At 39.9% G+C, this 72,089-nt stretch overlaps 1 protein-coding gene across 1 annotated transcript; it reads right to left on the bottom strand.

The window, feature by feature from the left end:
• Nucleotides 1-20,268: 20,268 nt before the first annotated feature.
• On the bottom strand, nt 20,269-36,346 carry LOC149005218 (uncharacterized). Its single transcript, XM_089167949.1, has 11 exons — nt 36,165-36,346; nt 35,766-35,945; nt 35,623-35,681; nt 34,530-34,595; nt 33,797-33,904; nt 25,300-25,366; nt 25,089-25,173; nt 24,522-24,682; nt 22,692-22,793; nt 21,625-21,847; nt 20,269-20,863 (listed from the first exon to the last, which is right to left on the bottom strand). The coding sequence occupies exons 1-11, from the start codon at nt 36,201-36,203 to the stop codon at nt 20,730-20,732; spliced, it is 1,224 nt and encodes a 407-aa protein (XP_089024075.1). The 5' UTR covers nt 36,204-36,346; the 3' UTR covers nt 20,269-20,729.
• Between the last annotated feature and the right edge of the window lie 35,743 nt (nt 36,347-72,089).

The following is a 72,089-nucleotide window of genomic DNA, read 5'->3' as shown; positions in this document are numbered from 1 at the left end:
AGGATAGATTGACAAGTGCCCCGGTTTTGACAATACCCGATAATTCCGGTGGTCTGATTGTCTATACTGATGCGTCTAAGATTGGTTTGGGTTGTGTTCTAATGCAACATGGGAAGGTGATAGCTTATGCTTTAAGGCAATTGAAAGAATATGAGCAGAATTATCCCACTCATGATTTAGAACTTGCAGTCGTTGTTTTTGCCCTAAAGATTTGGAGACATTACCTATATGGTGAGAAGATTGCGATTTTCACAGATCATAAGTGTCACATCCACCCAGCCGGTATCCTATCTGGCATACCCAGGATGTGATCCACAGCCCGAAGATCCAGATCGAGCGGCCATGCCTTCCACATACGCGATAACATAATCATGAACAGTATAATCAATGTATAACACAAGCCATAAATAGATCAATTGAATAAGAGAAGATAATAAATCAGAGTGTGGAAATATATTAAGTATCAAATTCTAAATAACAGAGTCTCAAAAGAAAGAGTGATCAGAAGTCACTCTTTCACCAACAGCGGAACAGTGATAAATCAAGTTAAGTTACACCCAGTGTTATGAACAAATCCATAGGAACTAGAGAGAGAATATCCAAATGATTACAGTCATCTAGAGAAATGGGGCCTACACATAGGTTTCCTCTATCCTAATGATGTCCTCTTCAAAAGTATGGATAAAGTAAACCCAACATGGCCGCTCCCTCACTAATGTGGGGCTAACCCTGGTACGCACTATAATCCTCTTCGGTATAGCAATTCTGACTCTCCACGTAGCCATCACCCAAAGGGTAGTATGCGGGATCATAGCTCGGGTCATAGGACGTGCCATCAAGGTCTTCTGTACCTGCAGTGTAATCTAACAAATTGCACAAAGGAATGAGTTCAAAAAGAACTCAGCAAGGCAAGTCGTTTCATAATCCACAGTTCAATCAACACAAGTCAAAATATGATGCAATATGATATGAGACAATGATGAATGATGATTCTAATCTTAAGTATGCTAGTCTCTAGGGTAGACATGCTTTAAGTCATGGCACCATACTTCTTTGGGTTGTCAGTCACTCCCCCTCAATCATAAGATATCTTGGGTCTACCCGGGGAAGTTCGGTAAAAGTCATCTCAAAACCATGGTTGGGGATTTAGTCACCACTCTCTCACATCACCGTTAGGCATAAGTATTGGCACATGTCACAGTAAAACCTAGCCCAATGCAAGTCATCTACTCAGTCATATCATGTCAGATCCAGATACGTCCATTCCTCGCCCCCGGCGATCCTTTCCGGTATCCTTCACACTAGAGTCAGTGTAATCCTGAATTACGGACTCATCAACCCTATTGGTCATCCACATATAGTAAACGGGAAGCTCTCACGTGCTCTCACGGGTTGGTTACCGGTCTTGAGTGCTCGTGAGCCCAAGTCTATCCATATGCAACCCTACCAATAAATGGCCCCTTTCGGGTATCTGCAATATAGTTCAAGTCCTCTCACGGAGTGGGTACCAGTCTTGAGCGCCCTTCAACCATATTCTACCACGGGTCATTCGGTCTCAATACCCTTCCGATTCGGGTCTGATACAACAAGGGAAATCCTAACCATACACCTAGACAATCCTATACATGTCATCCAATAACCCGGGAAAGCGTCGATGGACACCTTCGGGGAATATCCCATACTACTCCCTCCAATGTCCAAGGACAGAAGTGTCGAAAGGACACCTCTCAATCCCAAGTCATACTTAGTCAATCACAATCTCAATCTCATCATATTATAGTAAATCAATGATTCGTCATATAAACAATTACATATCATAACATGATTGATCATACATGAATAATAAAGTAAGACTGAACATGATATTCTAAATGATACATACATTCTATTACTGATAAGGAAATACATAACAATCATGTATAGTAAAGGATTTCTCATGTGATCATAACCAATAAGTTCTCATAATGTAAGCATGTTGGTATAATTAACATACTTAAGTTAACGACTGTCCTTACCTTAATCAAGTTGTAAATAGATTCAATGATTACCAAGTATGGTCCCAAAATCAGTGTTGATACCCTATATAATCATACAATTAATGTCAGAGAAGAAAAAATTTGAATTGGGGTTCAAACGGATCAAATTGGCTGAGTACAAGGCCTTAACAACTCTTGGTTGACTGGCTTGGTCGACTGTAAGTCGACCAAGCAGTCGACCAAGACTTGTTATCTTTAGGACAGCAATGGAAACTTGATTCGAAACTGCCCTTCCGGTGCTCCGATCGTCACGAAATTTGGAGGGCATGTTTATAACAGTAAGAGGATACTACACACTAATTTTCATGATGATCCAACGGTTCAATCAAAAATACCCAAATCGAATTTTAGGTTCTATATGATGTTTAGCAAGAATTAAATAGGAACTTATAGAAATCAAAAGGGATGATAAGAATCAATCAAATGAGTGCTAAGAATCAAGCTAGAATCTTAATTTCATTACAGTCTAAGCTTATCATGCATCTACATATCAAATTAGAATCAAAGGGGTTAGATTGAATAGAATCAAAGTGATGGAGTGCAATTAATCTCATTTGAATCATAGCATAGCAAGAGTGGGGGAGGATTAAGGAATTGAAAGGGGGGGGGGGAAACCCATGGTTAAGTGTTTGCAAGGTTGCAGCACTTCAGCCATGGTTTCAATGACCATTAATTGGTAGAAACATGAATAGATTAGGAGAGGAATAGAAGAAATCATACCTTGAGTTGATGATTAGTGTATACAATAAAGAATGGGGTCAAAGATCTTCCCAAACTTCAAAGAATAGCCCAAGAGAGTGTCCAACCTCGTGCTCTGGAGTGCAAATGATTAGTTTAGGTCCTCATTCACGAGTTCCAAAAAGGTAGGGGAAAAATGGGAAGAGATTTAGTGCAAACTCGGATTTCATTACTCTTGGTTGACTGGCTGGTCGACTGTCAGTCGACCAAGCACTCGACCAAGCTATGATAACAACTTCAGGAGTGGATTTGGAAGGCTATACAGGGTCAAATTGAGCGTGGTTTTCTCCTACAAGTCAATCAACAAGTCTAGTTTCAGAAAATACCTTCGGATTGATCACGGGGTTCCGGAAAGTGCTTCAACTATTTCAATCTTCATCGATGTGCATATTTTTTACTCAACACTAACAAGGTGCACAAGTGAGGGGCATCATTGTCAATGTCCATAGGCTCAGCATCAAGCATCGAATCATCCACTAAGAGGGCCCAAAGGTCTCTTTTACCGCCACTTCGGGTCTTCGGACCTGCAACAGTATAAAATCCAGGCCGGGTAAGCGTAAGGATAAGGCCGGATTTTACAATAAGAGCTTAAAGTATTTCTTTACCCAAAAGGAGTTAAATATGAGACAAAGAAGATGGTTGGAGTTAGTCTCTGATTATGATTGCGATATCCAGTATCATCCTGGTAAAGCAAATGTTGTTGCGGACGCTCTTAGTAGGAAAAGTAACAAGAAGGATCTAGATTTGAATGCTTTGAGCAAGTCGTTGTAAAAGTCAATTTCAGATTTTGAATTGGAAGTTGTTTCGCAAAGTTAAGATGTTGTGCTTTCAGCCATGACAGCAAGATCCACCCTTAGGGATCGAATTGTTGCCTTGCAAGATTCGGATCCGGAATTGAAAGAGAAGATAGAGAAGATTTCTTTAAATTCTGATTTGGACCCTGGTTTTAGTATATCTATGGATGGTGCCTTATTGTTTAGAGGAAGACTTTGTGTACCTGCAGTTGAAGAAGTTAAAAAGGAAATTTTGAAGGAAGCACACCAGTCGATCTTTACCGTACATCCAGGAGGTACAAAGATGTATAAGGATTTGAAAGAACATTTTTGGTGGATTGGATTGAAGGCTGATGTAGAAGATTTTGTAGGTAAGTGTGAGACTTGTCAACGTGTTAAAGCTGTTCGACAACCTCCGTCTGGATTATTGCAGCCCCTACCCTTACCTAGTTGGAAATGGGAGAACATTACTATGGACTTCGTGACTAGTTTGCCTCGAACAAGTAGAGGAAATGACACTGTGTGGGTAATTGTTGATAGATTGACCAAATCAAGCCATTTATTCCTATGAAGATCACTCACACTATGGATAAGTTAGCTAGGCTTTATGTGGACAATGTTGTTCGTCTGCATGGAGTGCCTGTAAGTATTGTGTCTGATCGTGACCCTAGATTTACTTCAAGATTTTGGAATAGTTTGCAGAAAGCTTTGGGAACCCAGTTGAATTTGAAAACTGCTCACCACCCTTAGTCTGATGGACAGTTTGAGCGGACAATTCAGATTTTGGAAGATATGCTTAGATCTTGTGTTGTTGATATGAGTGGTAATTGGGATGAACATTTAGCTTTAGTTGAGTTTGCCTATAACATTAGTTATCAGCCTACGATAGGCATGGCTCCTTTTAAAGCTTTATATGGAAACACTTGTAGGACACCTCTGTATTGGACTGAAACTGGAGAAAGGAAAGTGTTAGGACCAGAAATGATTGAAGCTACAAGTGCGATGGTAGATATGATAAGAGAAAGGATTAAGACTGCTCAGTCAAGACAAAAATCTTATGCTGATAAAAGAAGGTCAGATTTGGAATTTCAAGTTGGTGAGAACGTTTTTCTAAAGGTATCGCCTATGAAGGGTGTAATGAGGTTTAATGTTAAAGGAAAGCTTAGTCCTCGTTATATTGGACCTTATGAGATTCTTGAAGGGATTGGATCAGTTGCTTACCGTTTGGCTTTGCCTCCGTCACTTGCTGAGACTCATAATGTATTTCATGTTTCAATGCTTCGGAAGTATGTTGAGAACCCGGATCACATACTACAGCAAGAACCTGAAGGACTTTGTGCTAATTTATCTTATAAGGAAGAACCGGTTAAAATCTTGGATAGAAAGGACAAGCAGTTAAGGAATCGAACTATCCCTTTGGTGAAGATTCAGTGGAAGAACCATACCCCTGAAGAAGCGTCTTGGAGAAGGAAGAAGACATGAAGGAGAAGTTTCCTCATCTTTTAGGAAGTTCAGGTATACTTTCAATTTCGAGGACGAAATTTCTTTTAAGGAGGGGGGAACGTGAAACCCGGCCCTAACCTTAACCCGGAAAGTCTTTGGTTGTAGGTCCGAAGACCCGAAGTAGAAGTGAAAGTCAACTATGGGCCATATTGGTAGAAGATATAGTGTTCAACTACGAACCTATGGAGATTGAAGATGATGCCCCATACTTTGAAGACAGTGTTGGATATAGAGAAGAGACTGCACCTTGATGAATAGAAGATTAGTTGATGATCTTAGAGCTTGGTGGGATATGATTTAAAGCCATTTTTCCATGCTAGGTATGTTATAGAATGTGTTTAAAGTTTCGTTTGATTTTGAGTAGTGGAAGACCCTCAAATCCCTGTCTTTGGCTTTGCTGTCAGCCTAGGTCGAGTGATTGGGTCGACTGGGCCATGCTTCCTAGCCAATCGACCCAGAGATGCTGAACTTGAATAGAATCTTCTGTTTTGAGTATCTTGCTATATATACCCCATGACTTCGTGATTTTAGTATCCCTAGCCTCCATAACACTTAAAGAACGAAGGGAAACCATCTCCAAGCCTCCAAGAGTGAAGAAGAAGACCTAGTCTTGCAATCTTGCAAACTCTCTCTCTTATTCTTCAATTAAAGGTTAGTATTCTATCTTTTATGTTAATGATTTATTTTTTCCATGATCACTCTCATCTGTGAACTGAGATTATGATGAAGATGCTGCAACCTTGTAGTCATATCTTTACAATCTCTTTTCATTCTCTTGTGCTATGATCATCTCATTCATTCTTGACATGATTCTTATGATTTCTTCTTAAACTATGATAATATTCCTATTTTGATTCATTCTAGCATTATAGATGCTTCTCTATGATTATTCATACCTTTGATCTACTGTGTTCTTGTACTAGAATGAGATCTAATCATCTCTAGTTCATCTCTTTCATTCATAGCATGTTTCCAATGAAAACTATGATTTTTACCAAACTAGAAACTATGATTCTAAATTAGTAAGTAATGTTTTAATGGTGGTTTGATGTCTAAATTATGCTTTTTAGTCTTAGACTACTGTGTTAGACATTCTCTCCAAGTTTCGTCGCATTCCGGTTTGTGTGGCATAGGTTTCGGATCAAGATTCTCTTTTCATTTCTGGATTTGCTCTTGGGCAGATTGCCTGGGTCGACTGGAGCACTCAACCCAGCCAATCAACTCGCAAGAACAGAATCTGTTTTCTTCATCCGATTCGATTCGATTTATGCTTATTCTTTTAGGACTACTTCCTAATGATTGTGTGATGCTATTCTAGGGTTTATTTGCTAACTTTGGATTCATCCTCTTGTCCGTCCGGAATATTCTTGAATTCATTTAAGGTAAGGAAAGTTGTTACCATATTAACATAGATTTGCATAGATTTAATTTCTAATTTGGGAACTACTTAGATTTGCTACTGTTATGTTAGTTTCTATTATGATATGAATGCTACAAGTACATTAAGATCTTATTTCCTTATTTACTTTATGTACTTGATTATGTATGAATACTTACTCATGTGTGTTTTCTTATTTATTTAATCTTGTCTTATTATACTCTCTCATATGATGAGATATCTGTCATGGATGATATGACTGAATTATGATTGTGATTGTTTAGGTATGATTTGGGATTGGGGAATGTCGTTTTGACATTTCTGTCCTTGGACCTCATTGGGAGTAGTATGGGATATTTCCAATGTTGCCCTTTGACACTTTCCCGGATTATTGGTTTTCATACCTAGGACTTGTCTAGCAATGTTTGGCTAGGTCACACCCTTGTTATATCAGACCCGATTCGGAAGGGTATTGAGACCGAACGACCCGTGGTAGCAATGGGGATTCATGGGTGTTCAAGACCGGTGAGTTATATCTGTGAGGGGACATGAATCACATTGTGGGGACCATTTATGGGTAGAGTTGCATATGGATAGACTTGGGCTCATGGGCATTCAAGACCGGTAACCAACCCGTGAGAGGACATGAGAGCTTCCCGTTTACTATATGTGGATGACCTATAGGGTTGATGAGTCCGTATTTGAGAGAGTCGGATACGCTGACTCTAGTGTGAAGGATACTGGAAAGGATCCCGAGAGGGGAGGAATGGCGTATCTGGATCTGAGTTGATGTAACTAATTAGAAGACTTGCATTGGGCTAGGCTTTACCCTGACATGCGCCAATACTTAGACCAAACGGTGATGTGAGAGAGAGGTGACTTAACCCCTAGCCATGGATTTTCCGAGATGGATGAAGGACCCTTTGCCAACTGATGATGTGTGATTGAGACCTACCCAAAGAAGTATGGTGCTATGACTTAAAGCATGTCTGCCTATAGAGACCAGCATACATAGAGTTAGACTCATACATGCATTGTTGTCTCATATCATATTACTTTATGCTTTGTTGTTATACTATGTTATTTATGCTATTATGGAATAACTTGCCTTGCTGAGTTTCTTTTGAAACTCACTCCTTTTGTACAATATCTTTTGTTAGACTATTCTACAGGTTTTGATGGCTATGAAGCGCAATATGAGGAAGCGCAAGATGAAGAAGTGTACCATACGCAAAGTGTTGGCGACTACGAAGATTACCTTGAGGATCCCTCGAGTGGTCTCTCTTGTTAACAGGATTAGCCCTACTGTGGAGTTGGAGCGTCTGAGCGTAATCGATGAAGTCTATGTTTATGAGGACATCCTTTATGAAGTAGAAAAGACTCTAGTTTACTTAGATTATATCTTTCTTTGTTGTCTTTAGAATCAGTTGTAATCCCATTTGATTTTCGAACTACATTCCGCTGTACTCGTGGAGTGAGATTCCACCTCACTCTACTTTTGATTTATATATCTATTGGTATCTTTTTCCGCACTCGATGATTATCTCGTTTACTTTACTTTGATTCATTTGAATAATATTGTTAACATTGATTTAGTCTTGTTCTTGATTATATTGTTGTGAATGTGGGAGGTTGATTTTACTAACTACTAGATCCTGTGGACTGTGGATCACACACTCAGGTATGCTAGATAGGGTACCGGCTGGGTGGATGTGACAGTTCTTCTTTGCCCCTATAGCATTTAAAGGTGATCATGAAAAGGCAAAGAAATTCTTCAAAGGTTTGAGGCTGTCTTTGAAGACATATCTGGCGATTCATCCAATTGTGGACTATGCTGAGATGGTTTAGAATGCGAAGAAAGTGGAAGATAATGAAAAAGAGAATTATCAACTACAGCATTCTGTTGCGAACCGGAACCATTTGGTGGACCGTAACTGGAGATTCTCTAGGCCTGTTCCTTACTTTGCACCTTCGTTTCAGCCTAGAGGAGCTAGTCCCAGCTTTAGCTCTGCCTCGAGTTATAGTTCCAGCAGTGGACCGGTGCGTCCTGTTGCAAGAAGTCATGGTACTGGACTGATTTATGCTAATCCCTGTTCAATGGTTAATAACCAGAGACCTGCAATTCCTTCTTCAGTAGCTCCTGTTGGTAGTAGGGACTTGACTTGCTTTAATTGTGGGAAGCCGTGTCATTATTCCCGTAACTGCACTAAGAAGCCGAATCCTCAGATGTCAGCTTTGAAGTCTGCCTTGAATGTTCCTTCTGGGAAAGTGTTTAGTGTTGTTGGTTCAGAATCTGAGACAGATCACGATGTTGTGACAGGTATCATTCCAATATCATCCACCTCTGCTTTTGCATTATTTGATACTGGTGCATCTCATTCATTCATTGCATCTTCATTTGTGAGTCGTATTCCTGTTACACTTGCAAAGTTGGAAAGAGGACTAGTAATTAGTACTCCTACCATATCTATTATTAGATTATATGAAATGGTTGAGTCTTGTCCAGTTGGTATTGCTAGTAGAATTTTAAAAGCCCGGTTGATCAAGTTGGATATGTTTGATTTTGATGTGATACTTGGAATGGATTGGTTGTCTAAGTATGGCGCAGTTATCCTTTGTTCGAAAGGAAAGTACTTGTTTCATCCTAAGGATGATAGTTCGTTTGAGTATCAAGGAAATCAAGGGAAGTTAAGCAAGAAGATTGTGGCTGCGACTGTTAAAGTCAGGCAATGGACCAAAGATGTCGGACTTCTTTCCTCTTCTGTGGATGTCTCGGAAGATGTGAAATAGTTGTCTGATATTGAAGTTGTCAGGGACTTCCCTGATGTTTTTCCCGATAATTTGTCTGGTTTGCCCCTAGAGAGGGAGTTAGAGTTTTCAATTGATCTAAATCCTGGAGCAGCCCCTATTTCAAAAGCTCCGTATCGTATGGCTCTGACTGAGCTGAAGGAACTTCAAACCCAGTTGAATGATTTGACAAGCAAAGGGTTTATCCAACCCAGTGTTTCGCCTTGGGGAGCCACGGTGTTGTTCGTGAAGAAGGACAGTTTTATGCGGATGTGCATAGACTATCGAGAATTGAACAAGTTGACGATCAAGAATAAATATCCTCTTCCTAGGATCGATGACTTGTTTGACTAGTTGAAAGGTGTCGCTGTTTTCTCGAAGATCAATATGAGGTCTGGGTATCAGTTGAGTGTGAAGTCCAGTGATGTCTGCAAGACTGCATTTAGGACTAGATATGGGCATTACGAATTCCGAGTCATGCCTTTTGGTCTTACTAATGCACCGGCAACATTCATGGATCTGATGAACCGAATCAGGATGTCTTGGATAAGTTTATCATTGTGTTCATTGAAGACATTCTGATTTATTCAAAGAGCGAGGAAGAGCATGTTGAGCACTTGAGTTTTGCCTTGCAACGTTTGAGAGAAAATAAGTTGTTTGCCAAGTTCAGTAAATGTCACTTTTGGTTACCTAAAGTTATGTTCTTAGGTCACATTGTTTATGCTGACGGTATCAAGGTTGACCCTGCAAAGGTTCAAGCTGTAGCTGATTGGGCCCGACCTAAGTCAGTCACCGAGATTTGAAGTTTTCTTGGTATGGCGGGATATTATAGGCGCTTCATTAAGAATTTCTCTAGACTCTTAGCCCCTATGACGATGCTTACCAGAAAAGGAATCAAGTTTCAGTGGAACGAAGCTTGTGAAGAGAGTTTTCAAGAACTCAAGAAGAAGGTTGACCCTGATCACTTCAAGACTAAGGAAGTAGAAGATTTCTCCCTAGCCTTTGATGGTGCTCTCATTTTCAGAGATAGAATTTGTGTTCCTACAGTAGAAGACCTTAGAAAAGAAATCTTGACTGATGCTCATCAGTCCATCTTTACTATTCATCCCGGAAGTGTAAAGATGTACCATGATATGAAAGGGTATTTTTGGTGGTCCGGCATGAAGAATGATGTGGAAGACTTCATTGCTAAGTGTGGGACTTGTCAACGTGTGAAAGCTGTTCGGCAGCCTTCATCTGGCCTTTTGCATCCTCTTCCTGTGCCCAGTTGGAAGTGGGAAGACATTGCTATGGATTTTGTCACAGGTCTACCCCAAACTAGTAAAGGGATGACTCAGTGTGGGTGGTAGTGGACTGACTAACCAAATAGGCTAATTTCATTCCGATGAAGATCACCTATGCTATGGATAAGTTGGCCTGACTCTATGTTGATAATGTGGTGAGACTGCATGGTGTTCCTGTTAGTATTGTGTCTGATAGATACCCGAGGTTCACCTCGCATTTCTGGAATAGTCTGCAGAAAGCCCTGGGTACTCAATTGGATTTGAGTATTGCTCATCATCCTCAGACCGATGGACAATCAGAAAGGACCATACAAATTTTGGAAGATATGCTAAGAGCGTGCATCATTGATATGAGTGGTAAATGGGATGATCACCTAGCCTTGGTGGAATTTTCTTATAATAACAGTTATCAGTCTACAATTGGAATGGCCCCGTTTAAAGCTTTGTATGGAAAGACTTGCAGAACACCTCTGTATTGGGATGAAGTTGGGGAAAGGGATCAAAACTGCCTAGTCTCGACGAAGTCTTATGCCAGATAAAAGAAGATCAGACCTTGAGTTTCAAGTGGGTGAGTGTGCGTTTTTGAAAGTTTCACTGATGAAGGGAGTCATGTGTTTCAATATCAAAGGAAAGCTCAGCCCTAGGTATATTGGTCCCGTTGATATTATTGAGAAGGTTGGACCAGTAGCTTATCGGTTGGCTCTGCCTCCGTTTCTTGCTAGTGTGCATGATGTTTTCCATGTATCTATGCTAAGGCAGTGCTTAGCAAGCGCAGAGCAGTTGCTCTAGCATGAACCGAAAGGTATGAGTGTGGATTTGATGTATGATGAAGAACCGACTGAGATTTTGGACCAGAAGGATAAGCAGTTGAGAAACCGGAGTTTACCTTTGGTAAAGATCAGATGGAAGAATCATTCTTTTGAGGAAGCATCTTGGGAAAAAGAAGATGAGATGCAGACCAAGTTTCCTCATCTTTTCAGACTTTTAGGTACGTTGTAATTTCGGGGACAAAATTTCTTTTAAGGAGGGAGGGATTTAACAACCCCCGTATTTCTAACCCGGGATCCATATTGCAGGTCCGAGAACCCGAAGGTCTAGCCGGGTAAATTTGTGGAGTGTCTGGATAGAAGTCCATGATCCATACCCTGAACCCATGGACCTAGATTCTCTTGTTGAAGAGCCTGCCTTGCTTGGTAGTTGGACTTCTGGAAGGCAAGTGATGTTTGGAGATGTCCGGAATGAAGGTAAGACATCCCCCATGTGTTCATTAGGGTTAGGTTGTACTTGGACATCAACCCCCTAAGCAAAGCGCCCTTGTATAGAAATATACTAGGGGGCAGTTGCTAGTGGCAATTGATTAGACCAAGCGACTGCCCCAAGCGACCGCATGTTCCTAGTTCCGGGGTTTTGCCCTATTTTGCCCCCAGACTTCTATAAATAGCAACCCTCGTCTATTTTACGAATATTATATTCGGGATTGCTATTTTTTGTGGTTAGGCGGCTGTGGAGACGTGCTGGAAGGTGATCTGAAGTGCTGTTAGTGTTCCAGAAGCTTATACTATTTTTTATAGCTGATCTGGTTGAGGTAAGTGATTCCCTGTTCACTCATACTCTACCTTTAGCTATGATTAAAGTAGATTAGTTTTCCTCTTTGGTTGTTCATGATCCTTCTATTATAGTACCTACATTTTTAGTGATCTTGGTGAGATCAGATCCGAAAACGAAACCCTGCTTTCGTGAAAGGGACTAATCTAATCAAGGGAAGGATTCTGGGTAACCAAATGGATGTCAATTGTTAGGTTTCGTATTACCCTTGGTTGTAGGAGTGTTAGATTTGAAATTCGGACTATGATCATTCAAAATTCGGATTGAAATCGGATGATCAAAAGCCTAAGTTTCGAATTGAAACTCACTGATTTTGGGGCGGTCACTAGTGGTGGTCGCTCAGACCAAGCGACTGGCTGGTTTCCAGTGACCAAGTGACTTCTGGATTTGGTCCGATTTGATTCATTCGACTTACATATTATTGTAACCCTATTTATAGGTGTCCTTTGTTTCCAATAAAAGTTTTATAATTGTTTCTGGTTTGCAATCTAGAGGAATTCTACTTATTTACAGGTAAGGACATACAATCCTATCTTTATGTAATGACTTGAACATGCTAGTCAAGTGTCTGTCATTCTTTTTCTTTCATCTCATATACTGCTATTACCTTGTTTAGCATGCTGATCTTATTATATGCTTGTTGTTTGTATTGTCTTTACCTATACTTTATCATTTATGAATGTGGTATGACTTCTGTGATGATTGATGGTTTGTGGTTCTGATGGAAAGGGTATTCCATTGGGATATCTTGGCTTGAGATATCAGAGGGCTGTGGTATGGGACATATGCCTACAAATGTCTCCAGCACTGTCATAACTACTGAATGACATACCTAGGTAGAGTCTAGAGTTGCATGGCTAGGTACCCCACATATTACTACCCTTTCAGTAGGGGAATTGAAGCCGGATGACCCGTGACGACAGTGATGTGGCTATGGTCCACTGTTGGTCATACAATGGTAGGGTTGCATATGTTAGGGTTGGGCTCATGGACGTCCAAGGAACGGATTGGGTGTCGTGAGGAGTCATAAGAGCATTCTGCCCCAACAATATGTGGATGACCATAGGGTTATGGAAAGGAGTCCAATAGCGGTAGCCAGTCCGTGAGGGTTCTCATTCCTAGGTTGTGAAGGATACTGAACCGAGTTGGTTGGTGCCATAGGGGATGTATCTGGACTTCATGTAGTATGTTACCATTATGACTTGCATTGGATTAGAAACCCCAACATGCACCAGTACTCATGCCAATGGTCATGGGGAGAGAGTGTTGACTTAACCCCAGCCATGGTTTGAGAGCCAGGTGTGGACTTTCCATTTTACACAGGATCCCTACAGAGGTAACCAGTTCTTGCTAGATAAGAGTGACTAGACCTACCCAGAGGAGAGCTGGTGAATATCTTAAAGCATGTCAACTGTTAGAGACTTGCATCGTTAGATCTTAGTGGTATTCATACTTTGCATTCATACATATCATATATGCATTTCTGATGGTTTGACATATGGATGGGAATTATTGTTGTTCTTATTGAGTTCACCAAAACTCATTCCTTTATTTGTCTATGTTTTATTAGCCTGTACAGATGGAGGATATGTGCTGGAAGATGGATTGGTTTCCCATGAAGGAGCCTTTTCGTATGAAGAAGATGTGGCACCAGCAATGGGAAATGGAGATAGCCTGTGCGGGAGCTCCTACGAGTGCATGGAGCGCTTATAGCACCCATTGATGGGCGTAGGAGACAAGTTGTCAAGCAGTTTGGCCATCGTCTGGAGAAGAATTGGAGGACCCCTCACCTTGATAAACTTGAGTCTAAGTTTTTAGCTTTAGAGAAAGAAATTGGAAAGAATTGTCGAAGCAGGGATCCATTCAATTACTCTCATCATCGGTCGGCTTCAACACATGCAACAAACATGCATGCTATGGTGTAACTCCCATTGATATGGGAATGTCACAAAAGAAAAATTATGCCATACGAATCTTGGTTCAGTTGCTATCTAAAACGCCTAACCTAATTCTTCTACAATTAGTCACACAATGACCAATTATAAAAGATTCACATTCGGCTACTATCCATGCAACACAGAAATGTGATGATTCTATGTTCAACCATTGAGGTCTCATCTTAGTTCCAACTAAGGCGCCTGACATTGGTTTAAAAACCTCCTAAAGCCTTACAAACCCTTAGGCTCATCTTGCTCACTATCTACAGGCGCTAAGGTGAATTACCTGTGTGAGTGGGTCAATTCCATGCTTGGTGACATCTTTATAAAATATACTAACTCACTTATCATAAACATGCGTCAAATATGCACATAAAAAATGATTTCATTATGTCCAAAAGAAGATGTCTAAAAAAAAAGAACAAATGTCATCCATGTCTAAGACTCAGACTCCTAACATGTGCCAAAAACACATCCCTTGGTATAGGCTTAGTCAATGGGTTGGCCACCATGTTGGATGTGGAGATGTGCTTTAAGACAACTTCTCCCTTCGCAATCATATCTCGGACAAAATGGTAGCAGATCGCTATGTGTTTGGCTTTTCCATGGAACTTAGCATCTTTAGAAAAAGCCAAAGCTGCTATACCATCAGTGTGTAGGAGCACCACATCATCTAAATGTGAGAATAGGCTGAGACTTCTCAAGAATCTTCTAAGCCAAACTGCCTCTTGAACAACAGTTGAGCATGCACATACTTAGCCTTCATCGCGGACAAAGCAATGCATGTTTGCTTCTTGCTACTCCAAGTAACAGTTCCACCTCCAAGGACAAAAACATAACCTGAGGTAGACTTTCGTTTGTCCTGATCATTGCCCTAGTCAGCATCACTGTAACCTCTCAACCTCAAATCTGAATCACTATATGTGAGCATGAGATTTGTTGTCCCATGAAAGTAACGGAAAATCCTTTTTACTGCTTGCCAATGGGTAAGTCCTGGGTTACTCTAGTAACGACTGACCATCCCAACAACATAGCAGATATCTGGGTGCATGCATATCATCGCGCACATCAGACTACCAACCGCAGAAGCATATGGTACTCTTGACATTTGATTTTTCTCTTCTTCATTCTTAGGGCAATTATCTAGGCTCAGTCTGCACATTTTGTCCATCGGTGTGTCAATGGGCTTAGAATTTTGCATGTGGAATCGTTCAAGGACTTTCTTTAAATAAGTTTGTTGAGACAAACCAAGAAAGTTCTTTGAGTGATTCCTCACTATCTTGATGCCTAACACAAAGTTGGCTTCCCCATGTCCTTCATCTCAAATGTGAAGGACAGCCACTCTTTAGTGGTGACAATCATGTCAATGTCATCTTTGCTAAAAGGATATCATCGACATATAAAGAGAGAACTAAGAATCATTTCTTGGACCGTTTTATATACACACAATGATCTTCTTCAATCACAACAAAGCCATTCAAAGTTACAGCTTGATGAAATCTTAAATACCATTGTCTGGACGCTTGTTTAAGGCCATATATGGAACGTTTAAGGCGGCAAACTTTGCACTCATGTCCCTTGGACTCAAAACCCACTAGTTGATCCATATAGATCTTTTTGTCCATTTCTCCATTGAGAAATGCCGTTTTAACGTCCATTTGAAAGAGTTCTAGATCTAGTCTTGCCACAATGGACAATATAAGACGAATGGATGCTATCCTCACCACAGGGGAGAATTGTCTCATCATAGTCCACACCCTTTCTTTGGGTGTAACCTTTCGCCACAAGTCGTGCATTATATTTGTCAATTGATCCATTAGTCTTACGCTTAACCTTAATAACCCATTTGTTCCCAATAGTTTTGCAGTTAGGTGGAAGATCAACTAACTCCTAGACTTGGTTCTTTTCCATAGAACTCAACTCATCTTCTATAGCAGCCAACCATTTGTCCTTAGCATGTGATGATAGTGCTTCCTTTAGGGATGCAAGCTCCTCCTCATCAGCTAAGGCACACAAAAGGGCATCCCCTTCAATCTTGAATCGACGATGAAGAATATATCCTCTTGTGCTTCTACGCGCATTGAGATCACATTCGTTTATGAGTGTGTCCCCACTAGGTATAATCCCACTAGGTTCACAGTCTACATTCGTGCTCCCACTTGGTGCACTATGACCAATATCTTCTCTGGTGACTAAAGGATGTGTTCTTTCTGAGTGGGTTCCACTACAATTTGCGCCATAGGTGGCAACAAGACGGTTATGTAGTCTAAGATGACTACCCCTCTATTTAGTTGAGTCTAAGCAGGTCTAAATATTAATTTCCCTCCCTTGGACGAGTATAAAGAAAACCCTAATTAAGGAATTAGAGTTGAGGGAAAACATTATAAATAGAGGGATGGAAAACCAAACAAAAAAACATTGATTTATAATACTCTCCTATGCTCTACGAATTCTCTAAGCTAATCCTAAACCTCCATCATTGTGGTTCGCCAATTTGGAAGCGTGAAAATAACCTATATAGTTCACAAGCTGAAAGAAGGGAAAGGGAAATGCAAAGCAGCACCTCCAGTGTCTAGATCCATTGTAGAACATCACTAAGGTAAATGATCCATAACTCTTCCTTTCATTGATTTAGTTTTACATTGGTATCTGAGCCAGGTTGGGATTAGGGTTGTGAAATCCAGCCCAAACCTAGCCAGGGCACCCTATCTGTTTTGGGTAAAGAAGGGTTAGTTTAAATGTTTGACCTTAAAGTTGGACCTTGATTTGATCTTATCTTGTTGCTTGTAGACCCTTTTGGTTGACGATTTGGTGTCGGAACCCAAGCCCATGGACATTGTCGATGATGCCCCTCACTTGAGAGCATTGTCAGTGTTAGTTTTGAATCTGCGCACCGAAGAGGGGTGAATTAGTTGAAATACCTAATGAACTCCTGTGCTCAATCCGATTATATTTCCTGAAACAAGACTTCTTAATGGACTTCCAGGAGAAAACCCCACTCAATTTGACCCCACATAACCTTCCAAATCCCTGTCCGAAGTTGCTGAACTATGTCTGGAAAATCCTGCTTGCGCATCAAAGAAGGTGAGCCTAGTTGGTGGACCTAATGAACTCCAATTCTTTATCCGAAGGTATTTCTGGAAACTAGACTTCTTGATTGACTCGTAGAAGAAAACCTCACTCAATTTGACCTTGTATAGCCCTCCGAATCCCTGTTTGAACCTTGCTGTCCTGATTGGTCGACTCATTGGTCGACTGGACCAGTAGACCAATCCAATCGACCAATGGTGTCTGAATTTACCAATTTGGTCCTGTCTCCTCTATTTAAGTCAAATCTCAGGATTACTTCGCCTCCTATGCCTCCTAAGCCTCTGGAATGAGTTAGAACCCTAATCTAATCAATTCCCTTGCATTCCTTGGTGATCTCTCACAAGACTTGAAGTAATCTTCTTCCTCTCGCATCAAAGGTATGTCTACTCTCTTTTCTTTCTTCTCCATCTCTGATTTTCTTTCTTTAATCTGTTCTTGGCTGAGATCAGGAAGAAGATGATGCACTCTTGCAACCATCCACTCCATGATCTCATCTTGTTCCTTGAGATCTATGATCATCATCATGATCTCAACCCCAGCCAGTGGAATCTTTGAAAACCCTAACCCTAATCCTTTGAAACCCTAACCTGGGTGATTATCTGAGAACCTTTTTGGTAACCTCCCATGTGAGGGAAACCTCATGGGTAATGTGGAAGTTGATCTAAATTCAATATTCTTTAATTCTTCTTGTTGTAATTGGCCAATCATCAATTCCCTCCCTCCTGTGATCTTAACCTTTTTATGGGAACCATAAAGGTTGAAACCCTAATTTCTTGGGTTAAATCAAGAACCCATATTTTTACCATGACTTGATGATTTTATCTTCCCATATGATTCTAATACATCCTAAGAAGTTCCCCTTCGAATTTCGGATGAATCCGACTTCAAACGAAGAAGTTATGGCCAAAACAGTTTTCACTATTCCGTACTGACTCGATTGGTCGACTCATTGGTCGACTGAGTCAGTAGACCAAGGCAATCGACCAATGAAGTCAGTAGCTTCAATTTTCGCTCGATTTGATTCGTTTGCTCTCTGATCTTTTAGATATCTTTCCTAATGTTGTATCTATGCTTGTTAGGGGTTTATTTGCCATGTTTGGTGTCTCTCTCTTTGATCTTTGGATTATCTTCGGCGATAATCAGGTAAGGACAGTTGATTCCTTAACTACATAGATTGCTTGTTCTCTGGTTTCTACTTTATGAAACTATGAGATTACCTACTGTTATTGTATTTTAATTATGATCTCCTACTGTGGGAACAGTAGCACTTGTTTATATTGTCTTTTTATTATTCATGATATATGAGTTACTGATTATTGCCTAATCTGATTTCTGCTTTTACATTCTCTTGTATATGATGAACTGCTGGTTGTGTATGTCATGACTGATCTGAGAATGTGTTTGCTTAAGTTTGGTTTGGGATTGGGAAGTGTCCTTTTGACACTTCTGTCCTTGGACATTATCGGAAATAGTATGGGATGTTTCCGGGGTTGTCCATCGACGCTTTCCCGAATCAATGGTTGTCATACCTAGGGATGTCTAGCAGTGTTTGGCTAGGATACACCCCTGTTATATCAAACCCGATTCGGAAGGGTATTGAGACCGAATGACCCGTGGTAGCAATGGGGATTCACGGGCACTCAAGACCGGTAACCAACCCGTGAGAGGACGGGAATCACATTGTAGGGGCCATTTATTGGAGGGTTGCATATGGCTAGACTTGGGCTCATGGGCGCTCAAGACCGGTAACCAACCCGTGAGAGGACATGAGAGCTTCCCGTTTACCATATGTGGATAACCAATAGGGTTGATGAGTCCGTAGTCCGAGTTGGTCGGTGCCATAGGATACGCTGACTCTAGTGCGAAGGATACCGGAAAGGATCGTCAGGGATGAGGAATGGACGTATCTGGAACTGAGTTGATATAACTGACTAGATGACTTGCATTGGGCTAGGCTTTTCCCTGACATGCGCCGATACTTTTGCCAAATGGTTGTGAGAGAGTGTGTTGACTTAACCCCCTGCCATGGTTTGTCCTAAGGGATGAAGGACCCATTACCAACCGGCTGCCCAAGAATACCTTAAATGGGTGAGGGAATCCAAGATATCTTAAATGGTTGAGGATGTGAGCGGACTTACCCAAAGAAGTACGGTGCTATGACTTAAAGCATGTCTGCCATAGAGACCAGCATACATAGAGTTTAGATGCATACATACATTACTTGTTTCATATTGCATTGCATCTTGTTATGGTTTGCTTCCATGTTGTTTATGTTGTTATTGATTAACTTGCCTTACTGAGTTTCTTTCGAAACTCATTCCTTTTTTTGTACAATCTGTTGTTAGACTTCTCTACAGGTTTGGATTTCTTTGATGGCCCGTATGAGGAAGCGCAAGGTGAAGAAGATGAAGACTGAAGAACAAGAAGAGTTGACTGAAGATGTGGATTAGATTTCTTTTGTTTCTTCTAGACTTATCTTTTTACTTTACTTGTATTAGCTTAGAGCCTTATTTAGATTTCGATCTACCTTCCGCATGTGTTTGTAGGGTATATTTCCGCTATACTCTACAGTTGTCTTTTGATTTGGTATCTTGTTTTTCCGCACTCTGATATTCTATAGTGATCCTTCTAAGATCCTTTCTTGACTTTTATTATAAATTACTTGAACATTATGATTTGTTCTTGCTTTTGATTATGTTATTGTGCGAAATGGATATGATCGTTCCTAAACTTGATCTTTTGGGCTGTGGATCACACTCTCGGGTATGCCAGATAGGGTACCGGCTGGGAGGATGTGACAAGGATCGCTAGCAATAGCTAATTTATGGGTGTTGGTTGATAGGATGAAAGTCCTTATTGCCTGACCTCTATTTGGTGAATCCTTCTCTTATGCAACTGCACACTTCTCTTTTCTCTCATATTTGTTCATTAGTTGTTGCCGACACTCAAACTGCAAAACGTGCTATCACCTTTGCGAATTTCGTGCCATCTACTTCTCAAGTCACAATTTTATTAAATGGGTTTGAGTATCAGGGAATCAATATAAAACACCACAAAAGAATTTCTATCGCATATAGCGTCTTCATTGACTCTGGCAAGCAATTGAATAAACCAGTTGGACTTAAAACCTGGATTCATTTACATACTTCGCAGAAAAATATAGGGTAACCAACCAACAAACTAGATGTTTTTAAATGATACGGGGCGCTCTTCCGTAGTAGCCGCAGGTTGGCCGCTCAGATGAGGGCCACTGAGGTTTTTATCTGACATGCTTTTGGGAATTTTCAGCACGCAAAAATCTCACATTCTATGGAACTGTAGAAGAAAATAATGAAGAATCATTTTCGACTAATTACAGATAAACTCAAACTCATTTTTGACATGACATATAATAGTTGAAGAGAAAGAGAGAAATTAGGGAACAATATGAAGAATTAACTTCAAAATTTTCAGTATTCCATCGCCATTCTACCATAAAGGAAACCCCAGACCTATGAGACAAGAGTCAACAATTGAGTATTGCTAGAACCTTGACTTCAGAAAAATGATCCAAAGACACACCACACCCTAGTACTATGCTAAATTTCTTTTGGTCATCGTCACTGGAGAATTTGGCTGCCATAATCAGCATTGAACTTCTCATAACGATTCACATGGAGATGAGCTGATGGTCTAGTGTTCTTCAAAGCAATTTCAATATCTTCATGCCTGATTGGACCAACCATTGGTAGTTCTGCATGGCATCATGAAAAACTTATGCTTCATAAGCTATTAGAGGAAAACTTTCATTGCCAGGAAAAAAGTAAAATAGCCATGTCCACATTCCTACAGTCCCACACTCAGGAGCTGCAGAAAATGATTACAGGTAACAGTTTTGTTATGTAGGTGAATCATGGTGAAGTTAGTTTGTAATGTCGGCTTAAGAACAAATGAAAAAAAAAATCCAATATTTACAGACTAAACACTGCAAAAAAAGTTTGCAGCTTTGTGATGCAAAGAGAGATACCTGATGCAGGAATGCAATAATATATAATCTATTCATTTTCTCAAGAGACGGTTAACAAGAAAACTGTTTGAGAAGACACACATGGTGAATAAATGCTAGTTCTAAATGGAATAGAGCTAAATTGAATTTTCCAGTGCTAGACCAAGAATGTGCCTGATATGAAAAAAACCCCCAACATCTATACATACATACATAGGAAAATACAGTATCCTTGTCACATGGCCTCTTGTGCTTGGTGCAACACATTGAAATTAGTCAAAGGATTTCATAACAGTAATAATACTTTTAGGTCCAGTATCTTTCACCAAATTATAAATCGAAAACATAATTTTTTGGGGGTGAAGGTGCATTCTAGAGAAAATGCTTAACATAAGAAATCTGGAATAATTGATAAAGAAGGAGAAATAAATGCGGAAAATTGACTCTTCTCGTTCATATGTAAAGGAATCACAGTAATCTATTTAAAAGAAATCAAGTAAATTGCATACCCTCCTCAGGCACCAGTTCTTGCTTTTCTTCCAGAAGCACCATTAGACGTCTCAGGGGCTGCATGGCAGCCTCCTTGCAGAGTAACCGGATATCTGACCCTGAATATCCTTCTGTTCTCTCTACCAAGAGATCATATGGTAGCTCCTCTTCACCAGGTACTGATGGCAAGAGTTCCTCTAGCATTGCTCTTCTTGCTTCCGGTTCTGGGAGAGGAACAAGGATCTAATTTACAAGGTAACCATATTTATTAGAAGCTATGCATGCCACAAAGAAACACACACACCCACACCATACAGAGATAGACGCATCTGCACATCAACATTGCAAATAACATCTCACTAGGAAATGTTTGTGTGTGGAAAATAAGTTGCTTTCATATATACTTAACTTATGGCGCATTTTCTCTTCTTTTCACATTAGCTCTGGAGTTCACATCTAGTTCTTGATTTAGTTCAAGGTCTTCCATATTTGACCAAACCATGCATGAAGGAACTGTCCTAGCCCAAATTGGGTCTAACTGTGTCCCAGTGAAGGAACACGTATAACATGACTGCCAATGATAGCACTATATCTGTCACAGACTCACATGGCAGCTGTATGTACACTCAAATTGACCACATGGAAGCATAATTTTCCCCCGGGGTGGGGGGAAGGGCCCTAAATTTCAAAATCAAACAAAAGAATGTATGAAAAAAGAAGTTATACATAGACGTGAATTATTATTATTTTTTACTTCCATAGATCTTTTTCCTAGATCATTGGTAGTGGAAAATAAGTTGCTTTCATATATACTTAACTAAGTCAATTAATTAATTGATAAGTCTTCCCCCATCTGCCAAGGCAAGTAGGTTATTATTGAAAAGGGAAAAGCCTCTGATAAACTACAAAAGAATATCTATCTCCACCCCCCCCCCCCAAGATGATGGTTTTCTCCGAGTAGTTTCATTAGTATTGCTTCAGAAATTGAGAACGTAAAATTTAGAAGTACTGCAGAATTTATTGCAGAATTTGCACTTGAATGCTTTCGTTCTCCAATGATATTATGAGTCTCTAATAAAAAGTATACCCGTTTCTCAAGGCGCCGAAGCATTGCTGCATCCAATTCCCAAGGAAGATTGGTTGCAGCCAAAACAAAAACAAGTTCATCTGTCCTTGTCAAACCATCCATCTGCAATCTAAAATGAATGATTAGTTTTTGGAAGAATATCAACATAACAATTCAGTGAAACAAGAACCAAACAGATTAAATTATGGATTTTCAAAGTAGTAAGTGATCACTCATGGGAATAGGAATGAAACTTAATTGCTTTTATTTTGTGTTCATCAAAGAAAATAAAGAATCTAGTCATTTATTTAATCCATAGGCAAAAATCGTTGTAGCAATTCTACTCGGAAGAGGAGCATAAGACTTGAGAAGAATACTATGGAGTTGGTTTATGTGCTTCTTTAAACAAATGAAATTCAAGAGCTACAAGGCACCACTCTGACAACTCATGTTGTTTGACAGACCGAACAGACTCAAAAAGCCTTGGTGAGTGAAAGTTTTTCTTCAGATTCCCCACCAGGTTCCATAAGGAGTCTTAAGAGGCATCAATAGAAAATAATTTCTTAAAAGAACTGAATCTGAACAAGATAAGATAGTCCTATTTCAGCTACTAGTGATGATATATCTTATCACATGATTGGACTGAGAGCAATCACATATTAGGTAATTGGCGAATTGGATTACTCTATAAGAATGGGTCTATGTTAGAGCTAAGAAATTGGATTGTGACCAACCACTTAGGGTAATTGGCGAATTACATTTCTATCAACTAGTCCCTGTTAGGACAAGGTAATTAGTTTGTCATGGATAGTTTATTTAGACTTGAAGTTTATTCTATAGTTCACTGTGTCTAGTAGGCAATGCATGACTGACAATAAGCATGGTAAGGTCAGATGGACCTTGTCCATGCAAACCTAGTGAAGAGTAAGTGACAGTGCTAAACGAGACTCAGCCCTATTTAATTAAATCTGGGGTGTCAAGAGTTAGAGCATTTTGCTCACACTAATTTGTTACCTCTAAAAGGATCACGATTTCTCTCAGAATAGGTTGAAAAAGGCCAAAACCTTCACTGTTTAATGTTTGATACAATTTTTGATTGTACACTATAGAGCAAACTTCAAGGCAGAAAGCCCCAACTGAAAATATTGGAAATATAAAGAATGGTCACACTAACACTTCAATGGACTGTCTAATTTAAAAATACCGAATTACATTAACTAATTTCCTGGGACTGAATTACATGTAGGATGTGATCATTTACGACATTAACTATTTCAACAAATGAGATACAAATCAGAATAGAACTAAAAATATTTAACTGTGCATGACAGATTTTCTATGTAACCAACAAAAATACGAGAAAGTTTGACATTGAAGTTGGCTTAAATGCCTCACTCTATAAGCCCAAGGTGTTAAAGTGGCTGTACACTGCTTTCTGTAATGAAATTCATCATTTTTAACACACAACCCCCCCCCCCCCCAACCCCAACCAAAAAAAAAAAAAAGAAGAAAAAAAAAACTAGCTTTTAAGGTTTCCTTATATTTTTGGATTTACCAACTCCTGAATCATAAGGATGTTGATGAATACCTTCCACAAAGGACTTGATAGCAGGATTCTACTAGGTAATCAGGGATTCCACTATGCTATTGCAGATAACAATCGACTTATTAACTTGCATGGTGACAACATAAATATAGGTCCGAGAATCTACCAACATTGAAAATTCCAAGTAACCAAGGTGCCTTTTCATACAATGTCAACAAAAAATTCAAACTTTTTCCTCCAGTCAGAAAGTATCCATCAGTGTTTAGTGTTGTACACCTACAAATGACAAGGAAAAATAAAAGCACCTGTATTAGGAGCTCAGTTTTCAAACGCCGACTTGCTTCATGTTCACTGTTACCTTCACCACGTTGACTGATGATCGCATCAATCTCATCAAGAAATATGGTTGATGGTGCATGATGCCTAGCAAGTTCAAATAACACTTTCACTAATTTCTCTGAATCACCTGTAATGATATAAAAAAAGCTTTAAACCATTTGATATACCATCAAATGAGAATTATTTCATAGCTAGAACAATTATTTTATTTAATGATGATAAGAGTATCATAAGATCTTTAGCTCACAAAATTTAAAATTTGCCAGTGAAGCAAAATAATGCAAAAAACTAAAATCCTAAGTGTTCCACTTCAGAATCACAATTAGTTGAATACTGTACTTCTGCAACTATATTTAAAGTTGGTAGGAATCAAATCGGAAACTGACACCCATTAAAATGAAGAGTATAAATATGGCTTTTTGGAACAGGTCTAACATACTTGGTTTAAAGGAAAACGTAAGGAATTTCTAACAAATTTCATCAACAGAGAACAAAAGTAAGGAGAAAACAATAGTGGTTTAAATTTTGCATACCACGCCATTTACTAACAACAGATGAAGCAGAAATGTTGAAAAATGTTGTCCTACATTCAGTAGCAACAGCCTTGGCAAGCATAGTCTGCGATTTTGGAAGTTTTCAGTAATATAGCAAAAAACGATTATAACAACAGATTAATAAGGTCTATACTTCATAAAAAGGTAATTTCAAGACATCAATGAATGGCAATAAAGAATGCCAGCAGACCTTCCCAGTTCCTGGAGGACCAAAAAGTAGAATACCTTTCCATGGAGATAGAAGACCAGTAAAGTACCTATACAACATGCAAAAGTTTTTAACCTAACTTACAGTCATTTACACACAATTTGGATGAAACTGAAAAAGATAGATAAATTGAAAAGAACCTACTAAATTTACAAAATGCCATTTTGGCTATCAAGCCATCACAAGGAAAACATCTTGGGAATACATAGAAAAAAATCAAACATCTGCTAAATTAAATCCATGAAACAGAAAACATTTATGCCTAAATAGTTACCCCCAAAACAGTCAGTTATCCACTAGCATCCATAGTTCATGAAATTGCAAGATCTTGCCGGGATCTCTTAAGATATTTTGCTTTTTTGGAAAAGAGAGACAAACTTAGTGCCAAAAAAAAAAGTAGGCATAACTTGACTGAGATCTAGACTATAGATTTTGGTTTCAGCAAGATCTCGAATCAGTCCACCATTTCAAAAGAACCCCAACTCAATCAAGTCAAGATATCTCATCGACCTCGTTAGAGGGAGGTTCACCCAATGGAAGGATTTTTCTTGCTGCAGCATAACTCATGTGGATTTTTTCCCATATTCTTAGTTGAAGCAGGTCCCCTAGGTGATCAGTTACACTTGTGAGTAGTGAGCTAGTGTCATAGTGCTTAGTTCTTAGCAAATTGTGTCTCTAGTCTCAACTTTTGACTTGCAATACTAACTGTTGTGACTAAAATATCCACTTCCGGTTTATACCGGTCTGACCAGGTTCAACCGGATTCAGCTGATGAGACGAATGAATTTAAGGGACCACCCAAAGGTTAAACAAAGGCTTAATCATAGCCATCCATCCGATCTATACTTTCCATCCGACGATCATCAGTGACAAGAGCCAACGTATTAAAGCCTATAAATAGAGCCAAGATTCTCAGGAGAAAAAGTGAGCTCATTCGAATATTCACACACTTCTCGCTTATTTTCCATTAAAGCTCTCTGAGAGCTCACTTCTGATCATCTACTGACTAGATCGTCAGAGACGGGTCGATCAAGATGATCGGCTTCATTTCTCACTGGTGTTCTATTTTTCAGGAGCAAGAGGTTGATTGACTGAAGAGCGAGCCAGATCGATCCAGATCTGAGTGGATTGGTGCAAGGATTACGATTCAAAGCTACCGGGCAATTTTAGCACCAACATTTGGCGCCGTCTGTGGGAATCCGAGCAATAAGCTATGGCTTAACTACCGGAAGAGCATGATGATTCACCGATCGTTCTTCTGTTCTTTTTTGTTTGGAGATCTTTGGCTCAGCGATCAAGTTTTTCTTCTAAGATCTGTCTTGAAAAGGCATCCGAGATCTTACGCTCTTTTTCCGATGAAGTTTCATATACTGCAAGCTAGATCTGATTCGGTTATGTGAATTTGAAGAAGAAATCGAGAGCTTCTCGTCAAACAAATCCGTCATCTTCCTCTGTTCTTCTAGATCTAAGTATCTTTGTTTTCAGATCTGAGATCTCAGTCACCGTTCTTCCAGATCTAACATGAAGGTAAACCTGTTGTAAAGCCATCGCAGAAAAGTTTTCTTGTTGCAGCGATTACACAGATCGACCACAGATGACAATAATGGTGGAGCAAGAAACATCCTTCTTTCACCTTCAAGTGTTGTGTAATCGAAACCAAGCGGGATGACTAACTGATTGGCATCTCAGATGATCGTTGTTATTTTGATTGGCGTCTCAGTCGGCAGTTTTTCTTTTGATCCTATGACTAGCGTTTCTTCTGGATTTGGTTCTTTACCTTCAATCTATTGGATCTACTGATTTGGTTCTTCAGAGCCGCACCTCTTTCGTTCATCATCAATCTTTCTTGCTTTTCCATGTGCTGTTCTCCATTCTCTTGGATCTAAGTATCTCATTTCTTTCAGATTTGAGATCTCTATTGCTGATTTTCTAGATCTCCATCGCTCTTTTCTGCAAGTTCATGACCTTCGAAGAGTGTTATATGGCCAAACAACTTGTTCTTCTTAGAAAAGCTCCAACCACAACAACACTATTTTCGCCCCTAAGAACGAAGCTCTGGAACAGGATCTTGACCTTGAATTTAAGCGTTTCCTTCTTGCTCCTGCTAATCTTAAATCTCTCCAAATTCTGCTAATTAAGCCTATCGGATCTAGAGAGGGCGACAGATGAGATGAACCGTGTCTCTTCCCTATGCATTTTAGCCTCTGGAAAATGTCGGAATCTAATGGAAATTAGTTGAAAAGATAAACTAAATTGTGCTATGCATTGAGGATCTCAGCTACTCTTGATGCGATTTATGTACTTGTTCTTGGAGTCTCTTTAGTTCCTGTTTCTCCCAGCTTCAGATCGTGAGAGTCTTGCCCAGAACTACGATGCAGTTTCAGCTTGTAGAGCCCTAGTAAATCTGCTTGAAGACCAATCTTCAGAAGAAATGAAAGTCGTTGCTATTTGTGCCTGATCGAAGCAACTTTACCAACACTGCAACAGGTACTTCCAGAAAATATTGAGAGCTGAACTGCAAGATACTGCCTAGGACAGAAGCAGCAGATTCCCTGCAATGCATGAGGCAATGGAGGATCAACTTGTAAAATGAGTTTTGACAGCTCATTGACACCACCTTCTTCTGCAATTTCATTTGGCTACTGTTTAGCAATAGAATTGTTCGATGAAATGCCTCAGTACATTTTGGCACTGAGAATAAGTACATAAATCGCCACATCAGCTACATCTCACATCTGTTCTCATGCAAAAGCTTATGTTGTTGTTGAAGGAGCTCCTCTTGTTTCTTGCGATTGAATTCAGCCAGCTTTTGCAAAGCAGCCCTGTTTTCTTCCAGTGCTTGTGAATGGAAGTTGGTAAGATTCATGAAGCAATGCCATTCCTGCCTCTTAACTCTTCCTTCATTTCTGTTTGCTCTTCACGAAGCTCTAATTGAGAAGCTACTATTTCTTTTGATTGCACGAAAATAGCCTTTGAATGTTCTAATACAGCATCAATTTGAATTTTAACATTCTTGGAAGTCTCTGACATTTGTTGGGTTCGGAGATCGATTGATGTTAATGAATCTTGGATTTGGTTGGAGTTCTGTAACAATTTCCCTGATCTATCTTCCATGCTTTCTAGTTTATCCTCAACGAGTTCAGCTGATCTCTTTAAATCATTTATCAATCTCTCTGTTTGTTGCTTGAATGCATCACTCTGTAACTGATGGCGAATTAAGTTGGTCTACAGAAAGAATTCAAGACACACTTTATGTACTTGCTCATCTGTTGGTGCAAATCTCGAACAGCATTGCCAACTGCTAGGCTTTTGAGAGAATTCGATTTGGGCTTTCAAGAATACGTGTTTGTTTCTGCCAACTGCTAACTGCTATTTGTTTCTGTTTTTGAGTGGATGGATTTGGCTTACAATAACTTGACATGTTATATACGCGTTGAGCTTACAAGTCTTCCAACCCTACGTGTCGTGGATATATCAAACAACAAATTCAAAGGTTCCATACCTGAGAAGTTTGGAAACTCTTCAAGCTTGGCACTTCTAAACATCTCTTTCAATAATATTTCTGGTTATATCCCTCAAGAACAGATTTTCAGATCCATGGGTATGAGTGCTTTCATTGGAAACCTCCAACTACGTGGAGGACCACTGTCACCATGTGGTTCAAAGGAAATTCTACATGTGGCTCGTTTCGGATTGGGAAGCAAAGGCACTGAGAAACTTAAATGGGTTCTGCAATCATGTGCAGCAGTTTCTGGGCTTCATCGATTTACAGCAAATGATGTGCTGAAGAGCTTCAGTTACCCAGAGTCATTAGAACCAGTGCCACCATTATCAGCTGCAGTCAGCAAGGTTGTTCTGCCAACAGGAATAACAATTTCAGTATGGAAGTTTGAAGTGTAAAGCAGTGGGAAGATGCAAGGGATGCCACCACATACACCTAGCTCATTATCTACAGTCCAGAGGATCAAATGAGAAGAAGCAGTGGCAGCAGCAGCAAAGGCTGCTAAGGTTAGAGAGGAAGGCCATCCTTTGGATGGTTGAGAAATGAGAATACATGATGACTTCACCAAAGCTTTCAGAATTTAATTTAATTCCGATAAAGGCAATCAAAGGAGGTTGTCAGCTAGTATCTTGATCTGAGCTGGACTTGAAACGCTTCAAAGCAAAAACATTCTAGCAGTTTCTGAAATGTTGAGAAGAAAGAAGTAGCAAATGTAAAAGGCTACATCAAATAACAGCCCAGATGGTGGTAGCTTGAATAGCAGCAGCAGCAATGGATGCTACATCCCCAATATTCTTATTTTCCGAAAGCTTTTCTATTCAAGTATCAACTCCTCAAAGAAGCATTTCAAAGATTCTTGAAGAATTCGAGTGCAGAAAGAGATCATGGAGCAAAAAATCTACTGCAATAAAAAGGCTGAACATTAAGGCATTGATCATTGTGCAACTTTCTCTAAAGGCTTCTCTCAGCCACATAAAAGGTTGATCTCGGTTATGAAGGCTTCTGACCAGCAATTTTCTATAGAGCGGAGGTTCCTTTTATTCTTGAAGATTTATATTATTAATAGCAAGAGCAGAGGTTCCTTTTATTCTTGAAGATTTATATTATTAATAGCAAGAGCAGAGGTTCCTTTTATTCTTGAAGATTTATATTATTAATAGCAAGAGCAGAGACTGATCATCATTCTTGAAGACTTATATTATTCTTGAAGACTGATCATCATTCTTGAAGACTTATGTTATTCTTGAAGACTTTATTATTCTTGAAGACTTATATCATTCTTGAAGACTTATCATCATTCTTGAAGACTTTATTATTCTTGAAGACTTATATTATTCTTGAAGACTTATTTCTATCAAAAGATTTTTCTTCAATTAGTTCAAAAGATATTTTTGGCGAACCAATCTTCTGATCATGCCTTTCAACGCTGATCCAGGGTCATTCCTTCCGAGGGTGATCCCGACTTTCCGAAGTCAGGCTCAAGTAGCCAGCCTTCCGAGGCTTGGTCATGCTTTCCGAAGCTGATCACGGATCATTCCTTCCGAGGGTGGTCCCGACTTTCCGAAGTCATGCTCAAGTAGCCAGCCTTTCGAGGTTTGATCATGCCTTTTCAACGCTGATACAGGGTCATTCCTTCCGAGGGTGATCCCGACTTTCCGAAGTCAGGCTCAAGTATCCAGCTATCCGAGGCCTAATTATGCTAACTGATCCGGATCATTCCTTCCGAGGTGGTCCTGACTTTTCGTAAGTCAGGCTCAAGTAGCTAGCCTTCCGAGGCCTGGTCATGCTTTCCGAAGCTGATCACGGATCATTCCTTCCGAGGGTGGTCCCTACTTTTCGTAAGTCAGGCTCAAGTAGCCAGCCTTCCGAGGCCTGGTCATGCTTTCCGAAGCTGATCACAGATCATTCCTTTCGAGGGTGGTCCCGACTTTACGTAAGTCACGCTCAGGGTAGCCGATCATGCTAAGCTAATCACGGATCATTCCTTCCAAGGATGATCCCGACTTTCCGAAGTCAGGCTCCAATAGCCATCTCTCTAAGGTAGCATCTCTCTAAGGCAGCCTTTTGATCAAGAGCAATGGAATTAATCAATAAAACAACTCAAGGATCAGGTTATATGGAGGATTATTTATCGAAAGCTCAAAGATTTTCTGCAGACCATTATCTGAGAGTATCTAATCAGCTATTAAGGTTTTCATCAGCTATATTTTCTTCAAATATATCTCATCAGAAGCTAATACTGAATACAAGTTTGATCAGAAGTATATATCTAATCAGATATGCAATGATCAGAAGATGATAAGTTAATATTATAAAGATTTCCTTCAAACTACTACTCAGTCAAAGCCAAAAGGAGCTGATCAAGAAAATTTCTCACAAAGTAGATTATATTGAAGATTCTAATCAAAGTTGCTAAAACTCTCTTCAACTATTGTCTAAGGACAGAAAGTTTCTGATCAACTATTGAGGTTATCATCAGCCATTTTCTCAAAAAGGCATCTGATTAGTTATTGAGGCTCTTGTCAGCCGTTTTCTCTAAAGACTTCTGATAAGCTATTAAGGCTCTTGTCAACCGTTTTCTCTAAAGACTTCTGATCAACTATTGAAAGCTTCATCAGCAATTTTTCTCTAAAGATATCTGATCAATTATTAAGGCTTTCGTCAGCTATTTTCTCAAAAAGCTTCATCAGCCACTCTTTCTTAAGAATACTTCATCACAACTGATCAAAGATACAGCAAGTGATCAGAAATACAACAAGTGGTCAGAAGTATAGTATGCGGTCAGATGTGTAGCAGGTCAAAGATTGCTGCCCCCTCTATGTTCTTTTCATCCTCAAGATTATCTTCCATCGCCATTATTTCCTTTTTAAAATGATTTGGGGGCTGAACATTTTCCAAATGCAAGAGAAGATCAAGATTGGATGAAAAAGCAATTTTCTCAATTGAAGGATGAACTCAGCGTTCAAATAATCCCTCATAACTAGAGATTAGCTCAAGTATTGAAGAAATCTCACAGCCAATACAAGATGAAGAATATTCTGAAGACATCTATCAGAAAGATTTAAACCTCTTGACCAGAGTCTCATACAAGTTCGACCTAATCAGAAGGCTTGGGGGCTTGTGTTATGACTAAAATATCCACTTTCGGTTTATACCGGTCTAACCAGGTTCAACCGGATTCAGCTGATGAGATGAATGAATTTAAGGGACCACCCAAAGGTTAAACAAAGGCTTAATCATAGCCATCCATCCGATCTATACTTTCCATCCGACGATCATCAGTGACAAGAGCCAACGTATTAAAGCCTATAAATAGAGCCAAGATTCTCAGGAGAAAAAGTGAGCTCATTCGAATATTCACACACTTCTCGCTTATTTTCCATTAAAGCTCTCTGAGAGCTCACTTCTGATCATCTACTGACTAGATCGTCAGAGACGGGTCGATCAAGATGATCGGCTTCATTTCTCACTGGTGTTCTATTTTTCAGGAGCGAGAGGTTGATTGACTGAAGAGCGAGCCAGATCGATCCAGATCTGAGTGGATTGGTGCAAGGATTACGGTTCAAAGCTACCGGGCAATTTTATCACCAACACTAACTTTGATGATGGATTGATATTCGAACTTTGTAATGTATCATACGTATTCAAACTTTAGCATTTATGCGTGACTGTATGATGAACCGATGTAATGATGTGTAGTTGTATACAATGCGCCATTTTAAGGTTTCACTTCAGTCTAGGTTCACAAGTGTAACTCACATTCACACTAATTTTTTTTATAAATCTGATGTCAACAGTGTGTTCATAAGTGAAATAGGCTGGATAGCAAGTTTCAACCACACCCCTCAAGTTGGGGAAAAAGTTCCAGCAAGATATTGATGCAACTCACTTTCTTAAGTTGGCAAGATTAGGCACAAGATCAAGATCTAGAACCATGTTAACAATATAAAAAAATGTCACAGTAATTGTATTGGGTGCAGAAATAGAGATTCAAGCTGGGGTTACATATTTAAGTCCAATCCATTGGTTATTCTCCCTCACGAACCCCTTAAAAGAAAAGGAAATTACTAGTTTATGATATGTCCATATTCAGAATTCAATGCCTCAATGTACAATGGCACTGAAACTGTCTAAATTCTGTTCAATTTTCTAATCTTCCAAAATTTAGAAATGACAAGCAAAAACGAGAAGGGAGTTTTTTGCTCAGCCTTTTAATGTCTTGTTACCTTTTCCTAAATGGTAGGGAAGGTGCCCAAAAGGGGTACATGTGTATCATCACCTTATATTATCCAGATTAACCAAGGTTCAGCCCAGTAACCTTTCTAAGAGGACAACATTGATTTTCACACATGGTAAGCATGTTTATAATCTTAAAACCAAATAAGATATTGTCCTGTTCTACCATGAGGGGATAAACTAAGATTACCCACTTTGGATAAGAGAGGAAGTCCTCCAGGATAGGAAAGAGAGGGGGATCCTTATGAACACTCCACATAAGTTGGAAAAGTCGAGAAAAAGAATGCCACATACGCCAAATTTGCAGCATTCTCTCAGCAGAAAACTAATACAATATAAAAAAAATACATACAGGTTTCAAATTATGAAGAAATGTCTAGTAATAGCCCAGTCAACATTTATTGTATTCAATATTTACAGGTATTCATGCTTTAATTATTTCAACGAAGCAAAATAAAGGTAATATCAGGACTAATAATTTCAGATGCAAATATTATTTGATGGCATATATCAGAAGCAAGTGTGGCTGTATGAAGGACCTGAAAGATAATAGGCTGAACAATGTACAAATTCAAAAGGTAAAGCTTCAAATAGGCAAGGGATAAAGTAAAGAGTATGCAAAAGGACTGCCAAAAAATTGAGATTGGAATGTTTTACTTTCAGCAAACCTGCTCAAATTGTCCTATTGGAAGTTCTAAAAGAAAATGGCTTGATCCATCAATTGCTTAGTGAAAAACATACTTAGGATACTTTATTGGCATGACGACTGCTTCTTTAAGAAGTCTCTTGGCATTCTCCAATCCTTTGATGCTTTCCCACTTCACATCTGGACTGCCACGAATTATATCCCTGTTGAGAAAACAAAAGAACAGAAAGAATATCAATATAATATTATATATTAGTGGTTAGTGAAGTGATGAAATACTAATTCTGACCTAAGTGAATCTTAAGTTAAGTATTGCCTCTTTCTGTTTTTCCTTTTTTCTTTTGGTATAAATAAATTAGAGCAAATTGCACTGGCACCCCAAAATGGAGGCCTTAAAGCACTCACACCCCACTTTATGTTTGAAAAACACAGACACCCCAATTCATTAAACACATTAGTCCATTTTGTTCGTGAAATAGTTAACCCACTATTTATCTTTCTTTAATTTCAAAAATGCCCTTGACAAAATATGAGGAGAAAAAAAAGGTTCCGACAACAAGTGTCTTCATCAAATAACCTTTGTAGGCAGAATAATGTCTTTTCTCTCTCTCTCTCTCTTTTTTTTGGGGTAAATGAGAATAAGATTTCCTGGAAGGGTATAATAGTCTTTGCGATAATATAACTAACCATTCTAACATAATAGGACTTACGTGTTTTTCAAACATGAAGTGGGGTGTCAGTGCTTTAAAGCCTCCATTTTGGGGTGCCAGTGCAATTTGCTCAATAAATTTAGTGCTGAGGCACAAAGTCCTTGATATTTTCTATTACCTACATAAGCTCTCTGCTAATGCACGCATTTCTGCAGACTCAAGAGGCGGAAACAATGCTTTCAGCCTGTAAATGTAACATAGAAGAAGTTAGCTTGTCTCTACATCCGTTCAACCCCTATGCAGGAAGAAGATGAGAGGGGGAAAAAAAGAAAAATTGAACCAAAACAGGTTAAAACAACCTCTAACACATCAATAGAGAGTAATTCATAACTACTAAAAAAGGAAAGTCAGTCAATTGTTTAGACAACTATTCTCTTCAGTAGAATTAATTACAGAGCTTGATGGGGTTTTATTCTTTATTTTAGTAAAGGATGAGGTTTCATTCACAAGAACCAAAAACAAAAAGCTGAATAACCATAAAAGGTCATATGCAGTTCATATGTTTCCTGCATTTAACAGAGTTTGGAGAGAGTTAAATGTACGCAGCCATATCCCTGTTTCAGAGTTGAACCTGTGGCCAAGAATTCAGCAAGGGAGCAATTGACCATTTAGTCTGAAATTTCATTCATATAAACTCAATAGTATGGCTAGTGAACAATGACACAAACATAACACAATTATGGTGCCCAATACCCTCTCAACAGGTCACTCTCCAAACTTACCGGAATATCTTTGTGCCACAATCATCAGGAAAGCTGAACTATAAAGCTCAAAAACTCTCATGTTAAGTTGTCGGGACACAGATGTTGAGAGCAATTCAAAAAATAATAATAAAAATAAAATAACATAAAATAACATAAAATAAAAAAGGAAAGAAGCAGATGAGTGCAATACTGGATGTCTATGGTATCTGCATTCCAGCATAAGTCTATCCTCCAGTCACTAATTATGAAACCAAAACCCAATTAGGATTTACTCAAAGATTTCCTTTGAGTTTTGACAAAATTGCAGTAACTATAACCATTGGACCATTTGGGAAAACATTACAGTAATAAAACGTATCAAATTAGGGTTGAAAGGTGGAGAAAAATTGGCGGCCTAAAAACCATATGTGACACAATGAGAGTATAATGAGCTTAAAACAAAGACAATTGATCCATTATCCATTACTACATATAAACAGCCATCTAAGTTGATCTGCTTTATCATACGGTTTTTCATTAACTGTGTCACAAGAAACTCCATTGAGCTGGGGTGTACTCTTCTTCCCCTGAAACGGAACAACAACAGAATAAAATGAGCATAGGGGATTACGTACTGAAACGTATAATTGACAATGTATAAGGCCAGAAACCTGATTCCAGTACTGCTCGTATACGGCCATTTCAGATCTATTTCTTGAGCTTCCACTCCCACTAATTACTCCATTCGAAGAAATTCCGCTATCTTCTACATTCTGATAAAGCGAGGGAGCATCTTTCTGCTCAGGCACCCTTTTCGTCCCAAATTTCCAATCATAAAATGTTTCGAAATCCTTATGTAGAGACAACAGATTCAGAGACAAAAAAGAAGGAGGGGAAAAAAAAATACTTGCAGCTCGAAATCCACTAGAATTCACAAACATTTTCAAATCGAAGCAAATATGATCCATTCAATCAAACTCTTAGCATAACGATCAAATACAAATTTGAAGATAGATCAAAATAAGGAGAAGAACTGATCTAACGAGTGGACCAAACCAAGAGACAATTACCTCGAATGACCAACGAGTGAGAGAAGGCTCGTCCGCCATTGCCAATTATCTCTGCAATAGAAGGAGACGCACAGAGAAATCTATGACGTCTCAATCTCAATCTCTCTCTCTCGCTGTATATTTTAGTGAAAGATAGAGGTTATCGGAGATTCTGTGACAGCTTCGTTGTCTCTCCAGAGACTACAAGGCTTTATATATTACGGTGTAAGAAGAACTCGTTCAGGAATCCACAACGGAGAAAGAATCTCTACCATTTGTCAAAAATAATTATTTTTACTTTTTTGTTCATTTGATCACATGCCAAAATGTTAAGTGTCACGTGACTCATATTACACATCACCCTCAGCTTCCAACATGGCTCAGTTGAAGGAAGTGTATTTTTTCCTTTTGTCTTATTATTATTATTAATTTTTTTTTGGGAAGCCGGCAAGATTATATTTGGGAGAGAAATATTACAAATATACGGATGGGTGTTGATACGGAGAAAATATGATCGAACTTGGTTCGCTCTTGGTTCGACCCTCGACTCCGGTCAAGACAAAGGAAACCGACTCGTTTCCGAGTGAGCCGGGTTTAGGAGGTAGCTTGCTGAAGAAGAAAACTTAATCAGCCTCAAGCACACCCTAATCCAATACTTATGGAGGAGGTTAATTAACCTAATGAAGGTAGGCAGAATTCAGCGGGTGTCACTTATCACTTTCAGAAGGATAATCATCAGATAACGATTGGATTATCCTAGGAGTCCTTTACTAGTCCAAACTAATAGAAGTCTATCGCTCAACGGATCTATCTGTTGAGATCCAACGGCTATCCGAAGAAGGCTCATACACATCCAATGAAGAAGATTCGAATGTACACTCTATATAAACATTGCCTCCCCACAAGGGAGAGAGAAATCTAGCTACACACACTTGAACGTAAACACTCAGATGCTTACTATCTGAATCGTATTCCAGTTATTCATTCCTTAGCTATGTGTTCTAGTAGAGCCTTTTGTGATTAAGTTCATCAACTGACTTAGCCTTCGGAGGTGGACTCCCAACCCCCGCGGTCGGGCCACATCTGACGCTTTGTTTTGCAGGTCATTCTCATGAGATCTAAGGGCTGAGCAGATTTTTGACGCATCATTTAGCGCGGTCCGTGGGAAACGTTTCAGAAAGCCATGGTGACTAGATCAGCGGCAGCAGCAGCCGCTGCTGCACAGGCGGATGCTGGTATCCAAATTCCTTGAGTAAACAATCCAGATATTCCCCAGGGAAGTAGTCGGCCACTCGAGGTTGATGGTGGTCAAGGAGGTAATAATCCTCCGACACACTCCAAGTATCAACTGGATCAACTGAAACTTCAGATGTTGGACGTAAGTCAGGCACTTCGTGCACTGACCAGACAGGTGGTGATACCACAAGAGCCTGATCGTCGTGATACGGGAAGGCGTGCATCGTAGCAGAGATTAATTGACAAACAAAATGTCGGTCAAAACTTCCGTGAAGAAGACCGAGTACCCAGGAGAACTGAAAATCTCCCTAGGCGTGATGATCGATTCGACGTACCACAAGGGAGTACTACTGATTCAAATACAAGGTTGGTTACCGGAGTGAGAACTCACTCACCAAATATTAGACGAGTTGCTCGTGATGATCGTGTTGTTCGTGATGATCGAGCTGTTCGTGATGATCATATTGTTCGGGATGATCGAGTTGTTCGTGATGATCGAGCTGTTCGAGATGATCGCGCTGTTCGTGATAGTGATTACGTTGTTCAGGGTCATGATCGTGTTGCTGAAGACCGATCGACACATATTGGTCAAGAACTGGATAATATCAATCAGAAGCTCGGACAATTGGCAAAAGGTAGGATAATTGATGATATCTATTCAGTTATTCGAAAGACTCCCTTTGCCAAACCCATTGCCGGATACCAGTTTCCTCACAATTTCCGTCTGCCAACTTTTTCTACATTTGACGGCAACGGAGATCCTACGGCCCACATCGGTTATTATCAGCAGATTATGGCAGTTGCAGGTAATTCTGATGAAATTCTCTACAGGGTCTTTGGTTCATCTTTAACTGGAGCAGCACAGAAATGGTTCTCGAACCTTCCATCAGGGAAGATCGTGAATTTCGACGAGTTGGCAAGTAAATTCATAGGGCGGTTCCAGAGTGGAATTCAGATCAAGAAGACTGAAGAAACCTTGTTTACTATTAGACAAGGGAAGAATGAACCAATTCGGGAGTATCTGAAAAGGTTCAACAAAGTTACAATGGAGATAGAGAATCTAGATGAGCAAGTAGCTAAAACTGCCTTGTTCACTGGACTCACTAATCGAAGACTCTTGGAGTTATTACTTCAAGACATGCCCACAACTTATGCTGAGTTGGTACAGAGATGCTAAAAGCAAGTGGAAGTCACGGAAATCTTGGATGCATGCCAGGGAGACAATAAAGTCTCCGCAAAAGAACAAAATGCTTCTGAGAACAAGCAAAAGCCAAAGCAGAACATTTGTGACCGAGTTGGAAAGCCTTATCAGGCGTGGCGGCAGAGATCTCCCGACAAAGGTGAGTATACTCCAATAAATACTCATCGGGCTGATATTCTGAACATTATCAAGAGGCGGAATATCTTGAAGTGGCCTCCGAAGATTCCTTCAAAACCAGGTGAGCAGGATCGAGAAAAATATTGTCGTTTCCATAAAGATTACGGTCATTATACCAATGATTGTAGACATTTAAAGGTAGATATCAAGAGATTGATATCCCAAGGACATTTGTCCAGCTTCGTCAGTAGAAGGCGAGAGGAACCACGTGAGGCAGGGCCCAAAAGGGACCGTTCGGTTAGCCCAGACCAACCGAAGGAGGCTCCTAAATCTAAGAAGGGTAAGGAGGTAATTGATGCTACTCGATCACCGATCCTTACCATCTTCAGTGGTCCCGAGCCTGAATCACTCCGGAGGCTGAAAGCAAAATCAAAATTTGTTCAGACCGGAGAAACGCAGAAGCGTAAGAGACCAAATGGTGAGGGTTCGATCACATTTGGAGAAGAAGATGAGGGAGGCATTTGCCTGCCTCATGATGATGCCATAGTCATCAAGGTGGAGATCGCACGACGCGAAGTACACAGGGTGTTAATTGACACTGGATCTGCTGCAGATCTTTTATCTTATGCAGCTTATCAAAAACTTAAGGTGGGTGAAGACTTGATGGAGCCATCATCCACACATCTATATGGCTTTGCAGGATCATCTGCAGTTGCGGAAGGATCGGTCCAGTTGGACCTATCAATTGGAAGCTTCCCTAAGGAAGCCACTTTTCGAGTAAATTTCTTGGTGGTTCGGGATCTCCCTGCTTACAATGTAATTCTTGGGAGACCATCGTTGTCAAAATTAGGTGCTATCATTTCAACGAAGCACCTCAAAATTAAATTCCCGACTGAGATGGGAGTCGGTCAAGTTACATCTGACCAGAGAATCTCTCGACAATGTTATGTTGCATATCTGAAAGACAAGGAAGGCCCGAGAAAGGTAACGGCATTACCAATTGAAGTACGAGATGATCGGGATGAGGCAGAAATTCAAAGGCCCGAGCTAGTAGAAAAGCTTGAGCAAATCCAGTTGTATCCCGATGATGACAAAAGAGTTACCTATATCGAGTCTGAACAGCTGGAAGAATTCAAAGTCCTTTCTTCAGCAAAATAGTGACGTGTTCGCATGGTCTACAGATGATATGCCGGGAATCGATAGGCATGTTGCAGAACACAAACTTTGGTTAGATCCCAAGGTAAAACCTGTTATCCAACGAAGGAGAAATTTCTCCATGGAAAAATATGAAGCCGTTCGAGGCGAAGTCAAGAAGCTGAAGAGTTCTGGTTTCATCAAACCAATTGAATGCCCCGTCTGGCTGGCCAACGTTGTGATGGTCAAAAAGGCAAACGGGAAATGGAGAATGTGTACAGATTACACAGACCTCAACAAGGCTTTCCCTAAAGATTGTTACCCGTTGCCTAGGATTGATCTGCTGATAGATGCAACTGGAGGGTATGAAACCTTGAGTTTCATGGATGCTTACTCATGGTATAATCAAATCCTCATGAATAAGGAGGACGAAAAGTTTACGGCTTTCATGACTGATCGTGAAAGTTTGTATTATAAAGTCATGCCTTTTGGCCTGAAGAATGCAGGGGCTACTTACCAAAGGGCTATCAACAAAATATTCAAGGATTTGATCGGGAAAAATGTCGAAGCTTATGTTGATGATATGCTGGTAAAGAGAATTGCAAGAGCGAGACATATTGAAGATTTAACAGAGGTATTTTCAGTACTACGAAAATACCAGATGAAGCTGAATCCGGAGAAATGTGCCTTGGGAGTCTCGTCAGGCAAATTTTTGGGCTTCATGGTATCACAAAGGGGTATTGAGGCTAATCCAGCCAAAATACAAGCCTTAATTGACATGGAGGCCCCCAAAACTGTTCGGGATGTACAATGCTTAACGGGGCGAGTAGCCACTTTGAACCGTTTCATCTCACAATCAGGAGAAAAGTGTCTACCTTTTTTCAAAGCTCTCAAAGACTTGAGGGGAAGCAAGGAGGCAAAATGGACTGAAGAGTGTCAGAAAGCTTTCAAGGAACTGAAGGAGACACTAGGAAGACCACCACTATTATCTCGACTTAAGAAGGGGGAAGTTTTGCAGATATATTTAGCAGCATCAACTTTAGCGGTCAGTGCAGTTCTTGTTAAGGAAAAGGATAAGAAGCAATGGCCAATATATTATGTCAGTCACGTATTACTAGACGCGGAAACTCGATATTCTCAGATTGAGAAGCAAGCTCTAGCTCTTATGATAGCAGCTAGAAAACTATGGCCATATTTTCAAGCTCATTCCATCGAGGTATTTACTACTTTTCCTCTTAGTAAAGTTCTTCGTAAACCTAATTTATCTAGAAGAATGGTGGCATGGTTGGTTGAACTCAGTGAGTTCCAAGTAAGCTTTAAGCCTCGAACGACAATCAAAGCTCAAGCACTAGCCGACTTTGTGGTAGAGACTACTGCACCCGTGGAAGAAGTTATCGAGCCCAATAGCCCGACTGTCACATCCTCCCAGCCGGTACCCTATCTGGCATACCCGAGAGTGTGATCCACAGCCCAAAAGATCAAGTTTAGGAACGATCACATCCATTTCGCACAATAACATAATCAAAAGCAAGAACAAATCATAATGTTCAAGTAATTTATAATAAAAGTCAAGAAAGGATCTCAGAAGGATCACTATAGAATATTAGAGTGCAGAATAACAAGATACCAAATCAAAAGACAACTGTAGAGTATAGCGGAAATATACCCTACAAACACATGCGGAAGGTAGATCGAAATCTAAATAAAGCTCTAAGCTAATACAAGTAAAGTAAAAGATAAGTCTAGAAGAAACAAAGGAAATCTAATCCACATCTTCAGTCAGCTCTTCTGGTTCTCCAGTCTTCATCTTCTTCACCTTGCGCTTCCTCATACGGGCCTTCAAAGAAATCCAAACCTGTAGAGAAGTCTAACAACAGATTGTACAAAAAAAGGAATGAGTTTCGAAAGAAACTCAGTAAGGCAAGTTAATCCATAACAACATAAATAACATGGAAGCAAACCACAACAAGATGCAATGCAATATGAAACAAGTAATGTATGTATGCATCTAACTCTATGTATGCTGGTCTCTATGGCAGACATGCTTTAAGTCATAGCACCGTACTTCTTTGGGTAGGTCCGCTCACATCCTCAACCATTTAAGATATCTTGGATTCCCTCCAACCATTTAAGATATCTCGGGCGACCGATTGGTAATGGGTCCTGCATCCTTCTCGGACAATTTCCATGGTAAGGGGTTAAGTCAACACACTCTCTCACAACCGTTTGGCATAAGTACCGGCGCATGTCAGGGAAAAGCCTAGCCCAATGCAAGTCATCTAGTCAGTTATATCAACTCAGTTCCAGATACGTCCATTCCTCGTCCCTGACGATCATTTCCGGTATCCTTCGCACTAGAGTCAGCGTATCCTATGGCACCGACCAACTCGGACTACGGACTCATCAACCCTATTGGTTATCCACATATGGTAAACGGGAAGCTCTCATGTCCTCTCACGGATATAACTCACCGGTCTCGAGCGCCCATGAGCCCAAGTCTAGCCATATGCAACCCTCCAATAAATGGCCCCCACAATGTGATTCCCGTCCTCTCACGGGTTGGTTACCGGTCTTGAGCGCCCGTGAATCCCCATTGCTACCACGGGTCGTTCGGTCTCAATACCCTTCCGATTCGGGTCTGATATAACAGGGGTATATCCTAGCCAAACACTGCTAGACAGCCTTAGGTATGACAACCATTGATTCGGGAAAGCGCCGATGGGCAACCCCAGAAACATCCCATACTATTTCCGATAATGTCCAAGGACAGAAGTGTCAAAAGGACACTTCCCAATCCCAAACCAAACTTAAGCAAACACATTCTCAGATCAGTCATGACATACACAACCAGTAGTTCATCATATAAAAGAGAATGTAAAAGCAACATCAGATTAAGCAATAATAAGTAATTCATATAACATAAACAATGAAAAGATGATATAAATAAGTGCTACTGTTCCCACAAAGAGGAGATCAGAATTAAAATACAATAACAGTAGGTAATCTCATAGTTTCATAAAGTAGAAACCAGAGAACAAGCAATCTATGTAGTTAAGGAATCAACTGTCCTTACCTGATTATCGCCGAAGATAATCCAAAGATCAAAGAGAGAGACACCAAACATGGCAATTAAACCCCTAACAAGCATAGATACAACATTAGGAAAGATATCTAAAAGATCAGAGAGCAAACGAATCAAATCGAGCGAAAATTGAAGCTACTGACTTCATTGGTCGATTGCCTTGGTCTACTGACCCAGTCGACCAATCAGTCGACCAATCGAGTCAGTACAGGATAGTGAAAACTGTTTTGGCCATAACTTCTTCGTTTGAAGTCGGATTGATCCGAAATTCGAAGGGGAACTTCTTAGGATGTATTAGAATCATAAGGGAAGATAAAATCATCAAGTCATGGTAAAAAGATGGGTTCTTGATTTAACCCAAGAAATTAGGGTTTCAACCTTTATGGCTCTCATGAAAAGGTTATGATCACAGGAAGAAAGGGAATGGTTGAAATCAAGAACATAATAAGAAAATCTTGTTTAGGTTAACAGAAACATTATGGGAAGATAATCATGGTCAAAAGATGGGTTCTTGATCTAACCCAAGAAATTAGGGTTTCACCCTTATGGTTCCCATAAAAAGGTTAAGATCACAGGAGGGAGGGAATTGATGATTGGCCAATTACAACAAGAAGAATTAAAGAATATTGAATTTAGATCAACCTCCACATTACCCATGAGGTTTCCCTCACATGGGAGGTTACCAAAAAGGTTCACAGATAATCACCCAGGTTAGGGTTTCAAAGGATTAGGGTTAGGGTTTTCAAAGATTCCACTGGCTGGGGTTGAGATCATGATGATGATCATAGATCTCAAGGAACAAGATGAGATCATGGAGTGGATGGTTGCAAGAGTGCATCATCTTCTTCCTGATCTCAGCCAAGAACAGATTAAAGAAAGAAAATCAGAGATGGAGAAGAAAGAAAAGAGAGTAGACATACCTTTGATACGAGAGGAAGAAGATTACTTCAAGTCTTGTGAGAGATCACCAAGGAATGCAAGGGAATTGATTAGATTAGGGTTCTAACTCATTCCAGAGGCTTAGGAGGCATAGGAGGCGAAGTAATCCTGAGATTAGGCTTAAATAGAGGAGACAGGACCAAATTGGTAAATTCAGACACCATTGGTCGATTGGATTGGTCTATTGGTCCAGTCGACCAATGAGTCGACCAATCAGGACAGCAAGGTTCAAACAGGGATTCGGAGGGCTATACAAGGTCAAATTGAGTGAGGTTTTCTTCTACGAGTCAATCAAGAAGTCTAGTTTCGAGAAATACCTTCGGATCAAGAATTGGAGTTCATTAGGTCCACCAACTAGGCTCATCTTCTTCGATGCGCAAGCAGGATTTGACAGACATAGTTCAGCAACTTCGGACAGGGATTTGGAAGGTTATATGGGATCAAATTGAGTGGGGTTTTCTCCTGGAAGTCCATTAAGAAGTCTAATTTCGGGAAATATAATTGGATTGGGCACAGGAGTTCATTAGGTATTTCAACTAATTCACCCCTCTTCGGTGCGCAGATTCAAAACTAACACTGACAATGCTCTCAAGTGAGGGGCATCATCGACAATGTCCATGGGCTTGGGTTCCGACACCAAATCGTCAAACAAAAGGGTCTACAAGCAACAAGCTAATATCAAATCAAGGTCCAACTTTAAGGTCAAACATTTAAACTAACCCTTCTTTACCCAAAACAGATAGGGTGCCTTGGCTAGGTTTGGGCTGGATTTCACATTCTCCCCCCCTTAAAATAATTTCGTCCTCGAAATTGGGAGAGTGCTTGGTTTCAAAAAGGCAGGGGTACTTTCCTATTATCTTGGCTTCCTTTTCCCAAAGTCCACGGAAAACAAATAACAATAAGTCTTTTTGTAAGAAAACAAGGAGTAAATCTGACATGCTTTGAAATCAAATGGAAAGAATGATCATGGCTTCATGAAGATTTCACAAGGATCATGGCGAAGATTAATATGAAGATCATAAAACTTTAAGAATGAAAGGAGATTGTAGAAGAGATGGTTGCAAGGATCAATATGTTGCAAGGATGCAACATCTACTTCATAATCTCAATCTCAAAGAATAAATCATAGCAAGAGTAGATCAATACAACACAAGAGAGATTACAAATCTTTGATTGAAGAATAGGAGATGAAAAGCTTGAAACAATTAGAAGGAATAACAAATCATGAAGATCACACTTGATTTCTCTTTGAAATCATCATGTGGAGAATTTACAAGGTTATAGAGTGTATGGAGATCCACTCTAGAACAACAGGGATAGAAGGATCAGTCATGGGAATGATTTAGGATCATCCTCCTATCAAAGGGAATGTAAGGCACAAGAAGAAATCATGGAGAGAATAGATCAACTTTGGGGTAAACTTCTACCAAACGAAACTAGGCAATTCGTACAGCAGAGAATAAATCGAACAATGCATATGGTATATATGTATTTGGTACAACAGCAAGGTTAGGAATAGGTGGGATCTCACATTCTCCCCCCCTTAAAATAATTTCGTCCCCGAAATTGAAAGCATACTCGAGCTTCCAACAAGATGAGGAACTTCTTCAAGGGTGTGATTCTTCCACCGAAATTTTATCAGGGGATGGAAGGTACAACGAAAAATAGATCTAATAGGTAAAGAACATGGGAGCCTTGGCTGACTTCAGACAGCTAAGAGGAATTCAAAACAATATTGACAAGTACTTCATACAGACAAACTAGGCAACTCACATGGTAAGAATAAATCAAAAAAATTGCATATGGCCTATATACAATGCATCAGTAAGGATTAAATCAAGCAACGCATATGATATGTATGTAATGCATAAGTAAAGAATAAATCAGGGCAATGCATGTGGTATTCATACAATGCGCAAGCAAAGATAAATCAAAGCAGTGCATATGGTATTTATACAATGCCTAAGTTAAGAATAGGTCAATCGCAGAAATTAAAGGATAAAAGCAACGTACCGATTGTGACATTGAATCTTCTATCGACTCATGGTTGATCGAGAAGATGGGGCTTCGAGATGCAGTTAGATCAGAGGATGAGGGTGCCAATGACGGTGATGATGATGATGGGGGTATTATGAGAATGAGGATGAGTACGGGGATGAGGTTCAAGCTCAGGATGAGACTCAGGATCAGTAAGTTCAGGAAGATGAGGAGGAAACTATTCCAGCTCAACAATTTGAGGATGGAGGCACACAAATACACTATAGAAGATCGATCGACACGACTAAGATGAAAGTATCGGGCTATGAGAGGTCAGCTCGATTCTCAAGAACAATTTATTAAACAAAAGCATTAGAATTGTAATCAAGTCTACGGTTGGAGGCAAAGCGGTCAATTTCACTACCAGGGACATCATAGGGGCTTTGCGACATAGCTAGGTCAGAGGATGAGGGTGACATTGTCAAGGCTGATGACACAGAGGATGAGGATGCTGACGACAGTGATGATGATGATGATGATGATGATAATGATGATGATGATGATGATGATGATGATGGGGGTATGATGATGATGATGATGATGATGATGATGATGAGGATGAGGATGAGTATGGATACAATGATGATCATGATGGGGTTCCAGTTCAGGTTGAGGATGTTATTGATGATCAAGGAGATGAGGATCAGGATCAGGGTGAGATTCAAAGACACAAGGAGATTCCTATACCATGCTTCCATGAGATTGGAGGTCCATCACATACGACACGACTGGAGAAAGAGTTCAAATTTAGAAGGGACCAGACAGATCACCGGAGTCGATCACCTAGATAGACAGTACTAGGAGTTTCCTTTTATGCTTTCTTAGATGTATTTCCTTTCAGACTTGTCAACCTAAGTGATTAATGAAATTCAATTTGTTTCACTTATGTTATTGTACATTATGCATCTCTTTTGTTGTATTAGTAGTTGTTAATGTTTAGTTATGACTTATAACTCATAACGACTACTAACGACCATTACTCCCAACGACAACTCCCGACTCAGACTTACATGACAACACACGACAGCAACACGACACAGACTCATATGACAACTCATGACGACAATGGCGACAACACCTCACAATGACAATTTACTCACAAAAACAACTCACCACGACAACTTTCAAAGCAAGACTCAACTCACAACTCAACACACATACCCAATAACTTAAAACTGACAACTTAACTCTAACCATGAATACAACTCAAGTACAAGTCATAAACTTTAATTATTGTATATTATTAAAGCTCGGTATATTATGCTTTGATTGTTCAAGTTTCTAATCCAAGTTTTCTATTATTCACTTCTAAGAAAGTTTGAGTCACTTCTGGATCTATGACTCAAGGATGCTTTCATTACTGTGTTCTATGGTTATGATTGTCCGAAAACTTAGGCTCGATACCATTCTGTCACATCCTCCCAGCCGGTACCCTATCTGGCATACCCGAGAGTGTGATCCACAGCCCAAAAGATCAAGTTTAGGAACGATCACATCCATTTCGCACAATAACATAATCAAAAGCAAGAACAAATCATAATGTTCAAGTAATTTATAATAAAAGTCAAGAAAGGATCTCAGAAGGATCACTATAGAATATCAGAGTGCAGAATAACAAGATACCAAATCAAAAGACAACTGTAGAGTATAGCGGAAATATACCCTACAAACACATGCGGAAGGTAGATCGAAATCTAAATAAAGCTCTAAGCTAATACAAGTAAAGTAAAAGATAAGTCTAGAAGAAACAAAGAAAATCTAATCCACATCTTCAGTCAGCTCTTCTGGTTCTCTAGTCTTCATCTTCTTCACCTTGCGCTTCCTCATACGGGCCGTCAAAGAAATCCAAACCTGTAGAGAAGTCTAACAACAGATTGTACAAAAAAAGGAATGAGTTTCGAAAGAAACTCAGTAAGGCAAGTTAATCCATAACAACATAAATAACATGGAAGCAAACCACAACAAGATGCAATGCAATATGAAACAAGTAATGTATGTATGCATCTAACTCTATGTATGCTGGTCTCTATGGCAGACATGCTTTAAGTCATAGCACCGTACTTCTTTGGGTAGGTCCGCTCACATCCTCAACCATTTAAGATATCTTGGATTCCCTCCAACCATTTAAGATATCTCGGGCGACCGATTGGTAATGGGTCCTGCATCCTTCTCGGACAATTTCCATGGTAAGGGGTTAAGTCAACACACTCTCTCACAACCGTTTGGCATAAGTACCGGCGCATGTCAGGGAAAAGCCTAGCCCAATGCAAGTCATCTAGTCAGTTATATCAACTCAGTTCCAGATACGTCCATTCCTCGTCCCTGACGATCATTTCCGGTATCCTTCGCACTAGAGTCAGCGTATCCTATGGCACCGACCAACTCGGACTACGGACTCATCAACCCTATTGGTTATCCACATATGGTAAACGGGAAGCTCTCATGTCCTCTCACGGATATAACTCACCGGTCTCGAGTGCCCATGAGCCCAAGTCTAGCCATATGCAACCCTCCAATAAATGGCCCCCACAATGTGATTCCCGTCCTCTCACGGGTTGGTTACCGGTCTTGAGCGCCCGTGAATCCCCATTGCTACCACGGGTCGTTCGGTCTCAATACCCTTCCGATTCGGGTCTGATATAACAGGGGTATATCCTAGCCAAACACTGCTAGACAGCCCTAGGTATGACAACCATTGATTCGGGAAAGCGCCGATGGGCAACCCCAGAAACATCCCATACTATTTCCGATAATGTCCAAGGACAGAAGTGTCAAAAGGACACTTCCCAATCCCAAACCAAACTTAAGCAAACACATTCTCAGATCAGTCATGACATACACAACCAGTAGTTCATCATATAAAAGAGAATGTAAAAGCAACATCAGATTAAGCAGTAATAAGTAATTCATATAACATAAACAATGAAAAGATGATATAAATAAGTGCTACTGTTCCCACAGTAGGAGATCAGAATTAAAATACAATAACAGTAGGTAATCTCATAGTTTCATAAAGTAGAAACCAGAGAACAAGCACTCTATGTAGTTAAGGAATCAACTGTCCTTACCTGATTATCGCCGAAGATAATCCAAAGATCAAAGAGAGAGACACCAAACATGGCAATTAAACCCCTAACAAGCATAGATACAACATTAGGAAAGATATCTAAAAGATCAGAGAGCAAATGAATCAAATTGAGCGAAAATTGAAGCTACCGACTTCATTGGTCGATTGCCTTGGTCTCTCGACCCGGTCGACCAATCGATCGACCAATCGAGTCGATCGGGATAGTGAAAACTGTTTTGGCCATAACTTCTTCGTTTGAAGTCGGATTGATCCGAAATTCGAAGGGGAACTTCTTAGGATGTATTAGAATCATAAGGGAAGATAAAATCATCAAGTCATGGTAAAAAGATGGGTTCTTGATTTAACCCAAGAAATTAGGGTTTCAACCTTTATGGCTCTCATGAAAAGGTTATGATCACAGGAAGAAAGGGAATGGTTGAAATCAAGAACATAATAAGAAAATCTTGTTTAGGTTAACAGAAACATTATGGGAAGATAATCATGGTCAAAAGATGGGTTCTTGATCTAACCCAAGAAATTAGGGTTTCACCCTTATGGTTCCCATAAAAAGGTTAAGATCACGGAGGGGAGGGAATTGATGATTGGCCAATTACAACAAGAAGAATTAAAGAATATTGAATTTAGATCAACCTCCACATTACCCATGAGGTTTCCCTCACATGGGAGGTTACCAAAAAGGTTCACAGATAATCACCCAGGTTAGGGTTTCAAAGGATTAGGGTTAGGGTTTTCAAAGATTCCACTGGCTGGGGTTGAGATCATGATGATGATCATAGATCTCAAGGAACAAGATGAGATCATGGAGTGGATGGTTGCAAGAGTGCATCATCTTCTTCCTGATCTCAGCCAAGAATAGATTAAAGAAAGAAAATCAGAGATGGAGAAGAAAGAAAAGAGAGTAGACATACCTTTGATACGAGAGGAAGAAGATTACTTCAAGTCTTGTGAGAGATCACCAAGGAATGCAAGGGAATTGATTAGATTAGGGTTCTAACTCATTCCAGAGGCTTAGGAGGCATAGGAGGCGAAGTAATCCCGAGATTAGGCTTAAATAGAGGAGACAGGACCAAATTGGTAAATTCAGACACCATTGGTCGATTGGATTGGTCTATTGGTCCGGTCGACCAATGAGTCGACCAATCAGGACAGCAAGGTTCAAACAGGGATTCGGAGGGCTATACAAGGTCAAATTGAGTGAGGTTTTCTTCTACGAGTCAATCAAGAAGTCTAGTTTTGAGAAATACCTTCGGATCAAGAATTGGAGTTCATTAGGTCCACCAACTAGGCTCATCTTCTTCGATGCGCAAGCAGGATTTGACAGACATAGTTCAGCAACTTCGGACAGGGATTTGGAAGGTTATATGGGATCAAATTGAGTGGGGTTTTCTCCTGGAAGTCCATTAAGAAGTCTAATTTCGGGAAATATAATTGGATTGGGCACAGGAGTTCATTAGGTATTTCAACTAATTCACCCCTCTTCGGTGCGCAGATTCAAAACTAACACTGACAATGCTCTCAAGTGAGGGGCATCATCGACAATGTCCATGGGCTTGGGTTCCGACACCAAATCGTCAAACAAAAGGGTCTACAAGCAACAAGCTAATATCAAATCAAGGTCCAACTTTAAGGTCAAACATTTAAACTAACCCTTCTTTACCCAAAACAGATAGGGTGCCTTGGCTAGGTTTTGGCTGGATTTCACACCGACTGTCTGGGAGGTATATGTGGATGGATCAAGTAACAAAGATGGAGCAGGAGCTGGAATTCTCCTAAAGAGCCCAGCAGGATTCATTACTTGATATGCACTAAGATTTGCATTCGAAGCAAGTAAATAATGAAGCAAAGTACGAAGCCCTAATAGCTGGACTTAGATTGTCAAAAGCTTTGGCAATAGCAGACGTAACTATTTATAGTGACTCTCAGCTTATTGTCAACCAAGTACAAGGGGAATATGGTGTTAAGGAGCCCCGGTTACAAAAATATCAAGAAATTGTGCAAGTATTACTGAAAGAGTTTAGGAATCTGAAAGTATGTCAGATCCCAAGAAAAGAAAATACAATGGCAGATGAGCTATCCCGATTAGCCAATGCCAAAGAAAAGAATTTAGACCCTTCGGTCTACATTGAAGAGATAACGTTCCCAAGTTATCATGAGAAGGAAATTTCCTACATTGAAGCAAAACATTGCTGGATGGATCCCATAGTCGAGTATTTGAGAGATGATAAATTACTAGAGGATCCGAAAGAGTCAAGATTAATCAAACTACGGTCGGCATGATTCATTATGCAAAATGGGAGGCTGTACAGAAGATCTTACTCTGGACCCCTCCTGAGATGTTTGGGTCCTGAAGGATCAGAGTCAGCCCTAGTAGAAGTGCATGAAGGAATTTTTGGTGCTCACATGGGTGGTCGAGCCTTGGCACATAAAATTTTGAGGCTTGGTTTATACTGGCCTAAGCTCCAACAGGATGCTATTGTCACATCCCGCCCTAAATCCACCAAGGGGGTACCCTATCTGGATTACCCGGGGAGTGAATCACAGTCCCGCCAATCAAGTTTAGGAACGATCATAGCCACTTAGCACAATAATATAATCAAAAGCAAGAATAATTCCTTGTATTCAAATAATTTAATAATAAAAGTCTAGAAGAGATCTCAGAAGGTTTCACAAATAATATCAGAGTGCGGAAGTGATACAAGTAAGACAAATATTCAAAGTGTGAAAAGGAGGGGAAAACCCATCCTATAATAATAGCGGAAGGTAGATCGACTAAAATTAAGGGTTACAATCGGTTCCCAACATGACAAGGGAACAAACTAAACTACGGTCTCAACAAATTAACTAAAAGGTTAAAAAGAAAATGGGACGATATCCCAACACTAGCACACAAGTGCAAAGGCCGAACTGCTCCAGATAAGTCTCAATCTCGGACTACTGGTCTTTATCAACTTGTACACCGTGACCAGTGGGGTACGGGTCATCAACTTGGTCTTCAGAGTGTTGACCATCATAGTCAACAGTGGTGGTACCTACTGTCACATCCCGTCCTAAATCCACCAAGGGGATTCCCTATCTGGATTACCCGGGGAGTGAATTACAGTCCCGCCGATCAAGTTTAGGAACGATCATAGTCACTTAGCACAATAATATAATCAAAAGCAAGAACAATTCCTTGTATCCAAATAATTTAATAATAAAAGTCAAGAAAGTACCTCAGAAGGATTCACAAATAACATCAGAGTGCGGAAAGGATTTCATTAGAATAAACAATCAAGTGTGAAAAGGAGGGAGGAAACCCGTTCTATAATATTAGCGGAAGCTGAAACGACTGAAAGTAAAGGTTACAACCGATTCACCAAATAACAAGTGAAACAACTAAGCTATAGTCCCGACAATTCAAATAAAAGATTAAAAAGGGAATGAGGCGACATCCCATCCCTAACACACAAATATAAAACTGAACTGCTACAAACAAGTCCCGATCTCGGTCTACTCGTCTTTATCAACTGGTTCATCGCCACCAGTATGATACAAGTCTTCAACTCGGCCTCCGGGAGGGTTGATCGCACACGGTCCAACAGTGGGTAGTACCTGTAGAAAAGTCTAACAAAAATTGTTGCAAAAAGGAGTGAGTTCAAAAGAACTCAGCAAGGTAGTCATTCCATAAAAATATAAACCATATGATACAAGCCATAATATGATGCAATATGATATGGAATTCATGATGCAAGTATGGTTCTAACTCTATGAATGCTGGTCTCTAAGGTAGACATGCTTTAAGTCATAGCACCGTACTTCTCTGGGTCGTCAGTCACTCTCCCATTTCCATATCTTGGGAATGCCCAGGGAAGATCGGTAAAGTAATCAAAAAAGCCGTGGTAAAGGGATCGGTCACCGCTCTCTCACATCACCATTTGGTCAAGTACTGGCGCATGTCACAGTAAAGCCTAGCCCAATGCAAGTCATCTACTTAGTTGGTCAAGTCAGATTCAGATACGTCCATTCCTCGCCCCTCGGCGATCCTTTCCGGTATCCTTCACACTAGAGTCAGCGAAATCCCGGATTTCGGACTCATCAACCCTATTGGTCATCCACATATAGTAAACGGGAAGCTCTCACGTCCTCTCACGGATTGGTTACCGGTCTTGAGCGCCCGTGAGCCCAAGTCTATCCATATGCAACTCTACCAATAAATGGCCCCTTTCAGGTATCCGTAGCATGGTTTATGTCCCCTACCGGATTGGTTACCAGCCTAGAGTGCCCATCCAACCATACACTACCACGGGTTGTTCGGTCTCAATGCCCTTCCGATTCGGGTTTGACACGACAAGGATAAACTTAGCCACCCAACTAGACAGTCCTATGTATGTCATCCAATAACCCGGAAAAGAGTCGATAGGCACCTTCGAAGAACATCCCATACTATTCCCTCCGGTGCCCAAGGACAGAAGCGTCAATAGGACACTCCCCAATCCCAAGTTATACGTAGGCAAACACATATCCAAGTTCATCACTTCTCATGCATCCAATACATCTTCATAATACAAGTTAAATCATGATATTGAAATGAATCATCATAGACATAAGTAAACAAGAATAGTAATGTAACATGACAAGAGTATAAAGATTTCAATACTACTGTTCTAACACATATATAACAGTCTTATAAAGATTAAAAGTAATCAAGAGATTCTATTTATAAATAAAAACATAAATCATAAGTTGATGATCTATATGTTTATGGAGATAACCATCCTTACCTTAGGTTGAGTTGATGATGAATTGAGAATACCAAGAATTAGTCCAAAAGAATTGTTAAGACCTTGAACAAACATCAATAATAAGTTAGAGAAGAAGTCGGGAAGATCAGATGTCAAACGGATCAAAACGGAGCAAGGTTGCTGTGAGATCCCACCTAACCCTAACCTTGCTGTTGTACCAAATGCATACATACCATACGCATACCATATGCATTGTTCTATTTATTCTCTGTTGTACGAATTGCCTAGTTTCGTTTGATAGAAGTTTACCCCAAAGCTGATCTATTCTCTCCCCAATTTCTTCTTGTGCCTTACATTCCCTTTGATAGGAGGATGATCTTAAATCATTCCCATGACTAATTCTTCTATCCCTTCTTTTCTAGAGTGGATCTCCATACACTCTATAACCTTGTGAATTCTCCACATGATGATTTCGAAGAGAAATCAAGTGTGATCTTCATGATTTGTTATTCCTTCTAATTGTTTCAAGACTTCAAGCTTTTCATCTCCTATTCTTCAATCAAAGATGTGTAATCTCTCTTGTGTTGTATTGATCTACTCTTGCTATGATTTATTCTTTGAGATTGAGATTATGAAGAAGATGCCGCATCCTTGCAACATATCGATCCTTGCAACCATCTCTTCTACAATCTCCTTTCATTCTTAAAGTTTTATGATCTACATATTAATCTTCGCCATGATCCTTGTGAAATCTTCATGAAGCCATGATCATACTTTCGATTTGATTTCAAAGCATGTCAGATATATTCCTTGTTTCCTTACATAAGACTTATTGTTATTTGTTTTCCGTGGACTTTGAGAGAAGGAACCCAAGATAATAGGAAAGTACCCCTGTCTTTCGGAATCCAGGAACTCTCCCAATTTCGAGGACGAAATTATTTTAAGGGGGGGGGAGAATGTGAAATCCAGCCCAACCCTAGCCAGGACACCCTATCTATTTTGGGTGAAGAAAGGTTAGTTTAATGTTACATCTTGAAGTTGGACCTTGATTTCAGTGTTCTGTCTCCTTCTTCTCTCTTTTCTTCTTCTTACTGTTCTATCTTGATGTTTTGATTGTGGAGAAGGTGTTACACTACTATAACTACCTATTCTCTAATCTCCTTATGTTTTAGAGTGAACCCCCAATCACTTTATCCATTCCTTGAAACCACATGGTGAATCTCCTCAATTCTTCACTGATTTTGGTTGAGTTTTGGACAGCACGATCATTCTACTGTAGCTTCTTTTCTAATTAATGTTTAACATGTTTGATCTTAGCCTTACTGTTGTTCTAATGTATTTCATCTCTTTGAATCAATTCCCCTTTCTTTCTAGCCATTTTAGACTTCTATATTGACCATTGATATAAGCATTCTAGTATGTTTCTATTTTTGATTCCTCTCATTCTAGGATTAGTATTCTTTTGATTTTCTATTTAGTTATTCTTGCCTCTGATATGTTCTTGATATTCCATTAGAGAGAAGCCTTGTTGTCTCTAATTCTTCCCTTGAATCCATGGTGAGATTGCTATGAGAACCATGTTGTTTCCAATTTAGAAACTCATGTTCCCAATTTATAAAGTACTGATTTTTGGACCATGGATGATTCCCAATTTCATGCTAGATAGTCTTAGTATGTTTGTGTGAAGTTCCCTTTCGAATTTCGGATCAATCGAACTTCAAACGAAGAAGTTATGACCAAAACAGTGCAATCTGTACCTTGCTGTCTCCATTGGTCGACTGATTGGTCGACTGGGCCAGTAGACCAATCCAATCGACCAATGAGATCTGTTTTCCAGATTTAGGTCTTTGTTGCTCTATTTAAGTCCAATCTCGGGATTAGTTCGTCTCCTCTGCCTCCTAAGCCTCTGGAACAAGTTAGGACTCCATTCTAATCAATTTCCTTGCATCCTTGGTTGATTCCTCGCAAGAACTCAAGTAATCTTCTTCCTCTTGCATCAAAGGTATGTCTACACTCTCTTCTTCTTCTCCATCTTTGTTTTTCTTTCCTTTTTGGGCTGAGACAGTAGAGAAGATGTTGCATTCTCTGTTGCAAACATCTCTCTACTCATCCCTCATGATCTTCCTAAGGATTAATGGCTAATGCGATGATCTTAACCATGATCATTGCAAGCTTTTGAAGGAATCATGATCTAAATCATGATCTTGTCTTTGTTCATCTTTTGATTCAAAATCTGATCTTCTTAGATCTGTTTTATTGATCATATTAGTAGTTAATCGCTGTGTTTTCTTTACAAGAGTTGTAACCTGTCAATCTTTAGTTCTTTCTTCTTGATCATACCATGCTTTCTTCGAAAACCATAACTGATACATTTATGGTAAGTTTTGTTTCCTTATTTAGATTCATGTTCTTCAGTCTTAGATCTATTTTTCTTGAAGATCTATGCATGCTTTTCATGATTTCTTTATCACAATCAATGATCCATCATCCTATCGTTCTTGTCCATGATTGTTACTATGAATTCTTCAAGAACCATGATTGATCTAATTATGGTAACTTTTGTTTCCTAATTTGTAACTTGAAGACTTGATTTGATTAGTGTTTTGAAGTCCTCTATATACTAGGATACTGTCATAGTAGTTTCCCCCTTGTTTGGTACCCTTTTGAACCACCAAATTCGGTTCTTTATTCTTAAAAACTTTGATTTTGTAGGCCACTGTCTCTGTTGGTCGACTGATTGGTCGACTGAGACAGTAGACCAATCCAATCAACCAATGAGTACAGCAACTCCAGATTTGGTCTGTTTTGATATCTTTCCTTCTAAGTTTCTTTCCTAATATGATATATATACTTGTTTAGGACCTTCTTGCCAAGTTTGGGAAGATTCTCCTTGATCCTTGGAGATTCTCTTCAAGTTATATAAGGTAAGGATGGTTACTTCTATAATAGCATAGATTGTGTGATTTTAGTTTCTATATTAGAATCTTTTGGATTTGTTACCATAATTACATTCTTTTATGAATATATTACTGCTGCACTTACTTTAATTACAGTAGCTTTATTTACTTGCTTTCTTTAGTTTATGAATGTCTTTATTTGTTAACTGTATATGAGATGGATCTTATTATGGTATATTTTCTATATACTGTAAAAGTGTATGATATGATTGATTTGTGATTGTGATTGATTAAGTATGGTTTGGAAAGGAGAGGTGTCCTTTTGACACTTCTGTCCTTGGACTACTACGGGAATATTATGGGATGTTTCCGGAGATGCCCTCTGGACACCTTCCTAAACTGTTGGATGACATATTTAGGACTGTCTAGTAGTGTTTGGCTAGGATGTCCCGTTATGTCAGACCCTAATCGGAGGGGTATTGAGACCGAACGACCCGTGGTAGCAATGGGGATTCATGGGCGCTCAAGACCGGTAACCAACCCGTGAGAGGACAGGAATCACATTGTGGGGGCCATTTATTGGAGGGTTGCATATGGATAGACTTGGGCTCACGGGCGCTTAAGACCGGTAACCAACCCGTGAGAGGACGTGAGAGCTTCCCGTTTACCATATGTGGATAACCAATAGGGTTGATGAGTCCGTAGTCAGGGACTATGAGGACTCTAGTGTGAAGGATACCGGAAAGGATCGCCAGGGGCGAGGAATGGACGTATCTGGATCTGACTTGATATAACTAAGTAGAAGACTTGCATTTGGCTAGGCTTAACCCTGACATGCGCCAGTACTTAGACCAATGGTGATGTGAGAGAGAGGTGACTTAACCCCCAGCCATGGAATGTCCCGAGGGATGCCAGACCCACTACCAAAAGGCGTTGTGTGATGAGACCTTCCCAAAGAAGTACGGTGCTATGACTTAAAGCATGTCTGCCAATAGAGACTAGCATACATAGAGTTAGATTCATACATTCATTGTTTGTCTCATACCATATTGCATTTATGTTTGTTCTGAAATCCTGCCATTTATGTTATTATGGATTTAATCGCCTTCTTGGGTTTCTTTCAAACTCACTCCTTTTGTACCATATCTTTTGTTAGACTTCTCTACAGATTTGAAATATGATGACGGTCCATATAAGGAAAGGCAAGGTGAAGAAGATGAAGACTGAAGATGAAGAAGAGCCGACTGAAGATGTGGATTAGATTTCTCTTGTTTCTTCTAGACTTATCTTTTACTTTACTTGTATTAGCTTAGAGCTTTACTTAGATTTCGATCTACCTTCCGCATATGTTTTGGAGTATATTTCCGCTATACTCTACAAATGTCTTTTGATTTGGTATCTTGTTAATTCGCACTCTGATATTCTTAGTGATCCTTCTGAGATCCTTTCTTGACTTTTATTATAAATTACTTGAACATTATGATTTGTTCTTGCTTTTGATTATGTTATTGTGCGAAATGGATATGATCGTTCCTAAACTTGATCTTTAGGGCTGTGGATCACACTCTCGGGTATGCCAGTTAGGGTACCGGCTGGGAGGATGTGACAGTTGCTGTCAGCAACAACTTTGGTCGATGGTCTTGGTTGATGGTATCGACCAAAAGGATCGACCAAAATTGTCTTCGGGACAGAATAGAGGATTTTGGGAATTTTGGTCCGAAATGGGTCTTCTGGGGTTCGGATCGATCCGAAACTTGGAGGGATGATTAATAACAATGTAAGAACACTACCTAGCAAGTATTATCACAATCCAATGGTCCAAATGAAAACCCCCAAATTGAGGTCCTATGTTCTAAAGACAAGAATCCTAGCATTCATGAGAAATTGATGTAATTGAAAGGGAAGCTAGAGAATTAGTTGGGGAATAGGTTAGGAATATGATTACAATCATTTGCAAGCTAGAGATTAGACTAATCATACTCCACATCTCAGTTTAGTATAAGAAATCAAGTTGTTAAGCAAGGAATCATGGTAATGTATATGTAAGGATCAAGATGCAAGTGAGGCATAAGAATGAAGGAAAAGCAAGTATAAATGGGAAGAGACGTTCATGGCAAGGTGTTTGCAAGGTTGCAGCACCTTGGACATGGTCTCATCAGTAAAAGAAGAAGGGAAGTGAGTAGAATAGAGAGCAAGAGAGAGAATCATACCTTGGAAGATGATAGTTGGAGAAAAGAGACAATGATTATTGTAGAAGATCATCACCCAAGCCAAAGAGGAGCCTAAAAGGAGCCTTCCCACGTTCTCAGGTGTTGAAATGACTAAAATATCATTCTAGGTTCGAGGTTTCACTTAAATAGAGGAAGGAATATCCAAAAAGCATCTTTTTCTCGATTCTGGGCAACTTTGGTCGATGGTCCTTGGTTGATGGCATCGACCAAAGAGCATCGACCAAAACAGATAACAGGTTTCAGCAGAAAATCCAGAAATAGTTTAGCAACTTCAAACAGGGATTCGAAGGGCTATACAAGGTCAAATTAAGTGAAGTTTTCTCCTACAAGTCAATCAAGAAGTATAGTTTCCAGAAATACTTTTGGATCAAGCATGGGAGTTCATTAGGTTCACCAACTAAGCTCACCTTCTTCGATGCGCAAGCAGGATTTGCCACACGTAGTTCAGCAACTTCAGACAGGGATTTGGAGGGCTATATGGGGTCAAATGGAGTGGGGTTTTCTCCTACAAGTCCATCAAGAAGTTTAGTTTCCATAAATATATTCGGATTGAGCACAGGAGGCCATTTGGTATTTCTACTAATTCACCCTTCTTCGGTGCGCAGATTCAAAACTAACACTGACAATGCTCTCAAGTGAGGGGCATCATTGTCAATGTTCACGGGCTTGGGTTCCGACACCAAATCATCAACCAAAAGGGTCTACAAGTCTCATTTCCCCCACTTTGGGTTTTCGAACCTACAAATATAATAGGTCCCGGGCCGGGCCAAGGTAGGATAAGGCCAAACATTACAGATCTACCCTAAGGGAAAGGTCTGACATGGCTTCCTAAGGTTTTCAAAGATAATAATATTGAAATTAAAGTCCAACTTTTAAGGTCTAACATTGAACCAGTCTTTCTTTATCCCAAAATAAATAGGGTGTCCGGGCTAGGTTTGGGCTGGATGTTACACCTGCAGTAGAGTCTAACAAAAATGTTGCAAAAAGGAGTGAGTTCAAAAGAACTCAGCAAAGCAGGTTATTCCACAATAACATAGATACATGATACAAAACATAGCATGATGCAATATGATATGAAACACATGATGCAATTATGATTCTAACTCTATGTATGCTAGTCTCTATTGGTAGACATGCTTTAAGTCATAACACCGTACTTCTTTGGGTTGTCAATCACTCCCCCTCAATCATACAAGATATCTTGGGTTTGCCCGGGGAAATTCGGTAAAGTCATCTCAAAAAAAGAACCATGGTAGGGGAATTGGTCACCGCTCTCTCACATCACCGTTTGGTATAAGTACTGGCGCATGTGTGAAACCCAGCCCTAACCTTGACCCGGAAACCCTGTTGTTTGTAGGTCCGACAACCTGAAGTAAAGCAAGAAGTCAGCTTTGGGCCATCCCAGTGGAGGACTTGGTATCTGGCTTTGAATCCATGAGTGTTGATGACGAGGTTCTATTTTTGGAAACTAAATCTTGATGAAGATCGGATTAGTTGATGGACTTGGAGTGCTCTCTATCATGGTTTGAAGGCATTTCTACCAGTTAGGTAAGTCACTTGGTGTGTGTGCAAAACCCCTTTATGTTTGGATTTGTTCCGAGCCTTCAATTCCCTGTTTCGAAGTTGCTGAACTGATTGGTCGACTCAGTGGTCGACTGGACCAGTCGACCAATCCAATCGACCAATGGGTTCTGTTTTTGCTAATTAGGTCTTGCTTGCTCTATTTAAGTCCAATCTCGAGTCTACTTCGTATTTTCTGCCTCCAAACTCCTTGGAACGAACCAAAGACCTCTGCAAGTCATCTCCCTTGCGTCCTTGGTGTTTATCTTGACGGATCTTCGTCAAAACTCGTGTTCTTACACAAAAAGGTATGTTTACACTTTCTTCTTCTTCTTCATCCTTGTTTTCTTTCCTTTTTGAGTTGAGACAGTAGAGGAGATGCTGCATTCTCTGTTGCAAACATCTCCGAACTTATCTCTCATGATCTTCCTAAGGATTAAAGGCTAAAGCAATGTCCGTAATCATGATCATTGCAAGCTTTTGAAGGAATCATGATCTAAATCATGATCTCGTCTTCGTTTATCTTTGATTTAAATTCTGATGTTTTTAGATCTATTATATTGATCATATTAGTAGTCAATCACTGTGTTTTCTTTACATAATCCATGATCTATCAATCTCTAGTTGTTTCTCCTCTATCATACCATGCTTTCTTCAAGAATCATGACTGATACATCTATGGTAAGTTTTGTTTCCTTATTTAGATTCATGTTCTTAGATCTATTTTCTTAAAGATCTAAGTATGCCTTCCATGATATCTTTATCAAAATCAATGATTCATTCTCCTATTGTTCTTGTCTATGATTTGTATCTTGAATTCTTCAAGAACCATGATTGATCTAATTATGGTAACTTTTGTTTCCTAATTTGTAACTTGAAAACTTGATTCGATTAGTGTTTTGAGGTCCTCTATATGTTAGGATACTACTATTGTAGTTTACCCCTTGTTTAGTACCCTTTTGAACCACCAAATTCGGTTCTTTATTCTTAAAACTCTGATTTTGTAGGCCACTGTCTCCATTGGTCGACTGAAACAGTAGACCAATCCAATCGACCAATGAGTACAACAACTCCAGATTTGGTATGTTTTGGATGTTTTGATATCTTTTCTGTTAGGGATCTTTCCTAATATATTGTATACACTTGTTTAGGACCTTCTTCTCAAGTTTGTCAAGATCTTACTTGATTTCTTAAGATTCCTTTGCAAGTTATAAAAGGTAAGGATGGTTACTTCCTTAACAACATAAATTGCATATCTTAGTTTCTATATTTGAATCTTGTTAATTTATTTCTTTAATTAGATTCTTACAATGTTATACTACTGTGGTACTGTCTTGATATCAGTAGCATTACTTGTTTATATTAAATTGACTCATGTATGATTTACTTACCAGTTATACACAAGTTGAATGTAATTATTGATTTCTTTCCATATATGAAGTTACCATATATGTGATGTTATGGATTGATGCTTGTGTATGCTTAAGTATGGTTTGGAAAGGAGAGGTGTTCCTTTTGACACTTCTGTCCTTGGACTACTACGGGAATATTATGGGATGTTTCCGGAGATGCCCTTTGGACACCTTCCTAAACTGTTGGATGACTTATTTAGGACTGTCTAGTAGTGTTTGGCTAGGATGTCCCGTTATGTCAGACCCTAATTGGAGGGGTATTGAGACCGAACGATCCATGATAGCAATGGGGATTCATGGGCGCTCAAGACCGGTAACCAACCCGTGAGAGGACAGGAATCACATTGTGGGGACCATTTATTGGTAGGGTTGCATATGGTTAGACTTGGGCTCATGGGCGCTTAAGACCGGTAACCAACCCTTGAGAGGACGTGAGAGCTTCCCGTTTACCATATGTGGATAACCAATAGGGTTGATGAGTCCGTAGTCAGGGACTATGAGGACTCTAGTGTGAAGGATACCGGAAAGGATCGCCAGGGGCGAGGAATGGACGTATCTGGATCTGACTTGATGTAGCTGAGTAGAAGACTTGCATTTGGCTAGGCTTTAACCCTGACATGCGCCGGTACTTAGATCAATGGTGATGTGAGAGAGTGGTGACCTATACCCCCAGCCATGGAATATCCTGAGGGATGAAGGACCCATTACCAACTGATGATGAGTGAATGAGACTTTCCTAAAGAAGTACGGTGCTATGACTTAAAGCATGTCTGCCAATAGAGACCAGCATACATAGAGTTAGATTCATACATTCATTGTTTGTCTCATACCATATTGCATTTATGTTTGTTTTGTAATCCTGCCATTTATGTTATTATGGATTTAACTGCATTACTGAGTTTCTTTGAAACTCATTCCTTTTGTACAATGTTTGTTAGACTACTCTACAGGTTCTGAGTATCATGACTGCTCGTATGAAGAAGCGCAAGGAGAAGAGGCATATCTCTAGGAAAGTGATTGCGGTTACGACAATTACACTGAAGATTCCGCGAGTGGTTATGCTCCGTACGATGCTTAGTCCGACCATAGAGTGGAAGCGCCCTTGTGCCATTTATGAGATTTATACTTATAGGGATATTGTCTATAAGATTGAGAACAATTTAGTTACCTATTGTACCTGCTATTGGGATTAGATTTCATTCTGTTTCTTCTCTTTTAGAACTACATTTCCGCTGGTTGTAGAGTGGGATTTGGCTTCACTTTATTTATTTGATTTAGACACTCTGATTATTTTTAGTACTCTGATTTATATATGATTCATTCTTTCCTTATTTGGATCTTTGGTTTATCTGTTGCACATCGATTATTATTGTTCATGATTATGTTATTGTTTATGTGGGAGGTTGATTACTCGATACCTGATCTTCGGGGCTGTGGATCACACTCTCGGGTATGCCAGTTTGGGTACTGGCTGGGAGGATGTGACAGCATGTCATAGTAAAGCCTACCCCAATGCAAGTCATCTACTTAGTCGTATCAAGTCAGATCCAGATACGTCCATTCCTCGCCCCCGGCGATCCTTTCCGGTATCCTTCACACTAGAGTCAGCGTAATCCCGGATTACGGACTCATCAACCCTATTGGTCATCCACAAATAGTAAACGGGAAGCTCTCACGTCCTCTCACGGATTGGTTACTGGTCTTGAGCACCCGTGAGCCCAAGTCTAGCCATTTGCAACCCTACCAATAAATGGCCCCTTTCGGGTATCCGTAGCATGGTTTATGTCCCCTACCGGATTTGGTTACTGGCCTAGAGCGCCCATCAAACCATACACTACCACGGGTCATTTGGTCTCAATGCCCTTCCGATTCGGGTCTGATATGACTAGGACATCCTAGCCATACATCTAGACAAGTCCTATGTATGTCATCCAATGATCCAGGAAAGCGTCGATGGGCATCTTCGGAGAACATCACATACTTTTAACTCTGATGTCCAAGGATAGAAGTACTAGTAGGGCACTCCCCAATCCCAAATCATACCTATTCAATCACATTCTCAATTCCATCATATCATACATAAATGACATTTCATCATATAGAAAGATACATACCATAACATGATCAATTACATATGAATTTATTAAGAATACATAATCATGATAACAAAAGAATATGTAAACATGGCACTACTATACTTGAAGTACTTATAGCAGTCATATACTGTAGGAAATACGATAAAGAAGGTAAATCTACTAAGTCTTTAACATAGAAGCAAGAATCACATAATCTATGTAGTTATGGTAACAACCATCCTTACCTTAAGTCACGATGATGATAATCCAATAATCTCAAAAGAATGATCCAAAGATGGTAATAAGACCCTAGACAAACATAAATGAAAGGTTAGAAAAGAAATCGGGAAAATCGGAAGTCGAACGGATCAAAACGGAGCAAGGTTGCTGTCAGAAACAAGTTTGGTCGATGGTCTTGGTCGATGGTATCGACCAAAAGGATCGACCAAAATTCTCTTCGGGACAGAATAGTGGATTTTGGGGATTTTGGTCCGAAATGGGTCTTCCGAGGTTCGGATCGATCCGAAACTTGGAGGGATGATTAATAACAACGTAAGAACACTACCTAGCAAGTATTATTACAATCCAATGGTCCAAATGAAAACCCCCAAATTGAGGTCCTATGTTCTAAAGACAAGAATCCTAGCATTCATGAGAAACTGATGTAATTGAAAGGGAAGCTAGAGAATTAGTTGGGGAATAGGTTAGGAACATGATTACAATCATTTGCAAGCCAAAGATTAGACTAATCATACTCCACATTTCAGTTTAGTATAAGAAATCAAGTTGTTAAGCAAGGAATCATGGTAATGTATATGTAAGGATCAAGATGCAAGTGAGGCATAGCAAGAATGAAGGAAAATCAAGTATAAATGGGAAGAGACGTTCATGGCAAGGTGTTTGCAAGGTTGCAGCACCTTGGCCATGGTCTCATCAGTAAAAGAAGCAGGGAAGTGAGTAGAATAGAGAGCAAGAGAGAGAATCATACCTTGGAAGATGATAGTTGGAGAAAAGAGACAATGATTATTGTAGAAGATCATCACCCAAGCCAAAGAGGAGCCTAAGAGGAGCCTTCCCACGTTCTCAGGTGTTGAAATGAGTAAAATATCGTTCTAGGTTCGAGGTTTCACTTAAATAGAGGAAGGAATATCCAAAAAGCATCTTTTTCTCGATTCTGGGTAACTTTGGTCGATGGTCTTGGTTGATGGCATCGACCAAAAGGATTGACCAAAACAGGAACAAGATTTCAGCAGAAAATTCAGAAATAGTTCAGCAACTTCGAACAAGGATTCAGAGGGCTATACAAGGTCAAATTGAGTGAGGTTTTCTCCTACAAGTCAATCAAGAAGTCTAGTTTCCAGAAATACCTTTGGATCAAGCATGAGAGTTCATTAGATCCACCAAATAATCTCACCTTCTTTGATGCGCAAGCAGGATTTGCCAGACATAGTTCAGCAACTTCGGACAGGGATTTGGGGGGCTGTATGGGGTAAAATTGAGTGTTATTTTCTCCTACAAGTCCATCAAGAAGTCTAGTTTTGGGAAATATATTCGGATTCAGCACAGGAGTTCATTTGGTATTTCAACTAATTCACCCCTCTTCGGTGCGCAGATTCAAAACTAACTGTCACATCCCACCCCGAATCCACCCAGGGGGTACCCTATCTGGGTTACTCGGGAGTGATCCACAGCCCAATAGATCCAGTTTAGGAACGATCATATCCACTTATCACAATAATATAATCAAAAGCAAGAACAATTTATAGTATTCAAGTAATCTAATAATAAAAGTTAGGAAATGATCACCGAAGGATCACAAGGAACATCAGAGTGCGGAATAACAAGTACCAGATCAAAAGACAACTATAGAGCATAGCGGAAATATACTCTACAAACGTGTGCGGAAGGTAGATCGAAATAAGGTAAAGATTACAACCAGATTTCTAAAGAAGGGGAATAAAAAGGTAAGCAACAAAGTTACAGTTTCTTCTAACTTATACAATGTCTCCTCAATAACAAAACCATAAGAAACTAAGCCATGCCAGATCTATTCCTGACAAAAATGAGTCTTGAACTGATAGCCTTCACCGATGTAGTCACCGTAGCCAAAGTAGTATGAGTCACCAACTTAGTCCTCAAAGTGTTGATCGTCACAGTCAACAATAGTAGTACCTGCAGAAAAGTCTAACAAATATGTTGCAAAAAGGAGTGAGTTCAAAAGAACTCAGCAAGGAAAGTTATTCCATAATAACATAAATCATATGATGCACAGCATAGCATGATGCAATATGATATGAGACATATGATGCAAACATGAATCTAACTCTAAGTATGCTGGTCTCTATGGTAGACATGCTTTAAGTCATAGCACCATACTTCTTTAGGTAGTCTTAGTCACTCATCACCGGGGGGAAATTGGGTCCTGCATCCCTCTCGGACAAATCCATGGTTGGGGGTTTCGGTCACCACTCTCTCACGTCACCATTTGGTCTAAGTATTGGCGCATGTCAAAGTAAAGCCTAGCCCAATGCAAGTCATCTACTTAGTCATATCATGTCAGTTCTAGATACGTCCATTCCTCCCCTCTCGGGATTCTTTCCGGTATCCTTCACACTAGAGTCACAGATATTACTCACTAGACTCATCAACCCTATTGGTCATCCACAAATAGTAGACGGGAAGCTCTCACGTCCCCTCAAGGATCATTTCACTGGTCTTGAGTGCCCGTGAGCCCAAGTCTTGCCATTTGCAACCCTACCAATAAATGGCCCCTTTCGGGTAACCGCAATGCAATTCATGTCCTCTCACGGAGTGGTTACCGATCTTGAGCGCCCACAAATCCACACTACTACCACGGGTCGTTCGGTCTCAATGCCCTTCCGATTCGGGTCTGATATGACAGGGCATCCTAGCCATACATCTAGACAAGTCCTATGTATGTCATCCAATGATCCAGGAAAGCGTCGATGGGCATCTTTGGAGAACATCCCATACTATTCCCTCCGATGTCCAAGGACAGAAGTACCAGTAGGGTACTCCCCAATCCCAAATCATACCTAAGCAATCACATGCTTATTTCCATCCATTACATATCAACAATACATTATCATATTGAAAACATGTCATAACATCTCATAATACAATGTATAAATAAATGACAAGAATAAGTAAACATAATAAACCAAGTAATTAAGCATGGTGCTACTGTCATAAGGTAACTACAGTAGTCATATGATGTCTAAAATCAACTAATAAGTTAAGTCTACTAAGTTACCAACAACAGTGTAAAAGTCATACAGTCTATGTTATATGGCAATAACTGTCCTTACCTCAAATTGTGAAGAAGATGATTCGAAGTCACAAGAGAATGGTCCAATTATAGTCTTAAAGCCCTAAACAAACATACATGAAGGATTAGAGAAGAAATCAAAACAATCGAAGATCGAAAGGATCAAAACTGGGCAAAAGTTTCTGACAACAACCTTGTTGGTTGATACATTGGGTCGATAGTATCGACCAACAAGCATCGACCAATAGACTCTCGGACAGCAAGCTGGCTTTTTGGGTTTTGGTTCAAAATTGGTCTTTCGGGTCTCGGATCGATGCGAAACTTGGGGAACAATTCAAACACAATATGGAGACACTAATTATCAAAGAATTAACATCATCCAATGGTCAAATTAGAAATCCTCAAATTGGCATATCAAGTTCAAGAGTTGTTAATCATGGCATTGGCTATTTCTTTGGGTTTTGGCTCAAAATTGGTCTTCCGGGTCTCGGATCGATATGAAACTTGGAGGGGTGCTTAAGAACAGTAGCAGGAGACTACGTAGCAAGAATTAACATGATCCAATGGTCAAATTGAAAACCCCCAAATTGAGGTCCTAGGTTCAAACTTGCAAGAACTATGTTTTTCAATGAAATCACTTGCAATTGCAAGAGAAGTTAGGAATTCAATTAAGGGAAAGATGGGCAGCAGAATATAGACAATTACTAACATATAATCAAACCTATTTTCTAAAGAAAATCAGATTAAGAAGATGAACTCCTGTTTCCATGAAGAGGAAATCAAAATAAGAATGAAAGAACATCAAGTATAAGAAACACAGCATGGAAAGAATAAAGAGAGGTTTAATCAAAGCAAAAGAGCTTGTAGAAGAGGTGGTTGCAAGGTTGCAGCACCTTCCTCACGAACTCAGTAGCAAGAACAAGATGAGATAGAAGTAGATTAGAGAGACAGAGAGTGAGAGATTACATACCTTGGAGAAAAGATTAGAGAAGAGAGACAATGATTCTTGAAGAAGATCAACACCCAAGCCAAGGAGGAGGCTTAGAGGAGCTTTCCCACGTTCTTAGATGTTGAAATGAGTGAAATAATGATTTAGGTTCGAGTTTTCACTTAAAAGGACAAAGGAATATCCAAAAAGCATATTTTTCACGATTCTGGGCTTGTTTTGGTCGATACCTTTGGTTGATAGTATCGACCAATAGTATCGACCAACAGCAGTTTCAACAGAATTCTCAGGAATAGTTCAGCAACTTCGAACAAGGATTCGGAAGGCTATACAAGGTCAAATTGAGTAAGGTTTTCTCCTAAAAGTCAATAAAGAAGTCTAATTTCCAGAAATACCTTTGGATCAAGCATGGAAGTTCATTAGGTCTACCAACTAAGCTCACCTTCTTCGATGCGCAAGCAGGATTTGCCAGACATAGTTCAGCAACTTCAGACAGGGATTTGGAGGGCTATATGGGGTCAAATTGAGTGGGGTTTTCTCCTACAAGTCCATCAAGAAGTCTAGTTTTGGTAAATAGTTTTGGATTGAGCACATGAGTTCATTAGGTATTTCAAATAATTCACCCCTCTTTGGTGCGCAGATTCAAAACTAACACTGACAATGCTCTCAAGTGAGGGGCATCATCGCCAATGTCCATGGGCTTGGGCTCCGACACCAAATCATCAACCAAAAGGGTCCATAAGGACTTTTCCCACCACTTCGGGTCATTGGATCTACAGACAATACAAATTCCGGGCCGGGTCAGGGTAAGGATAAGGCCGGACATGGCCTCCTAAGGCTTTCAAGGATAACAACAATGAAATCAAGGTCCAACTTCAAGGTCTAACATTAAACAAGTCTTTCTTTATCCCAAAACAAATAGGGTATCCCGGGCTAGGTTTGGGCTGGATTTCACACTAACACTGACAATGCTCTCAAGTGAGGGGCATCATCGTCAATGTCCATGGGCTTGGGCTCCAAAACCAAATCATCAACCAAAAGGGTCCACAAGTCTCTTTTCCCCCACTTTGGGTCTTCGGACCTACAAACATAACAGATTTCGGGCCGGGTCAAGGTTAGGATAAGGCCAGATATTATAGGTCTACCCTAAGGGAAAGGTCTGGCATGACTTCTTAAGGCTTTCAAAGATAATAACACTGAAATCAAGGTCCAACTTTAAGGTCTAATATCAAACAAGTCTTTCTTTATCCCAAAACAAATAGGGTGTCCTGGTTAGGTTTGGGCTGGATGTCACAGCTATGGAGTACGTTTGCCAATGTAGCAATTGTCAAATCCATGCCACGGTTTCTAAACGCCCAGCGGAAACCATGACTTCGATTCTAGATCCCATCCCTTTTGCGATGTGGGGAATTGATATCATTGGCAAATTCACCAAGGCATCGGGCGGAAGAGAATATCTCATAGTAGCAATAGACTACTTCACCAAGTGGGTCGAGGCTAGCGCCCTGGCAACCATCACTGCAAAAAAGGTGGAGAAGTTCATACTCGAGTCAATTATATATCAGTTCAGGATGCCAAAAATAATCATGACCGATCATGGCACCCAATTCGACTGTCCTCAGATTGCACAATTTTGTGCAACTTATTTGATCGAGCATCGTATGTCATCAATGGCATATCCCCCAAAGCAATGGTCAGGTAGAGGTTACGAACTGGACACTACTTGAGGGAATAAAGAGAAGACTTGAAGCTGATAAAGCCTTATGGGTCAAAGAATTGCAGAATGTCCTGTGGGCTTACCGAACTATGGTTCGGACACCTATAGGAGAATCTCCTTTTAAGCTGGCATACGGATTTGAGGCATTAGCACCTGTGGAAGTAATGGCGGGAACATTACTGGATAGAGAATTCGAAGAAAAAGCGAACGAACAAGGACTGCTTGATAGCCTTGATTTGTTGGATGAGGTTCGTACAAAAGCAATAGCATGAACTAAACATTATCAAAGGAGGATAGCGTCACATTATAATTCCCGAGTAAAAAACCGTTGGTACTCTGCAGGAGAGATGGTATTGAGAAATACCTTAGCTTCATATCCACGCCATCAACAAAAATTGGACCCTTCGTGGGAAGGACCATGTATGATTATCAAACCAGTCGGTTCGAGAGCTTACAAGCTGAAGGACTTGACAACCCAGAAAGAGTTGGATCATTCGTGGAATGCCAGGCATCTGAAGAAATATTATCCCTAAAGATTATCATTTTCATTCACGATGTAACAAATTTCAAACTCAATCAATACAATTTTCATTTTTCAACATACTATCTTTTGATTGGGGGCATCATACAACACATTCGAGGAGTAGATCCAGCGATAAATCAAAAGGCATCGGTTTAAAAACCGTGTGGGTCCTTCTACAAGGCATCGGTTTAAAACCAGAGTGAGTTCCTTCTCAGACTTATTGAATTTCTCCAGAAATCTGTAAGTAAAGGCATCGGTTTAAAAACCGTGTGGGTCCTTCTACAAGGCATCGGTTTAAAACCCAAGTGAGTTCCTTCTCAGACTTATTGAATTTCTCCGGAAATCTTTAAGTAAAGGCATCGGTTTAAAAACCCTGACCTTCCTGCTCCTCGTTCTAACCGCCAGATCTTCTCCTTGGCATCATCCAAATCCGAAAAGAGACGATCAATCACAGAATTCTTCTCCTTTGCAACCTCCCAAGCTAGGTTTCCAAGACGAGCAATTTCTACGTCTTTGGCTTTGGAATCTTCCCGAAGCCTGGAAACTTCATCACTCAGTCTACTAAGTCTAGAGGCTGCTTCCACTTGGTTGTGGAAGTTACCAGTGAGACTCCTGCAATAACTTCCGAGTTAGTCATGAGCAAAAGAAAAATATTCAGAACAAAAGGAAATGAAGAAAAACTTACATCACCAGAGACTTCATAAAGTCACTATTTGGCATGGTGGAAAGTGCTCTGCTCTTGGTAGGCATTTGAACAGCAGTGCACCACTCCAGTGCCTTGTCAAACTTGCTTGGCACCAAGACAGATTGCCTCGAAGAAAGAGAAGGATGAGCTACATCAAGAGAAGGATTAGCTACATCATCTGCCAACCTAGGGCGCTTCCTATGGCAAAATCCTCCGGCTCTAGAGAAGGAGTGGAGGAGGATGCCAAACAAGCATTAGAGTTGGAAATAGAAGCAATGCCTACTGGGACCGCACTTTCATCATATGCCAACATAGTTGCCTCAGATGTCCGAAGGGTCTTCATCAGGGGATCCCGGACGGTTTCTTCAACAGGGGCATCAACGGTACAAACAACGACGGAGGGAGCCACATCCTCCTTGAAGGACCAAACGATTTCTTCAGGCAGAGGAAGCGAAGGAGAAACATCAGTAGAAACTGTGGGAATCTGATCTGAAGATTCACCAACAACAATCTCCTTACGCTTAGAAGATTCACCAGATGCAATCACCTCACAGGAAGCAACCTTCGTCGGTCCTGGGGCAGCTTTCTTACAGGAATTTGCCCTAATAAAGCTCAAATCAATTCTGGGAGGCACTGCCAAAAAAAATAAAAAAAATAGTGTCAGTACGAAGATCCTACAACATACAGAAAAAGGGGAAACCCTAGGTCTCAGTTAAGTATGAACAGTTCAGAAATTCCTTAATAAGTAAACCTAAAGTATGAATACTGTGGAGTTTACTCAGGGAGAAGAAGAGATGAAGATTCATGATAAAAGACTTACTTTTTCAACTTCTGATCGAAGATGGTGTTGAAGGACAAGAGTATGAGGAAGACAGAATGTCGTTTTGCAAATCTATCAGACAAAAATATTTGCAGATAGCAAGATGAAGGTGAAGTACCTTTGAGAGGCTTAAATAGCCTCAAGATGTGATGCGATGGTTGAAACCCCAAGGTAATCAAGGGACAGAATTGAAGAGACTCTTTGAACTCCTCAAAATGAAGGATCAACGGTCAGGG

Source organism: Hakea prostrata, chromosome 9, assembly GCF_041222555.1.
Source record: "Hakea prostrata isolate BN-2017 chromosome 9, UWA_Hpros_2, whole genome shotgun sequence".
NCBI classification, from domain to species: domain Eukaryota; kingdom Viridiplantae; phylum Streptophyta; class Magnoliopsida; order Proteales; family Proteaceae; genus Hakea; species Hakea prostrata.
The sequence above is the reverse complement of the archived record's forward strand: the minus strand, read 5'-3'. Positions and strand labels throughout refer to the sequence as shown.

What these genes read in the sequence shown, in the direction of transcription:
- LOC149005218 (XM_089167949.1), bottom strand. Translation starts at nt 36,203, where the DNA reads ATGGCGGACGAGCCTTCTCTCACTCGTTGGTCATTCGAG. An exon ending in GACACAGTTAATGAAAAACC is followed by an intron (nt 34,596 to 35,622) that starts GTATGATAAAGC and finishes TTACATTTACAG; the next exon opens with GCTGAAAGCATTGTTTCCGC. An exon ending in TTAGCAGAGAGCTTATGTAG is followed by an intron (nt 33,905 to 34,529) that starts GTAATAGAAAAT and finishes TTTTCTCAACAG; the next exon opens with GGATATAATTCGTGGCAGTC.